The sequence below is a fragment of the Pan paniscus genome, chromosome 1 (genome assembly GCF_029289425.2).
Source record: "Pan paniscus chromosome 1, NHGRI_mPanPan1-v2.0_pri, whole genome shotgun sequence".
Taxonomy (NCBI): domain Eukaryota; kingdom Metazoa; phylum Chordata; class Mammalia; order Primates; family Hominidae; genus Pan; species Pan paniscus.
In genome coordinates, this window is record NC_073249.2 from 210,007,904 (window position 1) to 210,075,164 (window position 67,261).

The window sequence follows — 67,261 nt, forward strand, 5'->3', positions numbered from 1 at the left end:
TCCCCCACTCTGGCCCCAGTCTCCCCATGAGTCAAATGAAAGTTACAGCCCCAGGAAGGTGAGAACCCTGGTGGGTGCCCATTATCTGTCACACAGTAAGGGCTCCAGAGTCACTCATGGCAGAGGGGTGCCCAGACACGAGCTCACCTCTGGGGGCACCTCGAAGTCTCTCCAAGCTACACAAGTTTTGTCCCAGTTTGGCAGGTGGCCACCCGAGAGATTCCTCCTGATTGGAGGATGTGCTCAGCCGGGTGCCTGGAGTTCATCAGAAGTTACTGGCCTCGGCCGGGCGCTGTGGCTCACGCCTGTAATCCTAGCACTTTGGGAGGCCGAGGCAGGTAGATCACCTGAGATCAGGAGTTCAAAACCAGCCTGGCCAACATGGAGAAACCCCGTCTCTACTAAAAATACAAAATTAGCTGGGTGTGGTGGTGCCTGCCTGTAATCCCAGCTACTTGGGAGGCTGAGGCAGGAGAATCAATTAAACCTGGGAGGCAGAGGTTGCAATGAGCTGAGATGGTGCCATTGTACTCCAGCCTGGGCAACAAGAGGAAAACTCTGTCTCAAAAAAAAAAAAAAAAACAGTTACTGGCCTCTCCCTGGGTCTGTGAGCTGTGCCTTTGGGGGACAAATGACCTCCTGGCTAAAACTCGGGCCTTCCCTCTTCCCCACTCACATTCCTCCCAAATCCCTGCCACTCAGAAGCAGCTGGGCTCTTCACCACCTCCTAATTTGGGCCGCCTCAGGGAGAAGGTTGGAGTCCAAGGGCTGGGTATATCAGCACTTGTGGGCCTCACCCCTCTTGTCTGGGGGCACCCCTTCCTGGAGCTCCATCTTCCATCAGCCCTAACTCCTTCCCAAACACACATCCCCTCCGCCCCACTCCTTCCCTCCCACGGCCTCTGCCCACCCCCCCTCAGTTTCTGTCCTCACCTACCAAAGACCACTTCCTCACACAGGGCTGATGTATGTGTCTGAACAGCACTCCCACTGGGTCCCAGGGGAAGGGCTGGGACGTGGGACGGGCTGGCCGAGGCCCGCACTGATTGTCATCCTACATCTCAGCCTCTGTGAGACACACGATGACCTCTGTGTGGCACCCCCCCTTCCCTTGGTGGCCCAGGCCAGAACCGGGGCCCTAATCCTTACCCCTCTCCTCTCCCTCCACCCACACATCCTGTCAGTCACCAGGTGCCACCAAAATCCCAGTCCCTAAGCAGTGGCCGGGTCAGTCCCCACCTCTCCAGCTCTGGCCACAGCCAGGGGCTTCCTTGCCCCTCCCCAGCCCAGAATGACCCATTTCACGAGCACACCCGACCACGGCTCGCGGAGACAACCACTCCAGGCTCCCATCTCCCACCCTCCAATGCCTTGGCTTGGCGTCCTGGTCTCCGTCAGCTGCTGGGTTCCTCATCCCCACCGCTTCCCATTTTCTCTATGGTGAGGTTCATCTGACTGTTGGGGGATGGGGGTACCGGGCTGCACCTGGCTTTGCACAGGCAGCTCCCTCTCCTTGCCTTTAATTTGCAAACGCCTCCTTTAAGAAGGTTCCAGGATCGTCTTCTCTGGGAAGGCTTCCTGGCCCCCAGGCTGCGTTAGGGCACCCTCTTTGTGTTCCCACATTTGCATTTTCAGCCCCACTGGGCTGGGGCGTCCGGAGGGGAGCTAGGGCCCTCCAACACCTGGACGCCCACCGAAGGTTTGTCGAATGAAAGAATGACAATCCAACCATGGAAAGCACAAAACTGGTCCCTGATGACTTCGCCACGACCTCAGCGGGGCGGGACGAGTTAGGGGCGGGACCACGCTTGACGGACAGGCCCGCAGCCCACTGCGAGAGGACTGGGGCGGGCCGCCCCGCCCACCGGCCACTGGATAAGGCTGCGCGCAGGGCCGTGGGGCGCAGGCTGCTGGAGAAGGGGCACCTGCTGCAGGTGCTCCCGGCCGCCCCGGACCAGCGAGCGCGGGCACTGCGGCGGGGAGGATGCTGCGCGAGCGGACCGTGCGGCTGCAGTACGGGAGCCGCGTGGAGGCGGTGTACGTGCTGGGCACCTACCTCTGGACCGATGTCTACAGGTGAGCCGGCCCACCGTGATGCCCGGGCCGAGATCTCGAGCCCAGAAATCCTGAGACGCGCTCAGACTCGGGGACGTGGACAGCCTTTGTCCAGCCCGAGTTGTCCCTCATCCCGAGCCCCCGAGCCCAGAAATCCTAAGAATCTCATCCAGAAACCTGACAACCCCCGAACCTTGTGTCCACCTTCCTGAAACCCTGAGACTCTCCCAGACCCCCTAACACAGCCTCAGCCCCAGCTCCCTCACGACCCCTTTCACAGACCCTCCCTTTCACCCGTAACCCTCCGTCTGGCCCTCTCCAGTTCTCCTCCCGGGGGACCTCACACCCCTTCAGCTTCCCTGCCGTCCTCTCCCCTTTCACTTCCCCTCCGCACATCACTTCCCCTCGGACCCACCTCAACCCAGCCCCTCTCCTGCTTCCCACTCCCAGTTCAGCGGAGCTTCCGCGGAGACTTGCCGGGGACTGGGGCAGGACCCGAAGGGAGCTGCTCTGAGGCTGAATCTGGCCCTGGAGGTTACTCAGGCTCCGATTTCGCCCTGTGGGGGCTGCTGGTGGTTGCTTGTCCCCAGGCACTGGCCCTGATCTCCGTGTCCCCAGATACCTTCCCCTGACTTCATTCTGAGACCACAGAGGGACAATATTCTACCCAGCTGACGACGGGGACTTGGGGTGTATAGCGGGGTACTTTGTTGGAAAAGGATCCTGATTCAGAGTTCTGCTCCCTCCCCTTCTCTCTGTCCAAGAACTTGGTAGAGTGCGGGATGTCCGAGACAGCTGAAGGTAGGGTGGGGCCCTACCACTCCCCCCGCAATCCCAGAAAGCAGCCAAGTCCAATGATCTGTCTCCCTGAGTAATGGGACGGGGCCTTGGAAAGGTGTGGCTGGTGTGAATGAAAGGGTGGGGTTATGCTGGGGTTTGATCTGCCCCCTCTATTCCAAGCATTTAAAACCTCCCCATTGCTAGGGTTGGAGGGGTCAGTGCTGGGGGCAGGGAGCATGCAGGACTCTGAGGTGGGACCCTGTGCTGACACCGGATGAGTCCCCTGTCCTCTCTGCCTCAAGCTGAACTCACACGGAGGCACCATCGTGGTTTATGGCTCTCAAATCATCCTGACACCTGGAGCACCCTGCCTCTCCCAGGCCCCCACCAACCCATCATGTGTCTCCCCACACAGCCCTGGCAGCCCTCCCACCTGCCCAACCAGTCTCCTGCCACCGGTGCAGAGGCACTGGCCACGCTGATACCAACAAGCCCCAGGACTAGGGACCCACTCCATGCCTCTGTCCCTGGCCTCAACCTCTGCCTTCCCCTGGGCCTGGGCTTCGGTTGTCCCCCATGTAAACCTCAGAGGTGGACTGGGTGGTCTCTGAGAACAAGAACACAGCAGTGGAGGGTGGTCCAGGCTCTGGTGGGGTGGAAGAGCTCCCCTGCCTTCCCCACCCCCAGCCCTGAACTGGGCGCCGCTAGGGAGTGGGCGCGGAGCCAGAGTGCTCAGGTCTCTAAGCCTCAGCTGTCACCATACCCACCTGTTTATTTGCTGGGGCATGGTTGGTGCCGCCTGAAAAGCTGGCATGATCCTCCCAGTCGGGGGTGGGGAGCAAAGGAGGGTTCCTGCTCAGGCGCCCTGCTATGGCTCTATCCTGGCAAAGAGAGGCCCAGCTGGGGTAGGGGCAGGGAGTGGGGCAGATATGGACTCAGCCTCCCTCTAGCAGGGGGCAGCAGTGTGACGATTCCTCTTGTCCTGTCTCAACGACCACAAAGACCCTCACCCCCACCGGCACTTAAGGTTCTCCACCACCACAGAGAGGGGCAGTGCGCTCTAGACCAGTACTGTCCAGAAAAGTCCAGTTTGAACCACAACAAAACCACAATTGCATTTTAAATCTTCTACTAGTCCACATTTTTTAAAGTTAAAACAACAGGCATAATTTTAATAATATATTTTGTTTAACCCAATATTTTAGAATATTATCATTTCAACATGCAATCAATATAAAAATTATTAAGGAAATGGTTTACCTTCCTTTTTTCATGCTAAGTCTTTGTAATCCAGTGCACATTTTACACTTCAGCACATCTCAGCGTAGATTGAGTGCATCTCAGGTGCTCACTGGCCACCGTGCTGGTGGCCACTGTCCGAGACAGAACAGGTCTAGTGCAGAGTTTCTCAATCTCGCACTATTGCATTTTGGGCTCGATATTTCTTTGTTGTAGCGGGATGTTTAGTGGCATCCCTGACCTCTGTCCCCTAGATGCCAGTAGCAACCCCCAAATTGTGACAACCAAAAATGTCGCCAGACAGTGCCAGCAGTCCCCTGGCAGGGGGCAAAATCACAGCCAGCTGAGACTCACTGGTCCAGTGGAAGGAAGCCTCTTCCAGGACTAAGGAGCTTGAGTTGTTACTGCTATTGTGACTCGAGTTACCTGTAGTAATGAGAGCAACTGCCAGTATTGATAACAGGAGGAGGTATTAGTGGGCACTTAGGAACTGAACCCACCACCTCCTTTCTTCCTCACCATAGACCCTGGAGGGTTCATTGATCATCCCGTTTTACAGATGAGGAAGGTAAGGCTCAGAGAGATGAAGCCATTTGTCCAGAGTCACACAGGACTCAGGTCCAGGTCTGTTTGACTCAGAACTCATGCTCTTATACCCCACTCTGTCCTATGTGACCCTAAAACCAGCGGGTTGAACTGGACGGCCCTCTCAGCCTGTGTCTCTTCCACCCTGGCCACGAGCCCACTGTCCCCAGAGACTTCACCAACTCCCATTTGGCCCTCCACTCTTCCCTGAGTCCTTTGCTGCCCGGACACAGGTCCTGGCTCAAGACCCCAAGTGATGCCCCCAGAGCCTCCAAGTAGACCCCAAGGAACAAGGCCCGGGGGTGCTGGGCCCAGTTAATTACGGAGTGGCGTCCTGACCCTCACTCCTTCTGAGTCGCAAAGGTGAGCGAAACGGCCTCAGCACCCACTCCCTTTCCCAAAGGCTCTGGACTCCCTTTCCTGTGATGCTGGCACACAGGATCCCCTCCAGACACATAGCAGGGGCCTCCCAGGCCTCATTCCTCAATAGACCTTGTGGTCCTGGCAGGCACTGCCCTACCAGCTTCCATCCACAGGCTGTGTGACCTTGAGCAAATCGCTTCACTTCTCTGAGCCTCCACTGACCCAAATGGGGGTCAATCAGAGAACAGGAGGAAGGATCTTGTATTCAATAGAAGATGTACACTCAGGGTCACAGTGATGAACAATTGACCACTATGCTGCCCTATGAGGGGTCATCCAGGCCACCATGGGCAGGGGTGCTCTGGGCCACCCACGCTCTCCCAGCAAAACTGGCCCCCCTGGGGATGGATGCCTTGACCTAGCCTCATTCTGACTGCTAGTCTCCAGCAAGCAATGAATAGATACATAGAAAGAAGGAAGTAGGGTGTTTGTTAGAAATTGTACTTTGTGATTGTTGTTAAAGATACTCGCTGTTTCCTTCTGCTCTTCCCAAATATACTCATCTTAGTCTTGGCACAGGTACACCTGGCCCACACAATCTCCTCCGGTGGTCCCTTTAGCCAACAGTCACTTCTTCAGTGGGGCTGGCCTGGGTCCCCATCTGATTTGGGCTTGAAGTTGGAAAGAGAGCACAGAGGGAGTCCCTAGGTTGGTTCCATCCTGGCCACCCACCTCTTGTGAGCCCTGGAGGCATGGACACTCCCAGAGTCTGGAAGGATTATTAGGGACAGGGCAGCCTCGGAGTAAAGTAGGTAGCAGGGTGGTCACTCTCTGCCCACAAGCTGGGCCTTGGGAATGGCTTCTTCTGTTCCTCCCTCAGCTTATGCCTCTGTCAGTGAGAGTTCTCGAGAAGGCAGGGCTCTTCTTTTCCTCCCTGGTGGACAGGAGCCAGGATCCAGATCCTGAGGTCTGCAGGAGCTTCAGGACACTGGAATGATCTTAACATTGTCCCTTTGCCTGTGCAGAGGTTCCAGCTGCGTCTGTGAGGTGGAGGTGGGAGGATTCCCTTCCCTGGGATTCCCCAAGGCAGAGGCTGACCAGCCATTGTCCCAGTAGAAGACAGAAAGAAGATAAATGTCAGCTAGTAATATCAAGTAAATAGTAATAATTTGCCCATAACTCGCTGGCAGAAGATAGGAAGAAGGTATCAGGCAGGCGCTCCTAGACTTTGGCACAAACTCACTCCCAGACTTTCTGTCTCTTGGTTGGTGTGAAGGCTAGAGATGTATTTGCTTTTTTAAAAAGTGTCATTAGGACAAAGGCCAGGAGGGTCTGAGATCCAGTTTGCCATGATGGGGGCCTGGGGTGCTATGGGCTCCCCTCCCCATAGTGTGCCAGGCCCTACCTCACTGACCTCCTCTTCTAGCAATTCCTCAGCACACACTCCATTCCGGCCACGCTGGCTTTGTGGATGCTGTCAGCCCTTGGCTGTGCCAAGCTCATTCCCACCTCAGGGCCTTTGCAGTTGCTGTTCCCTCTGCCTGGAACACCATCCCCCAGATCCCCACAAGCCTGACTTTCATCAGTCAAGTCTCAGCTCCAATGTCACCTCCTCCAGGAAGCTTTCTTTGACTACCCCATGTCGTGGTGCCCTACCCTGAGTCTCGAGAACTCTGTTTCATCACATTTTTTTCTTTGCACAACTTCTCATCGTTTCTTAATGTTACTAGTTGACATTTATTGAACACTTATTTTGTGCAGGCTTCTCAACACTTTGCATGCTCATCTCACGGACATGTAATAATTTACGTATTTAAACCTTGCAACAACTTTATGAGTTAGGTACGATTATTGTCCCCTTTTCGCAGCTGGGGAAACTGAAGGAAGGAGTGTTTGTCCAGGATGGCACAGCCAGTAAACTGTGGGGTGCAGAGCCCAGGCCCCTGCCTGCTCTGCCAGGCTGCCCTCCTGGTACTTATGTTTCAGGCGTGCCTCCTCCTTGTTTGTGATCCTCCCTGGAGTCAATGAAGGGCTCCCTGAATGAATGAATGAATGAATGAATGAATGTGGCCTGTGATGCCTGTGGACTGGCCTGTCATGGGGCTGAGCTCCCCACCCCCAGCCTCAAGGGACAGGCACCGTTGGATGGGCCTGTGGAAGGTCAAGGGCATGTGGCCAAGCTTGGCCCGAGCAGCGCTTGCTCCTGAGAGAATGACGGTGGCAGGAATTCAGGCCAGGTCAGGTGGCCCATAAATTAGAACAGCACCCAGAGCCCTCAACCCCAAACGGGACGCCTTGCCAGGAATTGCTCCAGGGCTCTGGTTTCAGGCTAGTTTCCTGGGGTTGGGAGTGTTCTAAGGAGAACCAGGCTCACAGTCCCTGCATAATTGGGGTCCCTGAGACCTTCTCTCATTGACTGCAGGACCCTGAGTTGGGATGGGAGCACAGTGGCAGGGGCTCACCCCAGTGCCCACCCCTAGCTGGCCAGACATACCTGCTGCACTTTGGAGGAGGCAGCTTTTGAAGGCAGCTCTTTCCTGCCCAGCCACGCCAGACCTTGCACCCAGAGGCTTTGATGGGCCCAGGCTTGCTTCTCTCTGTCATTGACCCAAGAGCCCAGGACAGGAAGCCAGTCTTTAGCGTCCCTTCTCTGAGTCTCAGACTCCCACCTGTGAAATAAGTAAGGGGCTCTCATTTGGTCCTCTTCAGAGCCAGGCCTGATCCTCCCCTCTGCCCCGCACCAGGCACACCTACCTGGGGGACCTCAGGAAAGACTCCAGACTTTGAATTCTCTCCCAGGGAGGGGGCAGCCAGGCCCAGGTCTCAGAGAGCCTGAGTTCCCCTCACACTCGGCCATGACTGTCCCTGAGACTTGAAGCGGGTGCTTGCCCTCTAGGGGCCTTAATGTGCTCATCTGTAAAATGAAATCACAGTGGTATGGGCCTCATGGGGTTATCGAAAGAATGGGCTGAGGTCATGTGGGCCATGGGCTTGGTACAGTGCCTGAGACATAATGAATACTCAGTTCCCTGGTGGTCTAGTGGTTAGAAAAATAATAATAATAATAATAATAATAATAATAGTAAATACTCAGTAAGTTGTTATGTATTAGTATTGAGTTTATTTTGAAAACAAGTAATAATGAGACCTGATCCCTGTCCTCAAAGACTTCATAGCACTTATGGGAAAGAAATGTAGAACTGCATTTATTAAGTGTTGTTTGAGACACCGATAAATGGAGGGAGAGATATATTCTGGCTGATGAGATCAGGGATGACTTCCTGGAAGAGGTGGCAACTGAGCTGGGTCTTGAAGGATGGACTGGGGTTCAGAGTGAGACCAAGAACATGCCACTCAGGGGCAGAGATAACTGGCAGGAAAGTTGGGGCACACAGAGACAGAAAGGGCACAGCTTCAGAGGCCTGGAGTATAAGGCTGGAGGGTCAATGAGCTCTAACCAGGCTTTGAATGCATTGTTCAGACATTGGACTTTGTTCTGTAAGTAGCAGGGAGTCACTGAAGGTTTCTGAGGAGAGGAGTAGCTATAGATCAGATTGTTTCTTCCCTAAGGAGAGGCCCGGGACAGCTGGATGCACCAGGTGGTGAGGGAAGCTGGCTGAAGGCAGACGTCATGGTTTGCCTCCACTGATCCCTGTTCAGGGCAGCTGCCCACCCGCAGGGCCCCAGCCACCACCATGCCGAGCACCAGGTGTGAGGTCTGGACTGAGGTCATTCTCCCCCCTGGTCCTTGCCTGCCTCTTGCTCGCCATGGGGTTGCATGCCAGGCTGGCACCCACGACTCCCCCCCCAGACTCCTCTAAAGCCCCAAGAGCAGGATGTCACACCCAGGCTGCCAGGAGCTGGGGTCACTCTGGGGATGAGCCCCAGCTGGTGTTAATGAGGCCCAGGCCAGGCGGGCAAGCTAAGAAAGCCAGATGCCAGCAAGGAGCAGGCGCTTCATGCCCTCGTGTCTGGGGCTGGTGAGCCACCCCAGCCCTGCAAAGCCAAGCCAGTGACTCTCCCCACTGACCGAGCCAAGACCAGAGAGGACCATGGCTCCTAGAGACCACAAAGCATTTGTGGGACTGGGCAAGTGTCCTTTGTTTGACACCAACCTAGTGGCCATTTCTCTCCATTTCCACAGCCACTATCTGGTCCCAAGACACCATAATTGCTCACGTGGGCAGCTGCAGCCACCTCCTCCCCACTTCCTCTGTTGCTTTCCTGAAATCCATCCCCCACCCTGCATTCTGGGCAACCCTGCACCCTGGATGATCTATCTACAGTGCAAAACTGATCATGCCACCCCTGCTTAGAAACCTTCAGTGACTTCCCTCTACAGTCAGAGGAAGGCCAGCTCCTCACCATTATCTAAAATCCCTGCTCCCACCACTCTCCCTCCCCCTTGCTCACAAACTCCAGACACACTCCCCTCTTTCCAGTTTCTCGAACATGCAGGACTAACCCCCACCTCAGGCCATCACGCAAGCTGTCCTGTTGCTTGGAAATCTCTGCTCCTCTTCCTCTCCTTCCTTGTCCAACTCAGTGGTTGTCAGACTGTGGGGGACCAGCAGCATCAACATTACCTGGGAGCTTGTTAGAAATGCAGTTTCTCAGGTCCCACCCCACAGTCGATAGATCAGAAACTCAGGGGCTGGGCCCATTTACCTGTATTTTAGCAGGCCCTGTAGGTAGTGGTAATGGACACTCAAATTTAAGAATCTCTGGTTTATTTTATTTTTTTTTTTACAGTCAGCACTGCAATGGTGTAATTAATTCCTGCCTGTCCTTTAGAGTATAAAGTTTAAACCTTAGTTCAAATGCCACTTCCTCAGGGAATCCCTCCTTGAACCCCAGACTGGGGCCTCATGGCACCCTCTCCTCCTTTATAGTAATTATCACAGCTGTAATCATGTAATCCATTGAAAGTCTGTCTTTTCTGGCCAGGCACAGTGGCTCACACCTGTAATCCCAGCACTTTGGGAGGCTGAGGCGGAGAGATCACTTGAAGTCAGGAGTCCCAAACCAGCCTGGACAACATGGTGAAACCCCGTCTCTACTAAAAAATACAAAAATTAAAAATAGCCAGGCGTGGTGGTGGGCTCCTATAATCCCGGCTACTCAGGAGGCTGAGGCAGGAGAATCGCTTGAACCCGGGAGGCAGAGATTGCAGTGAGCCAAGATCATGCCACTGCACCCCAGCCTGGGCAACAGAGCAAGACTCCGTCTCAAAAAAAAAAAAAAAAAGAAAAAAAAGGTCTGTCTTTTCCATGGGCCCAGGGAATGTGTTTGCTTTTTCACCAATCTGCCCCTCAATGCCTAGAACTGTGCCTGGCACATTGTAAGTGCTCAGTAAATACATGTTGAGTGAATGAACGACCATATAAGTAAGCCCGCCTCCTCCAGCCCTCCTGCAGCAAACATTTATACTTACGGTGTGCCCATACTAGGCCAGGTGCTGAAACAAACAAACAAACAAACAAGAAGATCCAATCCCTACCTTCAAGGAGTGAACTGCCAAAAGGGCCAGTAACTGTGGGGGCAAATGGATTGAGTTAGGTCTTCAAGGAGAGATGGACATTTGCCAGGCAGAGAAGTCAGGGGAAAGTCTTGCTGGTAAAAGGAACAACATATGTCAAAATGCACAGTAGATGGAACAATGCAGGGAGCTGAAGTGGTGGAAGGAACCGCAGAAAATGAAACCAGAGAGTCAAGCTGAGTTGCAATGGCCAAATGTGCCTAGTTCAACACCAGGATGAAGAGTTTGGATATTCTTGCATGGGTAGGCACTGAGGAGCCAGTGAATATTTTCAAGAAAGCACATGACCTGATTTCTGGGGTTTTTTTGTTTGTTCGTTTGTTTTTTAAATCACTTGTGTAATACAGCTTGGAAAGCCAAGAAGGGCAGGTGCATTCATTCATGTATTGCCAAAGACTACATTGAGCATATCCATGTCCTGGGTTCTGGGATTCCATGGTAGGCAGGAGACATGGCCACAGTGATTGGCAGCCTGTCCCTCCATCCATGCTCTCCTTAGCCTCTCTCTAATAAGCAAGAAGGTCATAACCACCCCCAAGCCCCCTCCCTTTCCCTCAATACTGTCCTGGGCCCCTCCCTGCAGCCTCCAGGGACAATCCAGGTGCCTGAAGCCCCTGGCTCTCGGGTTTCTGCGAGAGAGATTCTAAAGGGTTCTTCCTGAGGAGGAAGGCAGCCAACAGGATCTGCAGGGGCACAATGGGCCCCTTTATTGCTTTGCCCAGGGCCACTCCAAGAATAGCTGTTTGCTCAGCTCAGAACAGGGCTGGTGCTGGGGAATAGGAGGGTGTGGGGCCCTGGAGCTGCGATGTGGGCTGGGCGTTAACCCTCTGGAGCCTCTGAGGCCTCCTTTGGTTTCTCTCTGGCCCAGAGGAATGAAGGTGGGCAGGAAGCATCACTTACAGTAACTGAGTCAGGGTCCTAAAAGATCATCTTGTAAAACATTTTTTCCTAAATAGAATTGTGTGCAGAAGCTCAATATATAAAACCAGATGAAATAATAGTGGCTCTGGGTCAGGCATGGTGGCTCACTCCTGTAATCCCAGCACTTTGGGAGGCCAAGGCGAACGGATCACTTGAGGTCAGAAATTCAAGACCAGCCAGGCCAACACAGTGCAACCCCATCTCTACTAAAAATACAAAATTTAGCCAGGCATGGTGGTGCACGCCTGTAGTCCCAACTACTTGGGAGGCTGAGGCAGGAGAATCACTTGAACCTAGGATGCGGAGGTTGCAGTGAGCAGAGATAGCACCACTGCACTCCAGCCTGGATGACAGAGCACGACTCTGTCTCAGTTTAAGAAAATAAATAAATAAACAATAGTAGTAGTAGTGGCTCTGGTTAAGGTGGGGAGGGGAGTGGCAGGAATCCAGTGGAGATATCCCAAGCTTTTTTTTTTTTTTTTTAATAGACAGAGTCTCGCTCTGTCACCCAGGCTGGAGTTCAGTGGCACAATCTCAACTCACTGCAACCTCCACCTCCCAGGTTCAAGTGATTCTCCCGCCTCAGCCTCCCGAGTAGCTGGGACTACAGGCACACGCCACTACGCTCGGCTAATTTTTGTTTTTTTTTTCGTAGAGATAGGGTTTTGCCATGTTGGCCAGGCTGGTCTTGAACTTCTGACCTCAAGTGATCCACCCACCTCAGCCTCCCAAAGTGCTGAGGTTACAGGTGTGAGCCACCGCACCCAGCCATCCCCAGCTTTCCAGAGCCTTCCTCCTCACCCCTTTGCCCAGGGCCTCTCCTCTGCACTCTCTGGACTCAGCCACCTCTGCTCTGGTTCCATCCTCTCACCTAACACTGGATGAAACTGAGAGAGGGAAAGTCCCTGGCCCAAGGCCACCCAGCACGTTGATGGGCAAAGCTGAGACTTGCACGAGAGGAATGCTTCCCAGACCTGAGGCCATAGTTTCCCAGACTCTCATGGCTTTGGCCAAAACCATCTTCAACCTGTCTCACTATAACACTTTTCTTTAACCCAGCTCACATTTTTCTTAATAACTTTATTTTAAACAGAGATTTTATAGCATTACCATAAATGGCAAGACTTTATCAGTCACCATAAAAAGATACTGTGTTTGATAAACACATAAGTCTTCTTGTAGATTGTTCCACCCTGTGCCACCTAAAGCATGCAGGGTGTGTACTCACACCTCTCCTTGGGAACGGCTCACCTTCTGTCCCACTCACCTCTGCCCTCTTTGCTTGGGTGTATGATGGGCCAAGCCCTGTGCTAGGCTCTGAAGAATGAAGATGGGAGAGGCCGGACCATGCCCTCAGGGGACTTATAACCCAAAGGAGGGCAGGTACCACGTGGCAACACCACTCAGCAAAACGTGGCCCCAGCCCTAGGGGGAGTGAGAGACGAGAGCTATGGGCAGGAGGGTGGCAGTCCTCCTGAGGCGTAGGGACTAACAGATGGACACTCAGAAGGTGCAGACCCCCTCAAGTCAGGGGCAAAACTAGACTCAAACCCAGGTCCTCTGCACGTGCACCCTTAGTCCAGGGCTTTTGTCCAGACTCTGTGCCCCTCTTAATGATGGATGTGGCCAGGCGCGGTGGCTCACGCCTGTAATCCCAACACTTTGGGAGGCCGAGGCGGGTGGATCACCTGAGGTCAGGAGTTCGAGACCAGCCTGGCCAACATGGTGAAACCCCAAATCTACTAAAAATACAAAAATTAGCCGGGCATGGTGGCGGGCACCTGTAATCCCAGCTACTCCAGAGGCTGAGGCAGGAGAATCGCTTGAACCAAGGAGACAGAGGTTGCAATAAGCTGAGATCACGCCACTACACTCTAGCCTGAGTGACAGAGAGAGACTCCTCCTCAAAAAAAAAAAAAAAAAGTGATGGATGCGGAGAGGGGACAGCAGGCCATGACCAAGAAGTGTCCAGTCTCACATCATCCCAGGACAGGCTGTGGAGTTTGGAAGGGGGCAGGACAAGAACCAGAGTGACCTTGGGGTGTCTTCATTGAGCTCCTCTCCCAGCACTGGCCACAGGCTTCCGAGTCCTTCCCAATTCTCCTGCCAGAGCCCAAGACCAGTAGTCTTTGCCCATAGCCCCTGAAGTCTGTGGCCCAGGTCAGACAGACGCTGCCCGGCAGCCTCTACAGATTCACGCTCACGGCCTTGGCCAGCCCAGGGCTCTCAGCAGTGGACCGCAGTGCTGATTGTCTGGACCAGTGGTTCTCAAAGTGTGGTACTGGGACCGGCAGCATCAACAGTTCCTGGAAGCATGTTAGAAATGCAGATTCTTGGGCCCCATGCCAGACCTCCTGAATCGGATGCTCTGAGATGGGGCCCAGCAGTCTGTTTTGACAAGACCTCCAGGTGCCGCCGCCCCAGCCACTGCTGCTGCACTTTGACAGCCGCTGGCCTACACTTGTCATTCAACCCTGGCCACTGTTTCCATCTTCAGCTGCCCCAGCACCCTCAGCCTCTGCCATGCCAGCCAGCCTCTCCAGAGACTGGATCCACAAATCTACAGCCTTCAAAGAAAAACACCCTATAGATTTAAACAGCACCCCTGATGATTCTGATGCCTGCCATAGTTGAGAACTCCTGGAACCCAAGAGCACCAGGCCCCCAAAATAGCAGCTGTGCCTTTGAGACAGGCTTACACCTATGTCTTAGTCACAAATCCCACGAGAATCCCACCTAAGTCCCTCTGAGCCCTCTTGGGCCTCCAGACCAGTGGCTGGATTTAGCAAAGCCGCCAGCCCTAGGCACCTTCCTCCCTTAGTCCCCTGTCCTTCCTGTCACCTCTCCTTAAGCCAACAACAAAACACCATGGACAGGGTGGCTTAAAAAGAAATTCATCTCACAATTCTGGAGGCTGGAAGTCCGAGATCAGGGTGGTGGCATGGTCGGGTTCTGGTGACGGCTTTCTTCCTGGCCTGCAAATGGCCACCTTGTCACTGCGTCCTCACAAGGTCTTTCCTCAGTCCATGGAGAGAGATCTGTATCTACCTATCCCTCCCTCTCTTGCTGCTCCTCCTCCTCCTCCTCCTCTCTCATCTTTCTTCTCCTATTTGATTAGAAGCCTGCCCTTGGCCAGGGTGGCTCGCGCCTGTAATCCCAGCACTTTGGGAGGCTGAGGTGGGTGGATCACCTGAGGTCAGGAGTTCGAGCCCAGCCTGGCCAACATGGCGAAACCCCGTCTCTACTAAAAATACAAAAATTAGCTGGGTGTGGTGGTGTGCACCTGTAATCCCAGCTACTCAGAAGGCTGGGGTAGGAGAACAGCTTGAACCCGGGAGGCAGAGGTTGCAATGAGCTGAGATTGCACCACTGCACTCCAGCCTGGGAGACAGTGAGACTCCATCTCAAAAAAAAAAAAAGAAGAAGAAAAAGAAGCCTGCCCCTATGACCTCACCTAACCTTGATTACCTCCTAAAAGCTCTGTCTCCAAATACCATGACACTGAGGGTGAAGGCTTCAGCATGCTAATTTGGGGAGAGACAAACATTCAATACACAGCAGCCAGATCACATCCATTTGTTCTCCTGCTCTGAAATACTTTCGGAGTTCTTGAATTTCGGAATTCAAGAATTCCGAAAGTATTTGCTTTGCAATGGAAAACCACTTTTGAACCCCAAGAAATGACTCAGAAGGTGGGGGATGTCAGGTGGCAAGAAAGCTGTGGCAGGAAGGAAGGGATCTTTGTAACAAGAGACACCCCACCTCTGCCCTGTTAGGACCCAGGCACTGGGCTCCATCCCTGTGAGGACTCAGCACTTTACTCAGTGACCCTGGGCAGGGAGACAGGGTTCCAGGCCCAGCTCTGCTAGTGGAGCAAATTCATTCCTGCCTGGGTCTCCATCTTCCACCTTCGCAGGACCCTGTGGCTCCCAAAACTGGCCTCCCATCAGAGGCACTAGGAAGCTTGTTAAGAATTCAGATCCCCAGGCCCGACCCTCATACATTCACACTCAGGAAGTGCAAGATTGGCCCAAGAGATTTCATGTTCAACAGATGTCCTCTTCACAGCCAGGTGACTGCAATGCAGCTGGCCCCTTTGGGGTCTCCCAGATCAGATTACCTGTGGGGGCCCTTGCAGACTTGCCCCTCCAGAAGTCTTCTTTTTTGAAAAAAGAGCCGGGCATGGTGGCTCACACCTGTAATCCCAGCACTTTGGGAGGCCGAGGCAGGCGGATCACCTGAGGTCGGGAGTTCAAAACCAGCCTGACCAACATGGAGAAACCCCATCTCTACTAAAAACACAAAATTAGCCAGCTGTGGTGGTGCATGCCTGTATCCCAGCTATTCAGAAGGCTGAGGCAGGAGAATCGCTTGAACCTGGGAGGCAGAGGTTGCAGTGAGCCGAGATTGTGCCATTGCACTCCAGCCTGGGCAACAAGAGTGAAACTCTGCCTCACACACACACAAAAAAAAGAAGAGACAGGGTCTTGCTCTGTTGCTCAGGCTGGAGTGCAGTGGCACAATCATAGCTCACTGCAGCCTCAACCTCCCAGGCTTAAGCAATTCTCCCACCTCAGTCTCCTAAGTAGTTGGGACCACAGGTGTGCACCAGCATGCCCAGCTAATTTTTTAATTTATGTAAAGACAAGGTCTCACTGTTGTCCAGGCTGGTCTCAAACTCCTGGGCTCAAGTGATTCTCGGGCTTTGACCTCCCAAAGTGCTGGAAGCAAGAGTCTCCTCTTGAAGCCCCCCATCCCACCTACCCCAGGGCTCTCCCTAATCCTCTCTCATCTCTCCCCACAGCGCGGCCCCAGCCGGGGCCCAAACCTTCAGCCTGAAGCACTCGGAACACGTGTGGGTGGAGGTGGTGCGTGATGGGGAGGCTGAGGAGGTGGCCACCAATGGCAAGCAGCGCTGGCTTCTCTCGCCCAGCACCACCCTGCGGGTCACCATGAGCCAGGCGAGCACCGAGGCCAGCAGTGACAAGGTACCACGGCGGGAAGTCCAGCCTCCGCGGGCCCGGGACCATGCCAGGATAGAGGCAGGGTGGACCAGCCCTGTCCCATAGAAACTGCACGTGGGCCATGTATCATTTTCAGTTCTGCAGTAACCACATTGAAAAGGCAAAAAGAGGCCGGGCGCAGTAGCTCAAGCCTGTAATCCCAGCACTTTGGGAGGCCGAGGCGGGTGGATCACAAGGTCAGGAGATCGAGACCATCCTGGCTAACACGGTGAAACCCCGTCTCTACTAAAAATACAAAAGATTAGCCAGGCGTGGGGCGGGCGCCTGTAGTCCCAGCTACTTGGGAGGCTGAGGCAGGAGAATGGCGTGAACCCGGGAGGCGGAGCGTGCAGTGAGCCGAGATCACACCACTGCACTCCAGCCTGGGCGACAGAGCAAGACTCTGTCTCAAAAAAAAAAAAAACAGAAAAGAAAAGGCAAAAAGAAACAGGTGAAATTAATTGTCTTAATATATATTACTTAACCCTATCAATCAAAATATTATCATTTTGACATGCTATCAATATAAAAAATATTAACAAAATTGTTTGTTTTTTGTTTGTTTGTTTGTTTGAGACGGAGTCTCCCTCTGTCACCCAGGCTGGAGTGCAGTGACGCGATCTCGGCTCACTGCAAGCTCCACCTCCCAGGTTCACACCATTCTCCTGCCTCAGCCTCCAGAGTAGCTGGGACTACAGACGCCTGCCCTATGCCTAGCTAATTTTTTTGTGTGTGTGTATCTTTAGTAGAGATGGGGTTTCACCGTGTTAGCCAGGATGCTGTCGATCTCCTGACCTTGTGATCCGCCCACCTTGGCCTCCCAAAGTGCTGGGATTACAGGCGTGAGCCACCGCACCCGGCCTGTTTGTTTGTTTTTAAGAGACAGGATCTCACTCTGACGCCCAGGCTGGAGTGCAGTGGTGCGATCATAGCTCACTGCAACCTCAAGCTACTGGGTTCAAGCAGTCCTCCTGCCCCAGCCTCCCGAGTAGCTGGGACTCCAGGCACCTGCCATCGTGCCCAGCTAATTTTTTTTTTTTTTTTTTTTAGAGACAGGTCTTACTATATTGCCCAGACTGGTAGTTTATATTCTTTTTCCATACCAAATTTAAAATTAGTGTGAGTTTTACACCTTATAACACATCTCCGTTCAGAATAGCCGCATTTCCAGTGCTCGGTAGCCATGTGGATGTTGTGGGGTTAGACCATGGAACGATGGCTTCGTAAAGGATGAAAATTATAGACAGCTGAGTGATAGAAAGTTTAGAGGCTCAGAACCATAGAATCATTGGAGCTTACAGTCACAAGTGTCCTTGGTCTATCTGTAAAATGGGGTGCTGAACATCCATGGGTGATTTGCCCAAGTGGTGAGGCTGAGACCAGAACTGTCTCCTTGCTGGGTTCCGTAATTATGAACTTTACCACGTGCCCCATCACAGTGATGGCACTGAACATGGTCCAAAGAAAATAGCCTCAGCCCTGTCCCCTCAGTGGGCACTAGACGTGCAACATGGCAGATATGGGGGACCCCAGGCAGCAGAATGCACACAGTGGCACGGGAAGGCAGACAGCATCCTAACTGCACTCTCAGCCAGCAGGAGGGGAGTCCACAGTCTCGTTCAGTTACCTGAGGGAAACCGCCCACCAACCCAGGAGTGCTTCCTGGAGGAGAGGGTTCTGATGTTTGGAGAGGGTTGGCTTGACAAGCTGTGAGGGACAGCAGTTGCTTCAGGTTTTCCTGCTTGTGATCTGTGATCTCTGCTCTCTTTTCTCTCTACCCCAATGTGCCCCCTCCCCACCAAGGTCACCGTCAACTACTATGACGAGGAAGGGAGCATTCCCATCGACCAGGCGGGGCTCTTCCTCACGGCCATTGGTGAGTTGGCATGGTTGCCGTCTCAGTGCCTTCATCACCCAGGGCCTGGCACTGTTGTCCTCCTCTGGGGCACTTAGGCGGTTCTTAGTGTGGCTGACCTGGCACTTGGAGCTTCTTCTGAATGGCACAGGCCTGGGGAGGGATGTCACATGTGCCCCACCCCGGTCCTTCCATACTGGGGTGGGGGCTTATCTGCAGGAAGAGGCACTCCCTGATCCATCAGCAACTCCCCCCCCAAGTGTCAAGGTCCCCTTCCCAGGCTCTGTGGGCCCTAAAAGAGAAAAAGGTGAAGTGTGTTCCCCCCTGCCTCTCCCCTGCAGCCTGGAGAAGAGTGTCCCTCTCATGGCGAGGGGAATGGCCACAGTCTATAAAACTAGCAGCTGTTCTTGACAATCCCAGCTGCCCCCTGGTTCTCCCCAGATTCAGCCCTGAGGGTGCAGAGATGCAGCCTCCAGGTCCTTAACTCACCTAGTCCAAGTCCTTCATTTGATCCACAGGATGGTGAGGGCCAGAGAGGTTAGGGAATTTATTCAACATCACACAGCAACTGGGTGGCAAGTTGAGTCCAGAACCCAGAATTATCCCTGTCTCAGGTTCTCTCCATTGCATCACACTGCCCTGCGCCAGGTGCCAGGCCTGCATGCCAGGGAGGTGGAGCCTAGCCTGGCTCTACAGGACCCTTGGCTGTGATCATCTGAATTTTCCATCACTCCACCCCCTGAAACTGAGGCATTACTTTTATGGTATTTTATTTCATGTTTTAATCATAGAATGTTAAAGCCAAGAGGACATTTCAGAGGGTCATTTTGTTCATCCAACCTTGGTTTAACATTGACAGAGTTGCCGCATGGCAGAGGAAGGGAACTACCAGTTATTGACAGTCAACTGCATGCTGAGTGCTTTAAAAATAATGATGCGGCCTGCTTATTGCAGGCCTACTCTGTGTCTAGAGCTGCACTGGGCACTTTGATGAGGAGGAGGAGGGGGAGAATGGTAAACACCTGATATTAATTGAGCACCTATGGTGTGCCAGGCTCCAGTACTCAATGTTTTACCGTCACGATTTCAATTTCTTCTTCCAACTATTCCGAGGATAGATATTATTATTATCATCCTCATTTTATAGATGAGAAAATCAAGGCTCAGAAAAGGTAAAACAAATACTTGCCTGCAGCCACATCTCCAGAAAATGGTTGGTGAGATGCCAGTCATTCCAGTTATCCCACATTCTCAGGGGGGGGTCTCAGAATCTCCCCAAGATACAACCAACTCCCAAGCCAGCCCCTTCCTCTCTAGCCCTGTGCTCTCAGCTGCTTAAACAGGCTTAGCAGCAGGGCCCTTCTCATTCTTGGCTAATTCCCAAATGGGCTTGGTTGCTGGTCCCCCTGTCCCTCTTTCTGTCCCAAGGAGGTGCCCAGCCCTGGGGTAGGGAACCTCGGGATGACCTTGGTGAGGGTGGCAGATGATCAACAAAGACTCCTGGGTTGTACTGAGCCCTGGCACGTGTGTGAACCTTGCATGCACACAGCATCCAGGCAGTCTCAGATGACAGTCCCTGAGGAAACCTAATCCCACCAAGACAGGGACACCTGAGGACGGGGGCAGGAAGGGCAGGGGCCTGACACCTGTCAAATGAGGATGATCCCAGAAGGCTGACTGCACCATTAACAAGACTTCCACCAAAGCAAGACAGACTTAGGATAGGTGGCAAAATAAGGGTCTATAAGGAGGCAGGACTGGACTTTTCCTCCTCACTAGGAGATGACAAAGCTGTGCTTAGAGGAAGCCCGCTCAGAGTTGGCGGCATGGCTGAGTCCCAAAAGATGCCACATGTGCCCACGACAAGTGACCAAGTTCATCCTTCCCAGGTCTGTTAATAATTATTTATTTAACTGCCACAAGTTCCAGATATTTAGATTCCATGGGTCAATCAAATGCCCCCTCCCCCTACCCCCCAAAAAATGAGAACACTAACAACTTTGATGCTTGGCAAAAAAAAGAAAAAAAAATACATTAATAAAACAATTTGTGGCCAGGCGCGGTGTCTCGCGCCTCTAATCCCAACACTTTGGGAGGCCAAGGTGGGCAGATCACAAGGTCAGGAGTTTGAGACCAGCCTGGCCAATGTGGCGAAACCACATCTCTACTAAAAATACAAAAATTAACTGGGCGTGGTGGCACGCACCTGTAGTCCCAGCTACTCAGGAGGCTGAGGCAGGAGAATTGCTTGAACCCAAGAGGTGGAGGTTGCAGTGAGCCAAGATGGTGCCACTGCACTCCAGCCTGGGCGACAGAGCGAGACTCTGTCTCAAAAAAAAAAAAAAAAAAAAATTTGCTATCAACTATCACCATCATTTTAACTCTTAAAAAATAGGCAAGGCATAATCTCAGAATAAAAGACAGTCATGGCCGGGCACGGTGGCTCACGCCTGTAATCCCAGCACTTTGGGAGGCCGAGGCGGGCGGATCACCTGAGGTCAGGAGTTCAAGACCAGCCTGGCCAACATGGTGAAACCCTGTCTCTACTAAAAATATAAAAACTAGCCGGGCATGGTGGTGGACACCTGTAATCCCAGCTACTCGGGAGGCTGAGGCAGGAGAATTGCTCGAAACCAGGAGACAGAGGTTGCAGTGAGCTGACACAGTGCCACTGCACTCCAGCCTCGGCGACAGAATGAGACTCTGTCTCAAAAACAACACAAAACAAAACAAAACAAAAAACAGAATAAAAGACAGTCATTCAATTGCAAAAAGAAAGCTTTATGAGAAACTAACACCATTGAACTTCTGTTTCCTGTTCCAACAGAGACCCTGGTGAAAATCTGGTTTCCCTTGGGGACCACTGTTCTCTCTGTCCCTTCTAGGTCTTCTCTTTTCTCGAGCATCTGCCCCAGGAGCCCTTGAGCCCCTCATCCTGAGTAATCAATCACTCAGGGGCAGCGCCTCAGAGGCAAGCCCCCCCCCACCCCAATATCTTGAGATGCTGGGACTGTCCCCTGGGCACAAAAATGTATCTGAATCTCTCTCACCCTGGTCCTATCCTGAGTCCACATTGAGCAGAAAGAGCCTTAGCTTCAGGGTAGACAGAAGTAAGCCTAAGATCTTTCTCTGCCCCCTCCAGCCAGCTTGTGACCTTGGACAAGTCACATCATCCCCCTGAGCCTTGGCTTCCTCATCTATAAAATGCGCTTCACAGAGCAGCCTTGCATGGTGTTTACAAGGATTCAGTGGGATGCTGTGTGCGAAGGACCCGGCACAGAGTGGGTGCTTAGTCAATGCTCCGCCTGCTTTTCTCCCTTGCTCTTGAGGTGGCCACATTTTCTCTCTGCCTGGGTGAAGTTAAAGAAATGTATGGTCTCTCCTTCTTCCTTCTGGGATTTGGGAGCAAATTCATGATTCCTTTGGCCAAATCAGGCTCTGGGTCTTTGTCCCAATCCTGCCAAGGACTTGCTGTGTGACCTTAACAAGTAGCCACCCCCACTAGGACTCACTTTTTACAAACTATAAAATGAGGGGTTTGAGCTAATTAATCCCTAAGGACCTTCAAGACCCTGGTTAGGGTTGATTTGCAAAGACTTCCTTTTTTTGGGAGGGATGGGGGAGAGCAAGAGGTGAGGTGTGGGGAGGGAGGAAGAATCCCACCCTATTTGAGGTCCTGGCAGTGGAAGGAGTACACATATGCGGGCCCCAGAAAATTTTAACATCAACCTAAGGGGCTTGATCCTATGCCTTCTCCCCAGAGGCTGGGATACTTGCCCTGATTGGCTGTGGGGGAGGGTGTCCTTCCTTCCCATAACATCTCAAGCTGCTTAGTAAGGCAAGAAGGCCAGGCACCCTGCCACTCTCTGGCGACCCTCCAAAATGCTTGTGCCTCTCGGTCACAGCTGAGGCCTCAGTGTCTTCATTCTCAGGGCAGACTGCCTTGAACCCAATCCTAGGGACATTTCCCGTCAATCTGCCCCACACCCAGGAGCCACCTGACGCCTTGGGGCTATTCTGGGGAACTGAGGTGGGATCCAGAGCCTCTGGGAAATGTCGTCTGGAGCCTGGAGGCCCTGAAGCAGAGGTCCTCTCCCTCCTCCCCCTCGGGAAGGCAGAGCCATCCCAAGAGGCAATGCTCTGGGCAGGTCACACCAGCCCTGTTCTCTGCCCCTACCCGCAGCATCCCACTGGAATCTAGTTAAATCAGACACTGGGGGAAGCCTTGCAGGGGTGAAGTCCCATGGGCATGACTACAGGGTGGGGGGTCTCTGAGGGTGAAGGGGCCAGAAGGTCATTTCAGTGGATTATGGGGACAGGTCATGGGTCATCAGAGAGGAGTTATGAAGCCCTGTGAGAGGCTGGGAGGACGATAAGGGAGCCACACTGTGAAATGCCCACATTTCATAACAGGAAGGTAACGAAACCTGTCTGAATTCAGTAAATCAGGAAATCGCAATAAGCATGAGTAGTTAGTATTATAGAGGTTGCCTCAGGCAGCTGAGAAGAAGGGCTGGACGAGGAACTGCTGTCTTTCTTTAGAAACAGTGTGTTACTATTTTATTTGATTTTGTTTGCACTATGTCCAAATATTACATGAATAAAATGTTTCCATTTAAGAATTCATAATGAAATGAAGCAGTATAGACTGCACCATAATTTCTCTCCTAGCCCACGGTCCCACTGCTTTAATGGACTCGCCACAAGGAGTCCCAATGTAATGTCACCTTACGGCCTAGAGACGAAGGCCGCAGGGCTACCAAGGTGGGGAAATGGGCACTTCCTCTGGGAATGACCTTCAAGGGAGCAAGTCTTGTTTCTTTGACTTTGGGCTGGGCTTTTGGAAACAGCTTGCAGGGAGGTCAGCCTGGGTTCATTGCAGGGAACAGCAGAGAGCAGGCAGCTGGAGTCCGAGGCCCTGCTGAGTGCCTGGCTCTGCGTTCTGGGAACTTCGGTGGTCACTTCCCTGCTGCGGGCCTGGGTTTCCTCATCTGTATCGTTAGGGGGTGGGGGTGGTCACGCCTCCCTTGGAGTGGCCGAGAGAACACACCTTGGAAAACGCTGTGCAGCTGCAGAGCAGGATGCCCGCAGGGGAGAAATTTTTACCTTGAAAAGGACAGAGTGGCTCCCTAAAGAGGCTGGACCTGCAGCTCCTTCCGAGGGAGGAGTTTCAGGAAGGCAGCTCCCTGAAAGGCAGCATTCAGTGGGCGTGACCGGCTGGAAAGTTCACAAAGGTCCAGGAGCCAAAACCAGTATTATTCCTGCCCCTGCACCCCAGGCTCTTTAACAGCCCCTGGTGGTACCGCCTTCCCTTCTTTCCCCTGGGGTCCTTATCCTGCACCAGCCTCCCAGATTACCAGCCCGATTTGCTGACAAGTGGCTTCTCTGAACCTGGGTTTGCTGCCCTGTGAAACGGGAGCAATGCTATTCATCTCATGGGACTGTGGACGCCTTGAGAGCAGGTGCTGTGCCTCCATTGCCCGTTGCCTGGTACAGTTCCTGGAGCAGTAGCTCCTCAGCAGTGAAATGTGGAGTGAATGCGATCGGAGGGAGGAGGTTACAAATTGTGCCTTACAGCACCTAACTCACCGCACAGCTGCAGAGGCTGGGACACAGAAGACTGCCTCTCTTAAGGGCCAGGCACCCTTGCAGCCTCCTTCTAGACTGGAAAAGTCACATGCAGGTCTAGGGTATGCAGGCTATAGGCAAAGGGAGGACCTGAATGTGATCTCTGGACTCTGGGCTTGGTTGGCCCAGAGAAGGGTGACATCAGTGCACTTCGTGTGCCAGGACCCTCCTTTCCATGCCCTCCAGGCAGAGGGTGTGCCTGCCACGGGGACTAACCAGGAATGCATTCATTACCACCCAGCACCCACCAGATCCAAGTCATGCTCAGCGTGAGATGAGCCCACTCGGGCAGCTCTGGGGACCTGGAACCGGCACATGTCATGTGTGTGACACTCCCAACACCTTCCCAACCACATCCCTACTCGACCCCGTCCGTCTCCAACTCAAGGCAATTTCGCCTCCCAAGGGACATTTGACAATATCTGGAGACATTTTTGGCTGTCACGACTGGGAGGGATGTTACTGGCATCTGGTAGGTAGAAGCCAGGAGTGCTGTTAAACATCCTACAATGCACAGGCTGCCCCCATACGAAGAGTTATTTGGCTCAAAAATGTCAGTAGTGCCTTCCATTGCAGCTAATGCATCTGCTGTAACCAGGAAGGGCCCCATGTTACAGGTGAGGAAACTGTGGCTCAGAGAGATCCTCTAACCTGCCCAAAGTCACACAGCTTATAAGCAGAGAACCAGGGTCTAAACCCCACCTTGTCTGATACTAAACCTTTTCACTTCCCTACAGTCTCCACAAAGCCTGTCTCCATGGCAGGCCTAGGGATGCTGAGGGTCCCTTCACCAAGAGAAGGGATAAGTGGGGGCCTGGCCCTGGATCCTCCATCTAGACTCACAGGTGCCCTCAGACCAAGAGGGGTTAGAGACAGCTTCCCACCCACAGTAAAACCCTCAGTCCTTGAAGGTGGGATCTAGACCACTGGAAGTTCTGGGAGAGAAAGAGACACGCACACCCAGGTGCACATGTGCACACCTATGCGCATGCCCGGGTAGACTGAGAAAGGCAGTTCGGGAATGCTATCCCTGTTAAGTTTTCAGAATATGAACTATGAATCAGACCAACCGCACTGTGTACCCCAGTTCTGCTAGCGTCCCTATGTGATCTTGGGCATGCGACTTCACCTCTGAACTGAGGCATCCAGATCTGTGCAGCGAGGATCATTCCCCAACCCCCAGCCAGAACAATGAAGTGGTAGGAGGTCCCAGACCTCCCCGATGGCAGCTCTTGCAGCCGTAAGCTACGAGGTCCACACAGTGTCTGCTGACGGTCTCCAGTGGGTAGTGGGATGTTGAGGCAGGGGGTTGCATAAGATGACTTCAGCGAGGTCCTCTCTTTCCCGTGACCAAATGAATGGCTGAGACGCACCCAAATCCCACAGGTCTTCCTCTTGCCCCTGCCCTGCCCTGCCTGGCAGGCTCAGCAACTCACCCATGTCTCTTCTCCCCAGAGATCTCCCTGGATGTGGACGCAGACCGGGATGGTGTGGTGGAGAAGAACAACCCAAAGAAGGTACCTAGCTTTCAGGGCAGGCACCACCCTGAACCCAGGGCTTCCGAGGGCACAGCCCCAGATCCCGCAGGCAATTCCCATTTCACAGCTCAGGAGACTGAGGCCCAAGACAGGCTCCCAGACACACAGCATACCAATGATGGAACCCACAGAGGAGCTCAGGCATCTCCTAGAGACGGCAACAGAGCAGGCTCCTGAGTCTCAGTTTCTCCATCCCATGATGGGGACGCCCAATTCATGGAACTGCTGGGAAGGATAAATGTGCCCGCTACAGAGGAAGCACTGTGAAGGCATTTGCTCTTATTATTTTGCCTGTTCTTTTAAGACTAGGGAGGTGGGGGAGACAGACCCTCAGGACAGAGGGTCGCATTCATCATTCTCAGTTCCAGGCGCGGTATTATCTCTGCTGGTACATGCACGGCCCCTCTCCTCTTTCTATTTATTCTTTCATTCATTCACCATTCATTCATTTGTTCCCTCGTTCATTTACTTATTTTCTTTTATCTTGCATTCCCCACTCCCATTCTGCTCCCCCACAGAGGACCATTTTGCTGGGTTTAATGTGTCTCTTTCTGCTCTGGTGACTCTCAGGAGGCATGTGGTGTGGTTGGTGTGCATGTATTTTTAATTTGTGCAGAGAGCATGGTGTTCTCCATCTCATTCTGTTTTGTACTTTTCCCTCAACCTAGTTTTTAGGCTCCATCAGTCTTGCTCTGTGTACATTCAGGCTGTTGCTTCTAACTGCTTTCCATTTTCTGCCCTTCTGTATTATCTCAATTTTTGCCATGGGCATATGTGACTTTTATAATAACACTCTGAAGCCTAGGGTAAAATATACATAGAGGGGTACTTACGAAGTAAAATAAACACAGCCTGATGAGAAGCCTGGGTCCTAGCAGCCTGCTACCCTGACTCTCTGCAGGTCAGGAGAGGGTTCTCAGCCATGTGGGGAAGTCCCTTCTTCTAGGATCGTGAGCGAGGCTTGCCTGAGACCAGGGCCAGCCCTGCACACTCATTCTCTGAGTCTATGGCCAAGCCATATGAGAATGAACTCCACAGAGGCCTCGGAAGCCCAGCAGCCCCAGGGAGACAGCTTCCAACCTCCCCCAAGGGGCTGTGCAGTCTTGGGAAAGTCACACAATCCCCATGAGCCTGAACTTGGCCAGAATTTTTAAATCTGGGCCGGTGAAGTTTTCACATTTTCTTCACTCATCCCATAAATATTTGCTGAGCATCTTTTATGTTCCAGGAGCGGGTCAGGCCCAGGGGACACAGAAAGAACAAGAGAAACACAGCCCTGGCCTTAAGAAGCCCATGGTCCACATTAAATATGGAGTGTTTTGGATAGCTGTGTCATCACAGTTGTCCTAAGTCCTCCCAAAAAGGATGTATACAGGGCCAGGTGTGGACCCGGGGAAGCTGCTCTGTCCTAGAGAATCAGAAAGGCCTCCAGGAAGAAGAGACAGTCATGCTGTAACCGAGGAAGGGTAGAGTAGGCCAGGTGGAAAGGGGCAGGACAGGAGCAGAGGGACTGGCATAGGCAAAGGCCTGGGAGCTTGAGTCTTTTGGGAGCAGAAAGGTGCCGGGATGGGTGGGGCAGAGTGAGCGAGGGGCAAGGCGGAGGAGATGAGACAGAGAGGAAGGCAAGTTTCACCAGGCCTTCCAAACCACAGCGAGGAATCAGGGCTTCATGCCAACTCAACCGGGAGCCCCTGACCTGGCTTAAAGCAGGGAAGCAACACAATCTGGCCCGAGTTTGTTCTAGTAGTGCTATGTCTGCAGTGTAGAAAGTGGAGCACCATGCAGGTCCCATTCGGAGCACTAGGAGCGTGACTGGAAACAGCTGGGTGGCATCCATCCAGGCGTCTCCTCCTGAGCTCCCCTAGGGACCTCGGGACCCATGGTAGAATGTCTGTCTGCTCATTTCTCTGGCCAGCCTCCACCTCCCTGCCTCCACCCACACCAGACACCAGCCGCACCAGACAGGAGGCCCATAAATGCCTCAGTCAGCCTTCCTGTCTCTGTTCCTCTATTGAACTTGCCTTTGATGCCCACATTCATCCTCTGTGGACATCAGTCTTGAGATTCACATTTGCCAGGTCACAGCTGCCCCAGTGGGTGGCGGCTACTCTTTACCCTCATCCTGGGGCTATCTCTCCAGTGTCCCATGGGGTCTATACAAGCATAGAGAAGAGGGCACTGACCTTTCTTCCTGCCACTGTAGGCATCTTGGACCTGGGGCCCTGAGGGCCAGGGGGCCATCCTGCTGGTGAACTGTGACCGAGAGACACCCTGGCTGCCCAAGGAGGACTGCCGTGATGAGAAGGTCTACAGCAAGGAAGGTGCCAGCAGGCCCTGCACTTGGGGGGCAGGATGGGAGGAGTGAAAAGATTCATGCCCAGTCCTGGGCTGGGCTGAGGGTGAGGCAGGTGTGGACTGAGGCCTCCTGGGGATGGTGGACACAAATACCCACTCTTGCTTAAAGCCAAAGGCAAAACCATAAGAAATAGACAAGGGCCGGGCATGGTGGCTCACACCTGTAATCCCAGCATTTCGGGAGGCCAAGGCGGGCAGATCATGAGGTCAGGAGTTCAAGACCAGCCTAACCAATATGGTGAAACCCCATCTCCACTAAAAATACAAAAATTGGCTGAGCATGGTGGCATGCACCTGTAATCCCAGCTACTCAGGAGGCTGAGGCAGGAGAATCGCTTGAACCCAGGAGGCAGAGATTGCAGTGAGCCAAGATCACACCACTGCACTCCAGCCTGGGCAACAGAGCAAGACTCTGTCTCAAAAAAAAAAAAAAAGAAGAAGAAGAAGAAGAAGAAGAATAAAAAGAAAATAGACCAGAAGGAAATTCCCAAAAGGTTAATCATCTCTAGTGTTGGAAATGACAACTGGTTTTTATTCTGTTTTATGGTTGCTTTTTTCTTTTCTTTTTTTTTTTTTTTTTTTTTTTTTGAGACAAGGCCTTGTTCTGTTGCCCAGGCTGGAGTGCAGTGGCATGATCATAGCTCACTACAGCCTCAACCCCATGGGTTCAAGCCATCCTCCTGCCTCAGCCTCCTGAGTAGCCAGGATTACAGGCACATGCCACCATGCGTGGCTAATTTTTTTATTTTTGTAAAGATGGGGTCTTGCTATGTTGCTCAGGCTGGTGTTTGTCTCCTGGCCTTAAGTGATCCACCCACCTCAACCTCCCAAAGCACTGGGATTACAGGTGTGAGCCACAGCACCCAGCTTCTTTATGCTTTTCTATAGTTTCCATAATACACATTCATGGGGATTTTTTCCTGATTATCAAAGTAAAAGGCATTGGGAAGCTGAGGCTCCAGCAGCAGATCTCTTCATTCTCACCTTCTGTCCCTCAGATCTCAAGGACATGTCCCAGATGATCCTGCGGACCAAAGGCCCCGACCGCCTCCCCGCCGGATATGAGATAGTTCTGTACATTTCCATGTCAGACTCAGACAAAGTGGGCGTGTTCTACGTGGAGAGTGAGTGACCCCAGCCCAGCCCAGCCCAGACCTTTCTAGCCACCTACCCTCCTCCCCTTAGCAGTTGTGGCCTTCACAGGTGCAGGTGCCTGGGGAAGACCTGGATTGGTCTCTGAGTGATTGTAACATGGCAATGCTGTTGTCCCGTGAAGTTGAAAGACTCCATGGGGACACATCGCTCCTCCTCTCAAAGGAGTCTGGAGTCACATGGAGTTCTATGTAGAACCCAGAGGCCCTTCCTCCCTACGAATCAGGGGAGGAAGGGCATTTGGGCACTTCTTTTCTGGAGTCATGTCACCTTCAGGATACCTGAGGCAGGGCAGGCACCACCTCCAGGTATTTTCTGCCATCTCTGACTTTCAAAGACCCCCTAAAGATGCAGTGGGCACCCTTGAAGAGTTGACCCCTTGCTCCTCTCGATGGCAACAGGTGTCCTGGGCCCCCACTGTGTAGGGCACGGGCTCCTGCCCTGGAGCTAGTCCTCGTAGCTGCCGGCTCTGCCTCACCCTGTCTGTGGATATGTGTTGAGCCCTTTGGTGCCAGGCCCTGTTCTCAGCTTTGAGATCTCTGCAGTAAACACAACAATCACACCCTGCCCTCAAGGAGCCGCCAGTCTAGCAAGAGAGACATAATCAGTACCACAATTGGAGGAAATGAAATAGAATAAGTGAGGAGAATGGCAGGGCAGAGGCACCACTAGATGGGTGCCTCTGAAAAGGCCTCTCTGAGGAGGTGACATCTGAGCTGAGACTCAGATGAACAATAAGAAGGAACCAGCCACTCGTGAGCTGAGGGAAGAGTGTTCTAAGCAGAGGGAACAGCATCTGCAAAGCCTGGAGGAGGAGACCAGTTTGGAGTGTGGGAAGAGCAGATGGAAGCCCAGAGCAGGGCTGGGAGTCAAGGTCAGTGAGCTGGGCTAGGGGCCAGAGCATGCAGACTGGGTTTGGATTTTATTCTGAGTGCAATGGAATGCCATTAGAGGGTTTTATGCAAGGGACTGTCATAATAATGATGTATGTATTTTAAAAGCTCCCTCAGCAAAATAGTCGGCATTGCAATTTGCCATGGTACAAGGCGGGTCGTGGGGTGGCGGGAGGAGGCTTCTGCATGCCCAGCTGCCTAGGGGGGCCAGGATCTCTGGCCCAGCCCTGGACCCACCTCTAGACAGACCCACTAGATCCAGGGCATTCACCATGAGGTGAGTAGGGACCCTGGACCCTCACATCAGGGAGATATTTAGCCAGGATGGCAGTGGCCAGCAGCCACCCAATACCAGTCGTCCTTCTGATCCACCCTGGGCTCCAAGCAGTGACCTCACACAGGTTGGAATGTGCCCAGAGTCAGGCTGGCTCCGCTGCCCAGGGGGCCGGAGATGTTGATGTTGACACCATCCAGGCCAGGGTTGTCACGGAGGATGGGATCACCAGTGGGAGCAGGAGGGATGCAAGCATGACCTCAACCTCGGCCTCTTGACCTTGGTGTCGTGACACGAGACCTGTTGCAAATAATGATGTCTGGACATTATCTAGAAGTTTCTTCTTTTTGCTAAAGGGAGTGGACTGGTCTGGTTCCATAATCTCATCCCTCCCCGTCACTTGCCATCTGAGATGGGTCCTGAGCAGACAAGAAAAAAGAGGAACTACTACCACAAGGGCTTTGAGAACGTCCTTTGGAGCCTCTTATTTGGGCTGCCCATCCTGTGGGGAGCAGCCACGACTGAGACAGTGGGGACCCAGAAGAGACAGTTTCCCAATAATGCTGACACTGGGTCACTGGGTGAAAACTCTTAGACACACACACACACACACACACACACACAAGCAAAGGACGACAGATAATTGACCAGGAGCACAGTCTCTTTTTCTTCCAGGCAAACACTTTGGACTTATGTCAAATTCCAGGCACCCCTGTGGATGAGCAAATGTCAGGTGTCCTGGTAGGGTCAGACCAGCTCTCCCCAAGGCCAGGGGGCTGGGTTGGAGACTGAAGGACCCCAATAGGGAGTGCTGGAGTCAGGGAGCTACAATTCTGGGTTCAGGCAAGTCTTACCAGCCCCAGCCTTGGGGTGTTCATCTCTGACGTGGCATGGGAATAGTAAGAGTTCCGACTGTCCCGGGTGGTGGTGGGGATCTAATGAGGAAGGTGTGTCAGGCACTGAGTGCAGTAGCTGGCCTTTGGAAAGCTCTCCATAAATGGCAATTATGGCTTTTGTTGAGATTATGATGATGACTGTTAGTTACGATGATTGGAGTGGACAGAAGGCTTCAGTGCTCCTAGGAAGACCTGGTGACGGCCTTAGCCTCAAATTCTGCCCAAAACACCAAGCACTGGGGCCTTACCTCTTTATACAAGGAAATGGTCATCCAGTTTGCCCAGGACTTTCCTTATTTTAGCACCGAGGGCTCCTCATGCCAGGAAACCCCTCAGTCCTAGGGAAACCAAATCAGCTGGTCACACTATCAAGGAGTCTCGCTGGGAAGTGGAATCATTCCAAAGTAGCTAGAAAGGTTAAGGCAAACCACGTGCCAGCCAATGCCTGGGGCAGAGAGGTCATGGTGGTCAGTGGGCCCAGCCCAAGGCACGAGGACCACTCAATAGAGCGGCATTGTTGGTTCCTGCAGAGAAAGCTGGCCACGCTCAGTGTGGGGTTTGCACCGAGCCAGGGATGGAGGACGGGGTAAGGAGGCTCCTGGGGACAATGGCTGAATTGTTCCCACCAAGAAATCAGTCCGCCCGGAGCTGGCCCCAGCTGTCAGAAAGCAGCCCAGAATAGAGGTGCATTGTGAATCACAGGCCACAGGCCACATCGGGAGGGAGAAAGCTGCCGGCAGACGGACTAGAACGTGTCCTCCACCTGCCCCACCACCCCCAGCCAGATCCCTGTTCCTACCCCAGACCTTGGTGGAGCCCCCCAGGTGCTCTGAGCCCTGGGAAAGCTTTGGCTGTGTGGCTTCTGCCAGGACAAGTTGGCTTCTAAGCCTGACTGTCCCCTGAGCATCAGTTCAAGTACAGCCTGGGGCCTGTGGGCATGGGAGGGCCCGAGTGCCTGGAGGAAAATGTTTTCATGATGCCAGTCTATCTGAATCTACTGAGTGACAGGGCTGCAGGGTGCATACTATTGTTTCTGGGTGAGCAGGACCTCACTTTCTATTCTTTGGGACTTTCAGTATCTGAATTTTTCCACCTCATTTCTTGGACTCCTCCCTCCCAAGGGAGGATGAGGTGGGACGTGGTTTCCCTGCCTTCTGTTTGGAAACTATTCAATGAAAACTCCTTCACATCCTCGTAATACAGGTCCAAGCAGTGTTACTGATGGTTACCCATGGTTACTGAGGTTACTGAAGTTACTGAGCCTGTGTCATTTGCATTGACCCTGTGGTGTGGGTATCATTATCTCCCACTTAACAGATGAGTAAACTGAGGCTCAGGGAGGTTAAGTGAATTCTCTGAGGCTTGGTTTTTTTTTTTTTTTTTGAGATGGAGTCTCGCTCTGTCGCCCAGGCTGGAGTGCGGTGGTGCAATCTTGGCTCACCACAATCTCTGCCTCCTGGGTTCAAGTGATATTCCTGCCTCAGCCTCCCGAGTAGCTAGGATGACAGGCACGCACCACCATGTCCAGCTAATTTTTGTATTTTTAGTAGAGACGGGGTTTCACTGTGTTGGCCAGTCTTGTCTCAAACTCCTGACCTCGTGATTCGCCCGCCTCAGCATCCCAAAGTGCTGGGATTCCAGGCGTGAGCTACTGCACCCGGCTCCCTGAGGTTTTATAGCTTGTAAAGCCAGAGAAGTATTTAAACCAAGGTCCCTCTGATATTGGAAGTCATAACCACTAAGGGAAGCACCCTTAGTGAGATTTATAACCAGGGTCTATTTCGGCACATTGTCCCACAGGAGGAGCCATCCCAAGCCCTGGCTTTGCGGTTCATCCACTTATTTCTTACGTTTTAATCAAGCACCTAGTTTGTGCCAGGCTATTCGGCTTATGTGTTCTAACCCTTGAGCATCTGGTCATTAACCATTATCATTGTCGTTGAAAGCACTAAGCTGAGGCTGATTCTGCCCTTCCAGCTCTACAGGGCATAAAGAAATTCCTTCTGGAACTGCATAGGGTCCTACCTCCATGCCTTTACCAATGCAAGTATCTCCTCTCCCCAACACACCCATTTCTGCCACCCCACAAGGGCATCTCAAAGGCTGCCTTCCTCTGCTCAAATGCTTCCCGCCGTGCCTCTTCTGCCCTCCCCACCCTACCCCAAGTAACCAGACTGGATCTCACCCATAGCCGCCGTTATGACGCTTCCCACATCTGCTCCATCTTATCATCAGCTGAGCACTGCTGTTACAGAGGCTGCATTTGGACCACCTCTGTCTCCCCGAAGGTCCTTGCCTGATTCATGTGCTCTCAATCTGCCTGAAAATTCCCCCTTGGTCTCTCCCACAGGGAATGTTGTGGGAGTCATTGGTTGGTTCAGTAGACATTTGTTAAACATGACCATGTGCCAGGCAGGCCCTGGGCCCCACTGGGCCTGTCTCTACCCTCGCACAGGTCACCCACATTTAAAAAGGCTATGATGAGGCCGGGTGTGGTGGCTCACACCTGTAATCCCAGCACTTTGGGGGTCTGAAGGCAGGCAAATCACTAAAGGCAAGGAGTTCGAGACCAGCCTGACCAAGATGGCGATGAAACCCTGTCTCTGCTAAAAATACAAAAATTAACCATATGTGGTGGTGGGCACCTGTAATCCCAGCTACTTGGGAGGATGAGGCAGGAGAATTGCTTGAACCCAGGAGGCAGAGGTTGCAGTGAGCCAAGATCACGCCACTGCACTCCAGCCTAGGTTACAGAGCAAGAATCTGTCTCAAAAATAAATAAATAAATAAATAAATAAACAAACATAAAAAGACTGTGATGGAGATGGCAGGTGGCTGTGGGAGCTCCAAACAGAGCCCCTGGCTTTGTCTCTGGGGAATCTGGGCAGAGGGGAGAGCACAAGTCAAACTGGGAGCTTTCAGGAGGGCAGGAGCCCTGGAGGAACCTGTCTTTCCGCCCAGCCACAAAAATGAACAGCCCATGCACTGGCCTTTACACCAACACGGCTTCCATGATATGGAGGGAATTTTTGGTATAATGGGCACATTTATGGTTTGTTTATACAGAGGGGATGAGAGCTCGGGATTCAGAATTCGACTTGAATCTGAGTCCCAGCTCAGCTATTTACTGGCTGTCTGACTTTGGACAAGCCACTCCTCCTTTCTGAGATTGGTTTCCTCATCTGTGAAATGGAAACAATTACATCCTCCCCTGACACCACTAACTGCTCAGCTGGCAATTTCCTATCAGCCATTCACGAGAGAGCTTGCTTATTTTATAGATGGGGAAGCCAAAAGCCAGAGAGGGTGACTGTCTGACAAAGCGCCACACAGCCAGCACACAGCAGTGCTGAGACAATGACAATGACCTAGCCATGGCCATTCTGGTGGCATTTTCTGCTTGTGCTTTTCTCTCTGTCTAGAGGACAAGTTACTTTGCCCTTTTGTCCTCATCGGTGATCCCACCCCACCGACCTCTTTCTGATGCGGGTGAGAGTCTGACGTTGGTCCTTTTCCCTCCAGACCCATTCTTTGGCCAACGCTATATCCACATCCTGGGCCGGCGGAAGCTCTACCATGTGGTCAAGTACACGGGTGGCTCCGCGGAGCTGCTGTTCTTCGTGGAAGGCCTCTGTTTCCCCGACGAGGGCTTCTCAGGCCTGGTCTCCATCCATGTCAGCCTGCTGGAGTACATGGCCCAGGTGAGGGCTCCAGGCCTCCACCACAGGGGGCTAACCCCAGGGGCTAGGGTGGGTCTCCTACTAGTGGGCCATTCCTATGCTATGCTCCACCCTGCTCAAAGCCCCAAGGGGGTGGGTCCAGGCTAGGAGACCTCGATGCCCCCAGCAAAGCCTGCACATGTCTGCCAGGGTCCTCTGAGCCATGCTCCTGGGATCAGTCTCCTTGCTGCTTCTGCTCCCCACGGATTCCCTGTGGGCAATGTTTTCTGACACACTCCACGCCTGTGTCCTGGCCTGCCCTGCTCCCTGCCTAGGTCTAAGGCCCAGAGTCCTGCTGATTAGCGCAAGGCTCTAAGCAGCCACCCAGGTGGGGTTTGCTGACCACCTACTGTGCGCTCTGTACTTCCTGCCCCATCTGACCCCTCCCCCAACTGTGGGTTATACCAACTCTGACTGCAGGCTGAACCCCAAATCCCAGTTTCAGGTTGTGCCCTACCCTGGGGCCAGGCATCTCAGCCAGCCTTGCTCTTGCTTTGGGGAGAAACTGGATGAGAAGAAGAGGTCCTGTCCCTCTAGAGAAGCCCCCCTCACTGAGGGCGTGCTGTGCTCACAAGAATCTCTATCACAAAGACCTTTCGTCCCCAGACCCTAGCCTCTCAGGCCCACCCTGTTTCGCTCAGAAAAAAAGGGAGGGACCTGGCTGCTCTCGCAAACACAAGAGCCCCTCATTTTTATCCCCAGGCCACTATGGGAAAGGATACAATGGGTGCTATAGAAAGGTGAGGCTGGATCTAGCTGAGATGTATGAGAATGAGCCCTGGCAGCAGACTGCCCAGGTTCAACTCCTGGTTTAACCACCACGAGACACGAGGCAAATGAATTAAACTTCCTGTGAATTTCCTTAGTTAAGGGTAATTTGCCATAGTTTCTCCATCTGTAAGACAGAACGTCCAAAAGCTTCTGCTGCCAGGGGTGGTTGTGAGCATCCAAACTTGTAAAGTTCTACTTACAAAGCACCCTCAAGCTCCCTGGGAAGTGGAAAAGGCAAAGCTAGCAGGATAGGGGACGGGGATGAGGCTTCTTATGGCACCCATGCCCAGGGCAGCCTGACCCCCAGGATCTCTCAGGCACCCGCAGAGACTCAAAAGGCAGACCACGGCAAGCAAGGCAAGCCGTGCAACAGTCCCACCACCCCCGCACCTCCCCACCAAGGATGGGGTCCATTTCCTATATCTTTTGAAAGCCAGCCCCACAAAGGAACCCTGGAATCAGACCTCACTTTCCCTTGGGTTCCAGGCAAGCTGCTTGACCATTCCTTAAAACAAAACAGTCTGGACATAGCAAAACTGACCCAAAACAACGCTAAAATGCCCACATACAGAAAAGGGCAAGGTGCCAAGGGCAAAAACAGAGGAAGGTGGGGGGCTGGCTCAGCTGTTGCGTGGGGCGATTTCAGGAAGAGAAGTTTGATGGAACAAGATAGGACAGTGGTTAAGAGTGTGAACTCAGCAGCTGACTGCCTGGGTGTAAAGCCTACCATGTGGTCAAGCACACGGGTGGCTCTACCACTTACCAACCATGTGACCTTGGGCGGTTAACAGCCCTGTGACTCGGTTTCCCCATCTGAAAAGTGAGGATCATAGCAGTATCTACCTCCTGCGGTGGTCGGAAGGCAGAAAAGAATTGGCATATGTGAAAGTACTTAGCACAGCCTTGGTGCACAGCAAGTCCTGAGGAAATGTATTCACTGTCATCAGTTTCACCCGCTTTGAAAGGCAGGCAAAGAAAGCACCTGACAAAACCTTTTGATCCCCCACGCCTTGTCTCCCACACCCAGGACATTCCCCTGACTCCCATCTTCACGGACACCGTGATATTCCGGATTGCTCCGTGGATCATGACCCCCAACATCCTGCCTCCCGTGTCGGTGTTTGTGTGCTGGTAAGGGGTGACCCCAGCCTGGAGAGGCAGCGTGGCAGAGTGGCCAAGGGCCGAGTCAGATGGACATGAGTCTAGTTCCTGGCCCCGTCACTTACCACTGTGTTACCTTGAGCAACTCTCTTGGCCTCTCTGAAATGCCCACATCGTAGAGTCACTGTGAGAATTAAATGAGATGAAGCAGGCAAAGCATTTATCCAAGGCCCAGCACACAGGGTATGCTCTAAAAATAATAGCTGCCATTCTGTTCTCTTGCTTAACCCTCTACCAGGCAGTTAGCAACCTCCTATGCAGTGGAAATGCAGCTCATCTGACTCATTCATTAAACAGACTTTTATTGACCACCTATTATGAGCTAGGTCCACAACAGCAAGATGAGAACCAAGGGAAAAAGTGCCTGTGATTAGATGGCTAGCAACCCAAAAGGGACCCTTGGGGTCCTCACGTCCATCCCATCTTCATGCCAGGCAGAGCTCTTATTTGAAAATCTGTGGAGTCAGAGGTGTAAGGCATTGGGACAGGTGGGGGTGAGAGTTCCCCTCCTCATTTTATTTGTTCATGACCTTGACAAATGCCACATGAGTGGGTGGGTTTACTTGGCCTTTGATTCCAGCAGCCTTTATAAAGGTGGCCGTGAGCACAGGTGTAGACTGATCTGCCCGGCACAGCCCAGAGATACCAGCTGCTGTCACCATCTCAGGGAGATGACTCTGGCCCCTCCTCACCCTTTCTCCTGGCCTCTCCTTCTTCCCCCAACTTCTCAGCATGAAGGATAATTACCTGTTCCTGAAAGAGGTGAAGAACCTTGTGGAGAAAACCAACTGTGAGCTGAAGGTCTGCTTCCAGTACCTAAACCGAGGCGATCGCTGGATCCAGGTAAGGAGCCCAGGTCCAGGCTGGGAAGGACATGGCCCCCGGGTCAAGCAAAGAAGAGTTGGCTTCATGCGAACTGCCTGGCACCCAGCAGCTCTGCAGATGGGGATTCTTCTGTCAGCTCATATCTGCACATGTGCACAAAGACATAAACATACAAGTGCACTACAGTGCTGCTTCTTGTAGTAGCAAAAGATTGCAAAGCAACCTAAATGTCCATCTCTGGAGGACTGAGTAACGGCCTTCCCGGAAGTTCTGTGCAACCGCTAAAAAGGATGAAGCCAGTCTCTCAATATGGATACAGGATGTGCTTCAAGTTAAGTTGTTACTCAACGGAAAACATATTCAGGATGCTGCTTGCTATTTGTGTGTTTTGTTTTGTTTGAGATGAGGTCTCGCTCTGTCACCCAGGCTGGAGTGCAGTGGCATGATCTCAGCTCACTGCAACCTCCGCCTTGCGGGCTTAAGCAATCCTCCCACCTCAGCCTCCCAAGTAGCTGGGACTACAGGCATGCACCACCACGCCTGGTTATTGTGTTTTTTAAAATGAGGTCTAGGCCACGCATGGTGGATAATACCTGTAATCCCAGCACTTTGGGAGGCTGAGGTGGGAGGATTGCCTGAGACCAGGAATTCAAGACATGTTTGGGCAACATAGCAAGACCCTGACTCCACAAAAAAATTTAAAAATTAGCCTGGCATGGTAGTGCACACCTGTAGTTGTAGCTACTCAGAGGCTGAGGCAGGAGGACCACTTGAGCCCAGGAGTTTGAGGCTGCAGTGGGCCATAATCATGGCACTGCACTCCAGCCTGGGCAACAGAGTGAGACCCTGTCTCAAAAAAAAAAAAAAAATGGGGCTGATATCGGTAAGAAACCTGCTTGTGATGTGCAAAGACTGCCTATGGACACCTGTGCTGCCATCATCAGTGTGAGGGGAGGAGGATGGGGGACCACGGAATGGGGAACAAGATAGACGTTCTTTTTCCTTTGTGCTCTTGTGTTTCTCGAGTTTTCTGCCCATGTGCACAGATTGTCCCCTGGGTTCATCTAACAGCTCTCCTTGGTGTCCCTGCAGGATGAAATTGAGTTTGGCTACATCGAGGCCCCCCATAAAGGCTTCCCCGTGGTGCTGGACTCCCCCCGAGATGGAAACCTAAAGGACTTCCCTGTGAAGGAGCTCCTGGTAAGATGCTGAGGGCCGCTTGGGGGTGGAGGATGATCCTGGAGATTCTCATAAGACAGAGTGGTCAGGAGACCCTGGGCCTCCTTGACACATTCATCTGCTGCCCAGAGCCTCTGTTTCTCCTCTGCAAAATGAGTCCACTTGGGATAGCTGCCTCTGAGGTCCTTTCCTGCTCTGATAACTGATGTTTTTCCAAAACATAGAGAGTTTTCTAGTGGGAAATGGAAACTAAGGGAAATAGAGATAAGACCTAGTTCCAGAGGCCCTGGCCCCTGCTGCTGCCCTTCCCCTCCAAATTGCAGCAAAATGAGTTAAGTTTCAAAGAGGAAAAAAACATAGTTATGCAATTGTCAAAAGTCATGGTTCCAACTTCCAAGTTCATCAGCACTTTGAGGCTATGGTTTTTGGTGCATGTGTGTGTGTGTGTTTGTTTTTGTTTTCTGAGACAGAGTCTTGCTCTGTTGCCCAGGCTGAAATGCAGTGGCTCACTGCAACTTCCATCTCCCAGGTTCAAGCAATTCTCCTGCCTCAGCCTCCCAAGTAGCTGGGATTACAGGCATGCACCATCATGCCTGGCTAATTTTTGTATTTGTAGTAGAGATGGGGTTTCACCATGTTGGCCAGGCTGGTCTCGAACTCCTGACCTCAGATGATCCACTTACCTTGGCCTCCCAAAGTGCTGGGATTACAGGTGTGAGCCACTGTACTTGGCCATGTTTTTTGTTTCTTTGTTTGTTTGTTTGTTTTTAAGTCATCTGACTCCTCCCATTCTGGAAGCCATTCTCACTCCCCTTTTAGGCCCTCAACAACCTAGTGTGTGAGGGCAGAACCGAAATCAATCTTTCTTTTGTCTGCACTCTTCTGCCCTGAACAGGCCGGGGGAGGTTTGAACAGGGCATGAAAAAAGAGACTGGAATAGATCAGGGGACTTTTCCCAAGGTCACATGCAGGACAGCATTCCTGTCAGACGCCAGGGCTGCCCAGAGCTGACCCTGTGCCAGGTTCACACCTGTTCTGCCCCACATTCCTTACCCAGTGCCCTGTTCACAAGGAGATGCTAGAGCCAATGGTGTCAGCACAGAGCTTTGGAATGTCAGGCGGACCCGGTCTTGAGTCCTAATTGCACCTCTTAGCAGCCATGTGACCTTGGGCAAGCAATTACCTTCCATGAGCCTCAGTTTCCTCATCTAAAATGGGGATAGAAATGATATCAGTCTCACAGAATGTTGTGAAGATTGAAGGTGTTGTATAAGGCATCAGTGCCATGTCTGATATAATGACCATTATCAGCTGTTGTTATGGTTATCATTCCCTGGGCCCTGTCCTCAGTGAGCTTATTGTCCACTTTCCCTAACACTATGATGAGTAGAGTCAAACCAACCACCAGCAGCAGTTGCCACAGGCATGAGAAGCGAGGCCTTTCTAGGTCACCACCTGCCTTCAGTATTCCAGGCTGGCCTGGTTCCAAGGCCCCAGGCTGCGTTGTTCCTTGAGGCCCAGGCCAGGCCCGGCTTTGTGCTGCATACCTGCCCACCTGTATGGTGCTGCAGAGCCCCAGCACCCCAGCCTTGGTAAGCTCCCATGTTGCCAGCTGGGGCCCCAAGATGAGAAAGCGCTAAGCTGCTGCCATCTACCCCATGGGCTCAGCTGTCCCTGGAGCCTCTCAGCTGAGCCAGGATAAGCCACATCCTCCGACTCCACTGGATTTTGTCAGGCAAGCTTCATCCCAACCCCAGTGCAAGCTCCCAAACAAGATTCCTATATTTGTACCCCAAAAGCCATGAGAGGAATGTTAAAATTCAGGGGCCAATGGGGTTGTGTCTTGTGTGCTAACTCCAGTTTTTTGGAGCTCTGTGTGAAGAAGGGTTCTGAGGCTTCCTCTGGGCTCAGTGGCAAGTCTGGCAGGTTGAGACTGGGTTGAGATGTCATGTATATTCATAGCTGCCACTTTTGCATGTATTGGTCAGCTTCACCAAGTAACACACCAACCCGAAATCTCCATGACCAACAACAGCAAAGGCCTGTGTCTTGCTGGCATTCCATGTTGATTGCTGCTGGTGGTCTGCCACTCTGCTTCTTTATGCCTTCCTTACTCTAGTGCTCAAGGTGCCAGAGCAGCCCCAGTCTGGGAAATGCCATTCTTCTAGCACAGGGAGAAGTCAAAGAGTTGGCAGACACACGTAGGGGCTCCTGTGGCTTCTGCTGTTCACTGGAATGCATCCCTTCTGCTCACATTTCATTGGCCAAAGCAAGTCACGTGACCAAGTCTGACACTGGGCAGGGAAGTATTTTCCTTTTGCAGGAAGATGCCAGAAGTCACATGGCAATGGGTCAGGATGCAAAATTCTCTTACTGCTCAGAGGGTAGCAAATCTCTGGAAATAATAATACTAGCTGCTCCCCTTCCTCAGGTTACCTAATCTGGTAACTCTCTTATAGATGGGGAAACGGGCTGGGTGCAGTGGCTCACCCCTGTAATCCCAACACTTTGGGAGGCCAAGGTGGGTGGATCACTTGAGGTCAGGAGTTCGAGACCAGCCTGGGCAACCCAGTGAAACCCCATCTCTACTAAAAATACAAAAATTAGCCAGGGGTGGTGCTTGCCTATAATCCTAGCCACTGGGGAGGCTGAGGCAGGAGAATCACTTGAACCAAGAGGCACAGGTTGCAGTGAGCTGAGATCATGCCACCGCACTCCAGCCTGGGCGACAGAGCAAGACTCCATCTCAGAAAAAAAAAAAAAAACAACAACAGATGGGGAAACTGAAAGTGCATAGCATAAAATGCGGACTAATTCTGAAATCACCAATATGTATCTGTGCTTGGGAAATAGAGGCATACACAGGAATGCAGATGCCCACACACTCACATTCACACTCACACTCACTCTCACACTCACTCGCACTCTCACACTTACACCGAGATGCTCACACACTCAGCCTCCCCATGCCCAGGCCCCTGCTCTTTGTTAATCATAGGAAGACCGTGGACAACCCGCCTGGAAACTAGGTGCCCACAGACCCAGACTGAAGGTGATAAAAGAGGGTGGCTGGCTTGGGGGCTGAGGACCCTGGCTGCAGAAGACTAACACAGGTGTGTGCCCTCTGCCTAGGGCCCAGATTTTGGCTACGTGACCCGGGAGCCCCTCTTTGAGTCTGTCACCAGCCTTGACTCGTTTGGAAACCTGGAGGTCAGTCCCCCAGTGACCGTGAACGGCAAGACATACCCGCTTGGCCGCATCCTCATCGGGAGCAGCTTTCCTCTGTAAGAGAAGCCAGGCTGGGGCTAGGGGCTGTGGGAGTGGGGAAGTCACTGTTTCTCTTTTGGGGTGGCCTGGGTTGCTCACACATGGAGCAAGTGGCTGGGGGAATTATTCCCTCCCACAACTTCCTGTTAAGAGACTGACACTCTTGGAAAGAAAATCAAGCTAGCCTTTATATGTCTGTGTGATTTAGGATCTAATATATAACTAAATAAACAACTCTTTTCCCCAAATGGAAAGGTGTATAATGAGATTATAAATCAGCTGGCTGGTGGGGCACGGTGGCTCTCACCTGTAATCCCAACACTTTGGGAGGCCAAGGTGGGCAGATCGCTTGAGTCCAGGGGTTTGAGACCAGCTTGGGCAACATGGCAAAACCCTTTCTCTACAAAAAATACAAAAATTAGCCAGGCATGGTGGCATCCATCTGTAGTCCCAGCTACTCAGGAAGCTGAGGTGAGAGGATCGCTTGAGCCTGGGAGGTGGAGGTTGCAGTGAGCTGAGATCACACCACTGCACTCCAGCCTGGCAACAGAGTGAGACCTCATCTCAAAAATAAATAAATAGATAAATAAATAGGCTGGGCACAGTGACCCATGCCTATAGTCCCAGCACTTTGGGAGGCCGAGGCAAGCAGATTGCTTGAGACCAGGAGTTCGAGACCAGCCTGGACAACATGGCAAAACTTCGTCTTTACTAAAAATACAAGTATTAGCAGGCATTGTGGTAATCCCAGCTTCTTGGGAGGCTGAGGCATGAGAATTGCTTGAACCTGGGAGGCAGAGGTTGCATTGAGCTGAGATCATGCCCTGCACTCCAGCCTGGGTGAGAGAGAGACTTTGGCAAAAAAAATTAGGCCTGGTGCGGTGGCTCACGCCTGTAATCCCAGTACTTTGGGAGGCCGAGGCGGGTGGATCACATGAGGTCGGGAGTTTGAGACCTGCCTGACCAACATGGAGAAATCTCATCTCTACTAAAAATACAAAATTAGCCGGGCTTGGTGGCACATGCCTGTAATCCCAGCTACTCAGGAGGCTGAGGCAGAAGAATCACTTGAACTCAGGAGGCAGAGGTTGCAGTGAGCCGAGATCGCGCCATTGCACTCCAGCCTGGGCAACAAGAGTGAAACTACGTCTCAAAAAACAAAATGAAATAAAATAAAATATTAAATAAATCAGCTGGGGAAGGGATGGAGGAGTCCAGAGAAGGAAAACTGACAGGTATGAGTGGGAGTGTACCAATGAATCCTCAGGGCTACCATACTTAAAAGAGGTATGAGCAGACGTGGTCCTGCCCCAGAAATATGAGTCCCTGGCTCCCTGGCCTGTCCGTGATTCTCCTCACTCCCTGCCCAGTTGACCCACCAGCCAGTGAAAAGACAGATTCTTCCTTGTCAGGGCAGTCGCTGGGGAGAGAGTGAATACCTTCGGTTCTCACGTCACAAAAGGGCTGCCAGGAGCCTGCACAGATGGGGTCAGCCAGGATTTGGCCGCCAGGTTCCTCCGAGCCACATGGGATGCTCAGCCTTCTGCGGGGAGGCCACTGGCACAGCCAGCAACTGTTTGCCCACTTTTGCCTCCTTCTCCCTCCACTCAGTGGCCACTCATTCACTCAGCAACCATTTCCTGAGCACCAGCCAAGTGCCAGGCCCTGTGTCAGGCACAGGGTCCCAAACAGGAAGCCCAGCCCCTGCCTTCAAGGAGATGGCAGAGGTCTCAGGCATGCAAATAGACCCTGATGAAATGGAGGGACTTACAACGATAGAAAGAATGACAGGGAGTCAGGTCAGCCCAGGGAGTGGCCCTGAACCCCCTCGAGGAGCTCAGGGGGGCCCCTTAAAGACAAATATTTATTGAGAAACTACTCTGTGCCAGGCACTATTCTAGGCTCTGGGGATACAGCAGTGACCAGAACAGATGAAGTCCCAGCTCTCAGGGAGTTTATAATTGGGTAAGGGCAGTACAGAAAATAAACATGGAATCAAGTAAATCAATTAGATAATTCTGAATGCTGATACAGGCAATGGAGAAGATAAAACAGGGTGACATGATAAAATATTCCTGGGGACAGGGGTGCCTTAGCTGTTGTTTTTTTGAAGATGTGACTAGAGTTGAGGCTTGGATGTTAAGAAGTAGGCAGCCATCAGGAGATTGTAAAGGAAGCGCATTCCATACAGAAGGAACAGCAAAGGGAAAAGCCCCAAGGGATAGCAAGTGTAGCAGGTGGCTGGAGCAGACAGAACCAGGGGGAAGGGAGGGAAGCGAGGGAGGAGGGCCGGCCAGGAGCCAGATCAGAAAGGAATTTGTTGGCCACCCTAAGGAGCTAGGGTTATCTTAGGAGGATAATGGAGAGATTGAAGACCTTGGGGGGTCTAGAAATGAGGAAGGGCTGGCCGGGAGCGGTGGCTCACACCTGTAATCCCAGCACTTTGGGAAGCTGAGGTGGGCAGATCACGAAGTCAAGAGATCGAGACCATCCTGGCCAACATGGTAAAACCCCATCTCTACTAAAAATGCAAAAAAATTAGCTGGGCGAGGTGGTGGGCACCTGTAGTCCCAGCTACTTGGGAGGCTGAGGAAGGAGGATCGCTTGAACCAGGGAGGGAGATATTGCAGTGAGCTGAGATCATGCCACTGCACTGGTGACAGAGTTAGACTCCGTCTCAAAATACAAAAAACAAACACACAAAAAAAAAGAAATGAGGAAAGGCTTCCTGGAGGAGGTTTCTCTTGAACTGATTAAAGATTAAAGTAAGTCCAGGCACAGTGGCTCACACCTGTAATCCCAGCAGTTTGGGAGGCCAAGGAGGGCGGATCATGAGGTCAGGAGTTCAAGACCAGCTTGGCCAACATGGTGAAACCCTGTCTCTACTAAAAATACAAAAATTAGCCGGGCGTGGTGGCACACGCCTGTAGTCCCAGCTACTCAGGATGCTGAGGCAGGAGAATTGCTTGAACCCGGGAGGCAGAGGTTGCAGTGAACCAAGATCATGCCACTGCACTCCAGCCTGGGCAACATAGCAAGACTCCATCTCGGGGGAAAAAAAAAAGATTAAAGTAAGTAGAAGTTAATGTAGCAAAGAGGCACATGGATGAGGGCAGATTTTGGAGCCCTCCTGTGCCCTAGCCCCGTCCAGCAGGCCAGGTGGGACTCCCGCACACAAAAGGTAGCCTCTGCACACTCACTGGCACCCTCGAGGGCTGAAGCCTGGGCTCCCTGCCCTTCACACAGGCCGCAGCTGCAACTCACACCTACTCTTTCCCCTGGGACTCAAACGCCTTACTGCCTGCGCCAGGGTCTCTTAACCCAACCTAGTCTCCTTCCTGGGACTTCTCTGCTGATGCCACTCTGGGTCCGAGGTGGGTCCCAGAGACCAAACTCCTCTTGCAGGCCCTCTGGTGCGGTGGGTAATTTACTGAAACTCCTCTTCCTCCCTTCTCCAGGTCTGGTGGTCGGAGGATGACCAAGGTGGTGCGTGACTTCCTGAAGGCCCAGCAGGTGCAGGCGCCCGTGGAGCTCTACTCAGACTGGCTGACTGTGGGCCACGTGGATGAGTTCATGTCCTTTGTCCCCATCCCCGGCACAAAGGTAAGCTAGCCTCCTGAGGCTGGAGTGAATGCGGTAGCGGCAAACCAATATATTACCAGCCCCTGCCAGCAGAGGGCAAGAGCTAGAGGAACTCGACAGCATAAAGGAAGGAGGAAGTAGGCTGAAGCTGGTTTGCATGTTGTTGCTGTGGCAGGTAAAATTTTAACCCCATAAATCCAAAATGTTAGCACTGCAACACATAATCAGCCTAAAAATTATTAACGAGAGATTTAAATTCTTTTCTCATACTAAATCTTCAAAATCTGGCAAAGATTTTACTCACATGACACACCTAAATTCAGACTAGCCACAGCTCAAGTGTTCAATAGTCACACAAGGCTAGTGGCTATTGTGTTGGCGGTAACGCTCTAGAGAGAAATAGGGTATGCACCTGTGGCACTGGAAAGAGGTTCTTTCATTTTCTTACGGGTACAACTTCATACCCTGGAAATTCTCTGCAAATTGTGTGGCTGCTTGGCAACTTGGAGATGTCCTGTCCAAGTCCACCTTTGACTCTGAGCCTTGATCTGGTGACATTGCTGAGGTAGAGGAAAGGTGAGAAATATTCCTCTGAAGCAGAGAACACCCTCCCCGTCAGCCTTTGCCACTCGGCATGGGAGGCCTGAGGCGATGAGCAGGCAAGGCACTGGGTCCTCAGCGCAGGGCTTCCCCGTGCTCCTTGGGTGCCTTCCCACTGCTGACTCTGTCCCTCTGGACTGTCTCTTGCAGAAATTCCTGCTACTCATGGCCAGCACCTCGGCCTGCTACAAGCTCTTCCGAGAGAAGCAGAAGGACGGCCATGGAGAGGCCATCATGTTCAAAGGTGAGTGGCCACAGGGCCTTGACAGGAAGTGGCGAGCTGGAGGCCCCAGAGAGACCCTCGGGAGGGTGGGGCAGATAAGCACTTTGTCCCTGAGCACACAGCTCCACTTCCCTGGGTGTCCGGCCTGATCAGGGGTTTGTGAGGTCGCCATGCTGGGAAGCACCTCTGGCCTCCTGTGACCCTTGCTGTGGTTGGGTGGACTGTGAGCTGCCCACAGCTCCTTAGTGTCACCAGCAGTGCATAGCGCATCTTCAAGCCCTAGCGTATACTTTAAATGGCACCAGACCCAGTGGAGGGTTAAATGGTTGAAAACTGACATGCAGCTGGGTCTGGTGGCTCATGCCTACAATTCCAACACCTTTGGAGGCTGAAGAAGGAGGATCACTTGAGTCCGGGAGTTCGAGACCAATCTGGGCAACATAGTGAGAGCCCCATTTTCATAATACTTTTTTTTTTTTTTTGAGACAGAGTTTCACTCTTATTGCCCAGGCTGGAGTGCAATGGTGAAATCTTGGCTCACTACAACCTCCGCCTCCCAGGTTCAAGCGATTCTCCTGCCTCAGCCTCCCAAGTAGCTGGGATTACAGGCAGGCACCACTATGCCCAGCTAATTTTTTTTTATTTAGTAGAAACTGGGCTTCACCATGTTGGTCAGGCTGGTCTTGAACTCCTGTCCTCAGGTGATCCACCCGCCTCAGCCTCCCAAAGTGCTGGAATTACAGGCATGAGCCACCACACCCAGCCTCTCTATAATAAAAATTTTGAAAAAGAAAAGAAAACTGATGTGCAATCTGCATTCAAGGAGCTTGTATTTTAGAAAGAGAGATAGAGAGAAAATAGATACAATACAATTTAGGGACAGGAAGAAAAGTGGACTTTAGTGGGCAAAAGGCATGGTCAGACATCGTGGTTGTCAGTCCAGAAGTGAGACATTATCTTTTACGTTTAGACATTCACATAATTGGGACAGACATAGACGGGATGAGGTTTGCATTTGAATTAATGACGGAAAGAGGGAAAGATGATCAGGTGGAGACAACCAGCCAGGTTAGAGACACCATGCCAATTCCTCATACTTCTTTTTTTTCTTTTTCAACTTCTATTTTAGATTCAGGGGGTACATGTGCAGGTTTGTTACCTGGGTGTATTGTGTGATTTGGGGTATGAATGATCCCATCACGCAGGTACTGAGCATAGTAGACAACAGTTAGTCATTCAACTCTTTCCCTCCTCTCTCCCTCCCCACTCTAGTAGTCCCCAGTGTTTGCCATTGCCATCCTTATGTCCAACACATTTTTTATTGTGATAAAATATACCTAATCTAACACATTTGTTATTTTAACCACTTGTAAGGACACAGTTCCGGGACATTAAATACATCTACCATGCTGACTAACCATCAGCACTCTCTATATCCGTTATACTTTTTTTTTTTTTTTTTGAGACACAGTCTCACTCTGTCGTCCAGGCTGGAGTGCAGTGGTGCCATCTCGGCTCACTGCAAGCTCCGCCTCCCAGGTTCAAGCCATTCTCCTGCCTCAGCCTCCCAAGTAGCTGGGATTACAGGCGCCCGCCACCACGCCCGGCTAATTTTTTGTATTTTTAGTAGAGGTGGGGTTTCACCATGTTAGCCGGGATGGTCTCAATCTCCTGACCTCATGAACCACCCGCCTCGGCCTCCCAAAGTGCTGGGATTACAGGCGTGAGCCACCATGCTCGGCCTATTTTTTTCTTAAATTACTTTTGTCACTTTTCAGGTTGGTATCCATAATATATCTCATGCCTGAAAGCCTGAGTTCCCGCAGCTGGTTGATTCTTACATGACTGCCCCTCAGATCCAAAGACAGTGTTCCTGACTGTCACTGGTGTCTAGGACAGACAAGACCAATTTAACACCACCACCCTTTTTAAATTCCCCACCGATGGGAAGTTTGTTCTTGGATTGGCAAGCTTGAGTCCTGACTTCCTGGAGGCTTCCTCTCTAATATTAAACATACCTTCAAAAACTACCCATAGGATATAGGGACCATTATTTTTGTACAAATAGGGGCAAGCAGTGCCCCAGATTTCTCTTTGTATTTTAGAAAGAGAGATAGAGAGAAAATAGATAGAATACAGTTTGGGGACAGGAAGAAAACTGGACTTTGATGGACAGAAGGCATGGTCAGGCATCGTTGTTGTCAGTTCAGGAGTGAAACATTATCTCCTGGACTTAGACATTCATGTAATTGGGACAGAGAGAGAGAGGATGCGTGGATGTGCAGTCAGCAGAGAGTAGAAGCACATAGGAGACCTGGGGAGGAAGGTGAACCAGGCAATGCCAAAGAGCCAAGATCTCCGCTGGACCAGAGCCCACAATGTTTGGGGAAAACACATCCCTTTAAAAGATTATAAAAACTACAGACTTGCCCTCCAGAAAAATGCTTATATCAATCTATCCCCTGAACTTGGATCAGTTTTAGAAAATCACAGATCCCTAAAGTTTTCTGTCTCTACCTGGACCCTCCCTTCTGAGTCCCTAAGCCTCAAAGATTACATCCAGCTTATAGCTGGGCATCTTTGCTGCTGTCCAGTTATAAACCTGGGAAGTGCAATGGACCAGCAGGCTCTTCCCAGATAAGGCCAAAATAAATAAATAAATAATAGGTTAAGAGCATAGGCTCTGGAATCAGACTGCCTGATCTGCACACCAACTCTGCCGCTTGCTAGATGTAAGTCCTGAAACAAGTCACATAACTTCTCTGTGCCTCAGTTTCCTCATTTTTCAGGGTAGTGACTACCCCATAGAAATGTGGGGAGGATCCATGAGTTAATTCAATGTAAAGCGTTTAGAAGAGCGTCGGCCACATAGTAGGTGCTCATTGAGCATTAGGCATTACTAATCAAGCTGGAAGCCACATAAGCCATCGTGTGGTACAGGAGGCAGACGCAGGCCACTCCAGAGCAGCAGCCAAGATGAGGCAGCTCTGGAAAACAGGAAGGGTGTCCCCTTTGGCCATGCTGCTTCTGCCACATTCATGCTGGTCAGCTGCTCATCCTTAGGAGTAGGCTCTAGGTGGGAGAACCAGGGGGCTACTTGTAGCACCCCTGATCCCACTGGCCAAAGCAAGAGCAAGGCAGCTGCCACCACTGTCCTGGCTCAGATGTCATGGTCAACTCTGGAGAAAAGAGTGTGTGCTGCCCTCCCCAGACAGAGAGGGGCCTGATTTTGCCTGGGAGTGCCCTCCTGTGATCCAGCCTCTCCCCAGTCCCATCTCCCCAGTCCCAGTCCAGCAGTTAGCCCGGGGCTGGAGGATCTTGGCAAAAGGGGAACACTCAGCCTGGGTATCTAAAGCTTGACCATCCCCTGTCCTTTGACCCCCACAGGCTTGGGTGGGATGAGCAGCAAGCGAATCACCATCAACAAGATTCTGTCCAACGAGAGCCTTGTGCAGGAGAACCTGTACTTCCAGGTGAGAGCAGGGCAGGGGTGCAGGGCCAGAGGGCCCCTGGGAGGGATGAGGCTCAGGCCCTTACATCCTTGGGGCTTCCGTAGAGAATGGCCAAGGGCTCAGGAGCTCCTGACCCCGAGCACAGCAGCACAGGGAAGAGCCTCCACCAGCATCCAGCCAGCCTCCTTGCTTTGCTGCTGGGCTAAAGTCCCAGGGTTAAAGAAGTGCCAAATTGTGCCGCCCCCTCACTTGGGGAGGTAGGACCATGGGCAACTCACTAAGGCTGTCTTTGGGTCTCTCAACTGTAAAAAGGGGATAATGGGGGCCAGACACAGTGTCTCATGCCTGTAATCTCAGAGCTTTGGGAAGCCAAGGCGGGAGGATTGCTTCAGGCCAGGGGTTTGAGACCAGCCTGGGCAACATAGTGAGACACTTGTCTCTACAAAAAAAATAAATAAAAATTTTGGCCAGGCCTGGTGGCTCATGCCTGTAATCCCAACTCTTTGGGAGACTGAGGTGGGCAGATCACCTGAGGTCAGGAGTTCAAGGCCAACATGCCCAACATGTTGAAACCCCATCTCTACCAAAAATACAAAAATTAGCCTGGCGTGGTGGCGGGCGCCTATAATCCCAGCTACTTGGGAGGCTGAGGCAGAAGAATCACTTGAACCCAGGAAGTGGAGGTTGCAGTGAACCGAGATCGTGCCACTGCACTCCGGCATGGGCAACAGAGTGAGACTCAGTCTTAAAAAAAAAATTAAAAGGGAATAATAATAGCATCTATATTACAGGGCTGGAGCTTAAATAGGCAATCTATGTAATGCGCTTAGAACAGTACTAGGCACATGTACGCATTAGCTTTTGTTATTACCAAAATCATCAGTGTTATCCTCAGCTCGTGGGGTGGCCCGAGGGGTCACTGAGGTGCTGTGTGGGAAGCACTTAGCACAGGGACCGGCTCTAGTGAGTGCTCAGGAAATGGCAGCTGCTGTTCTGACATCTGTGACCTTCCTCTGTCCTATTATGACTGCTGTTCCTGAACCCCAGTGGACAGGGCCAGGGAGAGGCTGCAGAGGCGCCCGCTGACTGCTAGAAGTCTCTCTGGAGTGCCGGGGCCCCTGGCCTGGTGCTGCAGACAGGGATGGGGTTGACAAGGTGGCCGGTGTGTGTCCCCCTCACCTGCATGCCCTCCCTCCTTTCTCCTACCCAGCGCTGCCTGGACTGGAACCGTGACATCCTCAAGAAGGAGCTGGGACTGACAGAGCAGGACATCATTGACCTGCCCGCTCTGTTCAAGATGGACGAGGACCACCGTGCCAGAGCCTTCTTCCCAAACATGGTGAGGCCCTGCAGACCCCAACCCTCGCCCCATGCCAGTACAGGGCAGCCAGATCCAGAAGGACCCCTCAGCTGAAGCTGTCCAATGGGGAGGCCCAGGTCCCAATCCTGGCTGAGCTGCTGTGTGACCTCACCTCAGGCACTTGCCCTCTCTGGGCCTCCATTTCCTCCTAGGGGTGATATGCTCATCCTAGCTGCTTCACTGGGATACTGGGAACCCTTTTCCTTAACAGATAGGAAAGTGCTGTGCAAAAGATTAGAAGTCCTTTATGTACAGGAGGGATTTCTGTTACATAGAGGGGAGTCTTCTATAACATAAAAAGAGGTTAGAACAATACATATGCACACATGGACACATATATACACACATGAGCACACATAAACACACGTGCATGCATGGACACATATATACACACACATGCACACAGAAACACACATGCACGCATGAACATATATACACACATGCACACACAGAAATACACATGCACACATAAATGCATACATACCCATACGTGTGTGCGCATTCATACACATGTACATGTACACACTGATGCATCCATATATAGCCACGTATACATACATGTACAGACATATGTGAATGCTTTTGCATACACATACATACAGAGGCAGATTGCCTGGTTTTCCACTTCAGCTCTGCCATTTGTTAGTGACTTAGCCCCACTCCGTCCCTATCCAATCACAGTTACTACTTCATAGGGTTGCCGTGAGGGTTCCATGAGCTTAGGATAGGCATCTGTGTACTAGGTGCTCACTAAATGGAAGCTGTTGCCATCGCAATCCCCTGTCACAGGTGAACATGATCGTGCTGGACAAGGACCTGGGCATCCCCAAGCCATTCGGGCCACAGGTTGAGGAGGAATGCTGCCTGGAGATGCATGTGCGTGGCCTCCTGGAGCCCCTGGGCCTCGAATGCACCTTCATCGACGACATTTCTGCCTACCACAAATTTCTGGGGGAAGTCCACTGTGGCACCAACGTCCGCAGGAAGCCGTTCACCTTCAAGTGGTGGCACATGGTGCCCTGACCTGCCAGGGGCCCTGGTGTTTGCCTCCTTCCCTTAGTTCTCCAGACCCTCCCTCACACGCCCAGAGCCTTCTGCTGACATGGACTGGACAGCCCCGCTGGGAGACCTTTGGGACGTGGGGTGGAATTTGGGGTATCTGTGCCTTGCCCTCCCTGAGAGGGGCCTCAGTGTCCTCTGAAGCCATCCCCAGTGAGCCTCGACTCTGTCCCTGCTGAAAATAGCTGGGCCAGTGTCTCTGTAGCCCTGACATAAGGAACAGAACACAACAAAACACAGCAAACCATGTGCCCAAACTGCTCCCCAAAGAATTTTGAGTCTCTAATCTGACACTGAATGAGGGGAGAAGGGAAGGAGATTCTGGGATTGCCAGTTCTTCCAGCAGCCATGCTCTGAAAATCAAGGTAGAATCCATGGAAAGGGACCCCAGGACCTTGGGACCCTAGATGTATCTTGAACTGCCATCGTCATTTCAAATACATCTCCCTCAGGGTTTCCAGGTGGCCACCCCCAATTATTCATTCCTTACCAACCTCTCAAATCCTCTTGGCTTTCTCTCTGCAGTGTGGACACTGTTGGCTAGTCCTCCCCACTCCCTGAGGGTCCAGTAAGTTAGCTTAGAACCTTCCTGGAAACATTTCATCTGAGCAGGTTTCCCCACGTGTGGGATGCTCCTTTTGCCTCATCTGTCTCAGGGATGCAGGCTCCCCCGCATGCATGGGGATTTCTCCCCAGACCAGCATACTTGTGACCTGAGAGTTCAATGTGTAAAGATGCCCCTGGTCAGCCATATCCATCTTCTCTTGCCTGGTCCTTGATTCTCTGGCCACTCCCTGACCTTCCTCCTTCCACTGCCTTGACTTTCTTCCTTTTTATTCCTGGTGCCATCTGTCCAGGCAGCTAGACAAGAACTTGTTCACCAGCAGCCAGATTCAGGCCTTCCCTGGGGCACAATAAGTGACCAGCCCCTCCTCTCCGGACATCAGATCCAACACATAAGGACCCTGGCCTACCCTCCAGCCCAACAGCCAGTTCTGGGTCAGCTGCCAACTTAGGGGTGGTTTGATTATCCCATTGAAATTCACCAGTGCATTTGCCAAAGACCCTCTCATTTGGACATACCCAGATTCATTCCCTGGCTCCAACTAAAAAGACTCAGTTTCAATCTTTAAAAGTTCCTTTAGGGCCAGAAGAATAAATGAATTATAATCCCATTTTGAAGAACCGATTTATAACCAATGAAAAGGTTATAATGTAATTTATATTCTTGGAGGAACAAGATTTTCATTTGGGATTATTTCCTTCAACCATTCAACAAACATTTGTTGTATGCCACTAAGCGCCAGGCACGGCGTTGGGCTCTGCAAACACAGTGGTTAGTAGCAGTCTGGACCTGGTCCCTACTGGCATGGAACCCATCACTCCCCAACATGCAAAGCCCACATTTAAAGGCCAGCCTCTGCCCCTTCAGTGATGCGCTCTTTAGAAATGCCAGTCCACTATATTCAGAAATCCACAGGGCACAAAACTTCCAGCAAGTCACTGTTGTGGTGACATGGGCAGTGGGGGGGGGGGGTCTTCTTTCAACAGGCCCCCTTCCCATCTACCTAGCCAGTACCCATCCAATGAGTCCCCAGAGCCTCCGGAAGCTGTTGTCTCCTCTCTGGGGACAGCAGCTCCTGCCTTTGGAGGCCAAAGCCCCAGATCTCTCCTGCCCCAGAGCTGAAAACACCAAGTGCCTATTTGAGGGTGTCTGTCTGGAGACTTAGAGTTTGTCATGTGTGTGTGTGTTTGGTTAATGTGGGTTTATGGGTTTTCTTTCTTTTTTTTTTTTTTTTTTTTTAGTCTACATGAGGGGGAAGTGAGCGCCTCCCATGTGCAGACAGTGTGTCTTTATAGATTTTTCTAAGGCTTTCCCCAATGATGTCGGTAATTTCTGGTGTTTCTGAAACTCCCAGGACTCACACACCCGTTCCCATCTCACTTGCCCACCCAGTGTGACAACCCTCGGTGTGGATATACCCCCGTGGACTCATGGCTCTTCCCCACCCCCACTTTCTATAAATGTAGGCCTAGAATACGCTTCTCTGTTGCAAAACTCAGCTAAGTTCCTGTTTCCACCTTGATGTTGAAATATCTTATGTAAGAGGGCAGGGGATGTCGTGAAGATGGCAAGAAGAACACAGTTTCAAATTTCTGGGAAAGAGCCTGTGGTGGAGATCTAAAGATGTTTAGGGAAGAGCTCGACTAAAGAACAATGAAATAAATGGTCCAAGGGGAAGTCATATGGCTGTTGGTGTGATGTTCTTTGCTGCTTCATAGACACGGCCTGGAGTGAGGCAAGCCACACACTGGGCCCTCCTGGTCCTGCAGCCCCTGCTGTTCTGGGCACAGGGTCTGGGCTCTCAGCATAGGTATCTTGAGGGTTCGGAATCCCCGACACACTCAGCGACTGCATATTACATGGCCATCACCGAAGGTCAAGACCAGTACCCGCAATAAAGTCTGACTATGTTGTTCTGATGGGGTTCCCCAGGAGCAGAGCCTGAGGTGAGCATTCGGGAACAAGTGATTTATTAAGAAGTGGCCGGCGCAGTGGCTCATGCCTGTAACCTCAGCACTTTGGGAGGCCAAGGCAGGAGGATCCCTTGAGCCCAAGAGTTTCATACCAGCTTAGGCAACATAGTGAGACCCCCATCTCTATAAAAAATTTTAAAAATTAGCTGGGCATGGTGGCACATGCCTGTAGTCCCAGCTACTTGGGAGGCTGAGGCAAGAGGATCGACTGAGCCTAGGACATGGAGTCTGCAGGGAGCCACGATCTTCCCACTGCACTACATTCCAACCCACATGACAGAGCAAGACCCTGTCTCAAAAAAAAAAAAAAAAAAAAAAAGGAGCCTCCAGGGAAACCAAGATGGTAACTGGGGGAGCAGGCCAAGGAAAGGGAAGAAACCATACAAGAGTGTGAGGTGAAGCCTCAGACCGATCCCTGGAGAGCTCTGGAGCATAAATGGCACCTCTGAGCTGTCCTGTCTGGAGGCTGAGTCTTTGTCCACCTGCACCAGTCATTGGCTCTGGGGACTCTGGCCCTCTGAATGGGCGAGGGGGCACCAGGAGCTCATAGGCAACCATCTAAAGATCACAGCTGGGATTAGGAACAAAGTCACAAGCTTGTGACAAGTTCTGCCACAACCAGAAGAGGGAACCGCAACCACGGCAGGGAATCAGCCGTGTCCATTGCTCTGGGTGATGTCGTGTTCTTTTAATAAACAGCTACTACACACAAGTATTTGTGATTTGACCCATGGTATGAAAATCCATACAACATAACCATGATCTAACAGGGTTTTTGTGAACAAACTCCTGAGGCCCTAAAATGGAGTCACCTGATTGGTTGCTGAGTCTAGAAGCTGCTTCCAAGTTCTTTGGGAGACACCTGGGGCCCTTCTCACTCCTTAGTCCCATCTCGAGCTTCTGGACCAATGTCTTGGTGCCGCTATTTTAAAGGGGCCACTGCAAAATGAGAATCACTGGTTCACTCACTCCCAGGCTTAACCCAGGGGCCCAGGCCTCTGAAATCCCCTTTTTTTGGTTTTGTTTTGTTGTTTTTTTGAGACGGAGTCTTGCTCTGTCGCCAGACTGGAGAGTGCAGTAGCATGATCTTGGCTCACTGCCACCTCCGGCTCCCTGGTTCAGGTGATTCTCCTGCCTCAGCCTCCAGAGTAGCTGGGATTATAGGCAAGCACCACCATGCCCAGCTAATTTTTGTATTTTTAGTAGAAACGGGGTTTCATCATGTTGGCCAGGATGGTCTCGATCTCCTGACCTTGTGATCCACCCACCTCGGCCTCCCAAAATGCTGGGATTATAGGCGTGAGCCAGCACCCTGCTGAAATCCTCTTTTATACCCAACTAATGTGGTCCAAGCCACTGCAAGGCCAATCTTTCATAGATTTCCTGACCCATCTAGTTCTGCAATTCCCCAAGGGATGCTGGGATGTTCAACAAGTTCATCCTGGTGATGTTTTCACATCTTGGCCAATCACCCACCTCAGGGTCACTGAGTGTCACCTTGAGACTTTTGAACAGCACTTTCCAATAGAAATATAATGCAAACTACATAATGTGATTTTGAATTCCCTAGTAGCCACATTTAAAAAGTAAAATGCAGGTGAAATTAATTTTAATAATATATTTTCTTTAGCCCAATCTATCCAAATCATTATCATTTCAACATGTAATCTAAAATGTAAAATTTCAGTGAGATATTTTACATTCTCATTTTTTGGTAGTAAGTCTTTGAAATCTAATGTGTATTCTATACTTATATCACACATCTATTCAGACTAGCCACATTTTAAGTGCTCAATAGCTACAAGTGGCTATCATATTGGAAGGTATTGTTCTAGAAACTTGTCTGCCAGGCTGAGCGCCAATTGTGGAAATAGGCACATTCCTTAAACCCCCAGAGTCCACTAGTTTGACTGCAATGGTTAATAAAAGTTTATTATTATAATATTGAAAAGAGAAATGTAAAATAGATATGAGCCATCACTGGCCTTGGTATGCAGACCCTTGCCCTTCCAGAAAGTCTTCTTGTCTGAACCATGGCTGCTGCCAAGTTACCAGGACCCCCCTCTCTCTCTGCAAGGTGATTGCCTTTGGCCAGGTCCCCTCTGCCCACGGTCAAGATGGGAACCCCCACCAGGTCCTCTTTTTCCCCTCACTGTTCCTGTGGATACAGCCTGGTTCTACATTTAATCTAAAATGTGTACTTGGAGTCCCAGGTGAGAGCAGCTCGTTATCTCAGATTCCTCCAGCATTCCAGAAGGGATCAGAGCCACACCTTGGCATAGCCAAAACCCCACAGAAGTGGTTGGCGGGGAGGTCTCTCCCCCGAAACAAAAAGCAGCCAGGAATGAATCTGCCTCTCCAGTGAGATTCATGCAGGATCCTCAGGCAAGTGGTATCAGGTCCAGGGGGCTGATGGAAAAGTTATTAGCAACTAAATATAGGAGTGACACCAAATGGCAGCATGTAGGATCCCTTCTCCAGCTGGACATGCAGAAAAAGAATGCTCCCAGGCAGAAAGCCCAGCTCTGCAGCCTTGCCTCAAGCCTGGCTGATGTGAAAAACCTTCACCCCATCCCCCTGGCCAGCTGGGCTCTTTTTCAGCCCTGATCTTTGAAAAAGCAAAGGTCTTCTCTGGGTAGTCTCTAAGCAAACTGCTGGGTTCAGGCCACGCCAGATTCGCCTCAATCCCTCACCTTCCACAAGCAAAGGTCTGCTTTCTGACAGCCCTGGTTATACCCAAAGATGACTAACAGTCTCTGACCAGAATGCTAAGGCCCCATGCGCAGGCTACTGTGTTACTGAAGAGCTGAAGAGATACATTCAATCTTTAAAAGGAATGTTTTGTTTTCCAGCCAGGTACAGTGACTCATGCCTGTAATCCCAGCACTTTGGGAGGCCAAGGCGGGCAGGTCACCTAAGGTCAGGAGTTCGAGACCAGCCTGGCCAATATGGTGAAACCCAGTCTCTACTAAAATACAAAAATTAGCCAGGCGTGATGGCGAGCACCTGTAATCCCAGCTACTCAGTAGGCTGAGGCAGGAGAATCGCTAGAACTCTGGAGGCAGAGGTTGTAGTGAGCCGAGATTGCGCCACTGCACTCCAGCCTGGGGGACAGAGCGAGACTCCATCCCAAAAAACAAAAAAAAAAGGGAATATTTTGTTTTCCTACTGATGGCAATTCCTGGCACATAGTTGATGCTCAGCAAATGTGTTTTGAATAAAAGAAGGAAACATCTGTTCAGCTAGGCAATGGAAGCAGAAAAGTCAGCCCAAACATTTCTTAAACATTGATTGCATTCCTACCAGGTGGAACTATATGGAATCCCATTTGGAAGGTCAAAATGGTCAAATAGAGGCGATTTTTGTTGGTTCAACCTAATGCTTTGCATTCGTCATCTCATCTAATTCTCAAAACTAAGCTGTGAGGTTGTTATCCCCACCTTACAGATGAGGAAACTGAAGCTCAGAGAGAGGAAGTGACTTGCTCAAGATTACTCAGCAGGAAATGGCAGAGCTGGGATTCATACCTGGGTGGTCTGGCTCCGGAGCCCACCCACTGAGCGCCTGCTCTTGACTACATCTCAGAAACAGCTTTCTAGCCGGGCGCCGTGGCTCATGCCTATAATCCCAGCACTTTGGGAGGCCAAGGTGGACAGATCACTTGAGGTCAGGAGTTCAAGACCAGCCTGGCCAACATGACAAAACCCCGTCTCTACTAAAAATACGAAAATTAGCCAGGTGCGGTGGCACACATCTATAATCCCAGCTACTAGAGAGGCTAAAGCAGGAGAATCACTTGAACCCAGGAGGCAGAGGTTGCAGTGAGCCAAGATCATGCCACTGCACTGCAGCCTGGGCAACAGAACAAGACACCGTCTCAAAAGAAAAAAAAAGAAAAGAAAAAAGAAACAGCTTTCTAACCCAAGTTTAGCATTCTTTCATTCACAAATGTTACCTTATCTTTGCACCAGTTTTTAGCATGTCAGGTGTCCTGTTAGAAGTATCTTATCAACAAGATATCACCTCTACCTGCAAGCAAGATGTCTGGAGATTATAGGATTCCTACAAACCCCTCTAAGGCAATAAGGCCCATAATGAAATGACCTCTACGTAGCTCAGTATGTGCTCTCTCTAGTCCTCAGCTCGGAGTAAGATGGCATCTCTAAATCGTGAAAAGCAAATTATATTCATTCATCCATCCGTTCACTTTTTTCCATTAACATTTGCCAAGCGTCTACTGTGTGTAAAACCAGTGATCCCACAATTTTTCATCTAAACCAGGGCATTTCTGAGATCTCAGAGGAGCCCTGCAAATAATTCCATCAGGGCAACAGAAGAATCCGGAACTATGCTCGGCAAACCAGGGTGTTTGTTCTCCCTGGAAAGCCCTGTGCATGAGACATGATCTAATCCCTCAAGGAGCTGACAGCTGAGTCAGGGAGACAGACAGGAGAGCAGAGAGGCACACTGATGGAATAGGCACCTGATAAATACTTGCTGAATGGAGGAATGAATAAGGTACAAAAATCTGTGTACACACACACACACACACACACACACACACACACATCTTTCCTGCTGGGAGAATGACCAAGGATGGCCTGGTGTTCATTTGTCCTAAGATGAATGACTGCTGAGTGAAAGTAGAAATGAATGATTAGGCAAAGAGGGGAGGAGGGGTTGCCAAGCTGAGTAGAGACACAAAGAGGTCCAGGTGTGTAATACGTCTGGGAAATTGTGATTATAGTGAGTAGCTAAAATATAGATTGCAGTAATGCTGGAAACACTAGGGTTGGTGCCCTGGAAACCGTCTGAAGGTTTGAGGTCACTGCGGCCACATGATCAATCCTGTATTTTAGGAAGCTGACAGTAACATATTTCTTCACTGATATTAAACTCATAGGGAAAACATTTTTAAGAAATTGCCTGAGGAATAAGCAAACCACGGTACAGCCCTGCTTTTAAATATTCTGCAGCATATATGATGAAACGGATCTATGCATACTAACATGGAAAGACCTCCAAGACACAGCACTTGATGAAAAAATGGCAGCTTGCAGAACATGTATGTTATCGTTTGTATTTTCTAAAAATAAAAATGGCCGGGTACAGTGTCTCACACCTCTAATCCCAGCATTTTGGGAGGCCGAGGCAGGCAGATCACAAGGTCAGCAGATCACAAGGTCAGCAGTTCGAGACCAGCCTGGCCAACATGGTGAAACCCCGTCTCTACTAAAAATACAAAAATTAGCCAGGTGTGGTGGCACACACCTGTAATTCCAGCTACTCAGGAGGCTGAGGCAGGGGAATCACTTGAACCAGGAGGTGGAGGTTGCAGTGAGCCAAGATTGCACCACTGCACTCCAGCCTGGAGACAGAGCAAGACTCCATCTAAAAATAAAATAAAATAAAATAGAAAAATAACAGCAAGCAAAGCCATGGATTTCTGTAGAAACATACATATGTAAATACATACAAAGAAAAAAATCTGGAAGCAATCCCATGAAACTGACAATAGCAATCACCCCTGGGAAAGGAAGTGTGACTGAGGGGATTTAAGCTTTATCTATATTGCTTGAAATTTTTACATAGTGAGAATTTAATTACATATGTACAGTATTCTAAAATAATTTTTTAGAGCTGCCTGAAATCCTTGACATTGTATGTATGCTGAAGTCTTCCCATTCTGATAAGCATAATCTATTTCCCCTAATAAGGCACAGTTATCTTTTACCTCTTTCCTTTCCCCAGCTGGGCTCTCCACTACCAATTTAAGATTGATGGCTCCCTATAGACACTAACTCATTTAATTCTCCTCCCTGCAAGGCGACTGTTTCTTTTTCACCGTCTTACACAATAGGAAATGAATGCACAAAGAGGTTAAGCAACTTGCTCAAGATCACAGAGCAAATGGCTGATATAACAGGGTTTCAGACCCCCTAAAGGCCTGCACACTTAACCATTCTACCTACCAGCCTCCCTAAGAGGTCAAATTGCCTTTAACGTTCTGCAGCTCTCTGACTTTTGTTTCCAGTCGGCTGACATCTCGCCGCTACGCATGAATATCTACCCACTATTCGTATTTGCATTTCATTTGCATGGCTGTGTCTCTGATAGAAAACAGTGCTCAAAATCCAGATTCGGCTGGAAAGGGCGTTTGATCATGGCATTATACCGTGTTTGCAAAGTGCTCACCCACACACATCCAGAGGAACAAACTAACTGCTCATTTGAGAGTATGCTGGTGATGGCAGGCATCTGGGAATGAGGCAAAAGTTAGCAGGGTGGGTGAGCTCCAAATGTATGTGTGTGTGTGTGCTGCTATAGGGCCAGCAGCATGACAGTCCCCAGAAGGCCTTGGACCACTTGCTAAGTCCCAGCAGCTGAGCTGACTTCAGCTGTGTGAAACGCAGCCCCATCTGGAGTGGGAGTGGCTCATGACTTTTTTGCTCCGGGAGTTCCATAGAGGCTGCTCTTGAAATTGGAGAAGCCTGTAGCCTATGATTGTCCCCATCCCACTCGAAGAGAATATTTTGAGAAGTCTAATTATATGGTGGGGTTTGCATGGGATGAGGGAAGAGAGTTTAGATAAGGCCTTTCTAAGGGCAGGTTGGCAAGGTCCGGTAGGGAGGCCTGGTTAGTTCTGTGAGGCAGCAGCACCCTCTGCGGGTGGACCAGAGTGGCTGCAACCACCATGTTCCCACGAGCCTTAGGCGCATGCCTGCAGCCCAGCCCATCTACCTAACAGAAGAGGCTGACCTACTTGCTGGGTGACCTGCGGTGAGTTGTTGACACTCTCTGAGGCTCAGTTGCATCAACTGTAAATGAAGAATAGTAATCCCTACTTTGTGCCGTTGCTGAAATGATTACAGAGAGGACATGTACCCAAAGTGTTCTGCATAGGACCTGGTACACAGTACGTCCTCCAAATGTGGCAGTTACCATCATTAGTCACCCCAATATCCCCATGAACCTTAGTACAGATGACCACCGAGTGCCCTAGCATAAGGGACAAGGCTTCTCTGAGAAAAATCATAGATGGGACTGGGGTGGGGGCTAGAAAGGATCTGTGCTGCTGGCTGGTTGACGTTTTGATTTGCCAATTCCGTCTATTCCAATTCTGGGAGTCCTTGACATCGGTCGTGGGAGGCTCTGACAATAAATACGTTCATAAAGAATTAAAAACAGCCCAGGCGCAGATGCACAGTCCTGTAATCCCAGCACTTTGGGAGGCAGGAGGATTGCTTGAGCCCAGGAATTCAAGACCAGTCTGGGTAACATAGGGAGACTCCGTCTCTACAAAAAAAAAAAAAAAACTTTTTTTTTTTTTTCAGACAGAGCCTTGCTCTGTCGCCCAGGCTGGAGTGCAGTGGCACGATCTCAGCTCATTGCAACCTCAGCCTCCTACATTCAATCAATTCTCTTGCCTCAGCCTCCCGAGTAGCTGGGATTACAGGCTCCCACCACCACACCCGGCTAATTTTTGTATTTTTAGTAGAGACGGATTCACCATGTTGGCCAGGCTGGTCTCGAACTCCTGCCCTCAAGTGATCCACCTGCCTCGGCCTCCCAAAGTGCTGGGATTACAGGCACAAGCCACTGAGCCCAGCCTACAAATTTTTTTTTAAAAGTAGCTGGGCATGGTGGTGCATGCCTGTGGTCCCAGCTACTAGGGAGGCTGAGGTGGGAGGATCACTTAAGCACTGGAGTGCGAGGCTGCAGTGAGCCATGATCATGCCACAGCACTTAAACCTGGGTGACAGAGCAAGACTCTGTTTCAAAAAAAAAAAAAAGAATTAAAAACAAACTTGCAGATAGCAATAAGTTATATGAAGAAAATCAAATAGAGTTAAGTGGGTCAAGCCCTCAAATTGCCCATAGTCTGGGGAGGCAGACATATTCACGGGTCATTGTTAAAACAGGTGTTGCGTGCATGGATGGCATATGCAGAGGACATTTTGATAGGGACAGTCAAGGAGGGACTTCCTAAAGGAGGGAAAAGTTGGAGCTGAATCTTCAATGATGACAAGTCAACCACATGAAGGAGGAGGAAAGGACACTCCAGATCCAAGACACGGACATACACAAAGGCATGGAGGTGTGAAATGAGGCGGGGAATAGAGCAGGCTGTATTACAGGGACAGAAGCAACTGGAAGGGCCCACGGGGGAGCAGGGGAGCTGTAGGGAAAAGCAAGAGAGATCAGATTGTTACTGTGTCTGTGTAGAAAGAAGTAGACATAGGAGACTCCGTTTTGTTCTGTACTAAGAAAAATTCTTCTGCCTTGAGATTCTGTTAATCTATAACCTTACCCCCAACCCCCTGCTCTCTGAAACATGTGCTGTGTCAACTCAGAGTTAAATGGATTAAGGGCGGTGCAAGATGTGCTTTGTTAAACAGATGCTTGAAGGCAGCATGCTCCTTAAGAGTCATCACCACTCCCTAATCTCAAGTACCCAGGGACACAAACACTGCGGAAGGCCGCAGGGACCTCTGCCTAGGAAAGCCAGGTATTGTCCAAGGTTTCTCCCCATGTGATAGTCTGAAATATGGCCTCGTGGGAAGGGAAAGACCTGACCGTCCCCCAGCCCGACACCCGTAAAGGGTCTGTGCTGAGGAGGATTAGTAAAAGAGGAAGAAATGCCTCTTGCAGTTGAGACAAGAGGAAGGCATCTGTCTCCTGCCTGTCCCTGGGCAATGGAATGTCTCGGTATAAAACCCGATTGTACGTTCCATCTACTGAGATAGGGGAAAACCGCCTTAGGGCTGGAGGTGGGACATGCAGGCAGCAACACTGCTTTGTAAAGCATTGAGATGTTTATGTGTCTGCATATCTAAAAGCACAGCACTTAATCCTTTACATTGTCTATGATGCAAAGACCTTTCTTCACGTGTTTGTCTGCTGACCCTCTCCCCACAATTGTCTTGTGACCCTGACACATCCCCCTCTTCGAGAAACACCCACAGATGATCAATAAATACTAAGGGAACTCAGAGGCTGGCGGGATCCTCCATAGGGGATCCTCCATAGGGGATCCTCCATATGCTGAACGCTGGTTCCCCGGGTCCCCTTATTTCTTTCTCTATACTTTGTCTCTGTGTCTTTTTCTTTCCTAAGTCTCTCGTTCCACCTTACGAGAAACACCCACAGGTGTGTAGGGGCAACCCACCCCTACAGGGAGCCTTGGAGCTAAGGTGGGAGTTGACGGTTGATTGGACGTGGGGTGGGGAGAAGAATCAAGATGACATCGAGTTTCTGGCTTGGATATCCGGTAGATGGTGGTGCTAATAAGACAAGTATAAACTCCTCAGGTGAGATGTACCGTTTGGGATAGGTTGGGTTTAAAGGACCATTGGGGCGCCCAGATGGAGATGCTCAGGAGACAGCCAGGGAGATGGAAAGGACGAAGCCCACTGGCCAAAGGCAAATAAAATCCTAAATTTTGGCTGGGCGCAGTGGCTCATGCCTGTAATCTCAGCACTTTGGGAGTCCGAGGCGGGTGGATCACGAGGTCAGGAGATCGAGACTGTCCTGGCTAATACATGAAACCCCATCTCTACTAAACAAAATACAAAAAATTAGCCGTGCGTGGTGACAGGTGCCTGTAGTCCCAGCTACTCGGGAGGCTAAGGCAGGAGAATGGCGTGAACCCGGGAGGAAGAGCTTGCAGTGAGCCGAGATCGTGCCACTGCTCTCCAGACTGGGCAACAGAGCGAGGCTCCATCTCAAAAGAAAAAAAAAAAATCCTAAATTTTAGATGAGAAGGCCCCAGAGCTCCACCACAGCAATCTGTTGCTGTGGGTTTTTCCCAGAGGCAAATGAATCTCCCAGGCAACATCTGATATTTCCTCCTAAATCCAACCCTCCTTCACCCTCTGGCTGGCAGAAATCATCCAGGTTGCCCTAAATTACAAGACACCAGACTACAATTGATTGTACAAATGACAGTTGATACAACATAATGCTTTTTTATTTTGTTATTTTCATTTTTTTGAGACAGGTTCTTGCTCTGTTGCCCAGGCTGGAGTTGCAGTGGTGTGATCACAGCTCACTGCAGCCTCGACCTCCTGCACTCAAGCAATCCTCCCACTTCAGCCTCCCAAGTAGCTGGGACTACAGGTTTGCACCACCATGCTTGGCGGATTTTAAATTTTTTTGTAGAGACAGGGTCTCACCATGTTGCCCAGGCTGGTCTCGAACTCCTGGGCTCAAGGGATCGATCCTCCCACCTCAGCCTCCCAAAGTGCTGGGATTACAGGTATGAGCCACTTTGCCCAGCTGGTTTTAATTTTCAATTCTGGACATGATTTCCAGCCCTTAGGGGAGAAAGACCTCCTAAAGCAAAACGCTCACCTAAGGCTGCTCAGTTTTCCTGCTGTCCAAAGACTGAGAGAGTCTGGAAAACAGGAGCAGCTTTTCCAACCCAAAAGTGTGGTTATGAGGACTAAATGAGACTGTTTATGTAAACACCTTTGTAAGTGATAAAGTTCAGTATAAACATAGTGTCTAGCAGACTGTCTGGTGAAAAGCAATATGTCACTCTCTAGACGAATGGAAATAAACCAAAAAAACCTAGGCTCTTATCATGAGGACATCTTGGGAAAATATGTCAGGATCAGGCCATGAAAATTTCTAAGTCCTTCTGCAGCTGTGACTTTCTGGCATCCCAAAGTCCAGGGCGGAGGTACAGCCGCCCAGGAATTTATTCCTCCATAACTTTGAGCTCCCCAAATCCCCACAAAGCCCAGGAATGATGTGACCGCAGGGCATGTGGGCCCATTGGCACCAACAGCCCCTCCATAAATCAAGGTCTCACTTATGCTGGCCTCAGACTGCTTTTTCCAAGGTGACCTGGGCAAACTGAAAGGGTAGTTGCTTATCTAGGGGTGGCATCTGCCTTTGAGATGAAAGAACCCTGAAAATGCTAAGAGGACCAATTCTCTAGAAATACATTCCTTTCAGGAAGAGCTTTCTTCAGCTCAGACGACAATTCAGTTAGGAGGAGTTAGAGACAGAGCGGCAGTCTTCCCATATCTCAGCCAGTTTGGGTGACCCAAGAGGCCCCATGGGGCAGACCAGAGGGGCCCTGTTCCAGTCCTGGGTCAGCGCCAGTGAAAGTCAAGGTGACCTCAGCATTGTTACCAGTTATCCACAAGACAGCCACGTGAATCACAGAATCTTAAATCAGAGGGCCCAACGCCCTAATGGTTCAGGCAAGGAAACTATAGGTCAAAGATGGGGAGGGGCTTATCCAAGGTCACATGGCCTTGAAGAGAAGATTCCAGGTTAGACCTAGAGGTTCAGGCCTCACTACACACCCCCTTTAATGAGGCCACACTGGCGGTATAGCGGGGTTCCAGTCAAGGACTCCAGAAACAGCCCATCCAGCCAATTCACCTGGCCATCTCAATGTCTCCAGTAGCATCCACATCAGCTGTGAGAGTGGAAACCAAAGACTATAGAAAGGCGCCCTTCACGTGTCAAAAACAAGCAGGCAGAAAGGGGAAAAAAAATCACTCCTACGAAACCCCGGGACCTGCAAGGTTAACAATCTACACAAACGCCTGGGGTGACTGAAGAGGCAGGTGCCTTGGAGGCTCCAGGCCACTCCTGCCCAAGGTAAGTCCCAAGAGTGGGGCCAGCTCTGAGCAGATCCATGGAGGGGGCTGGAAAAAGAAGCTGAGATGACTAAAATGGAAACTCAGTAAAAAACAAAACCAAAAAACTTTCTTCACAGAACTGCTGTGGGGATTAAGTGGCATAATGGAACATAATGTTTGGCACAGAGTAGAAATGGTTTCTTATATTAAATGGCTAACAAAGCCACCAAGGACTGGGTGTCCTTCTCTGGGCACACCCTCTCGTACAGAACAGAGCTCACAGTGTCTAGCTGTCTGCTCACTTGCCGTCTCCACCACTAGAGAGTAAATTCAATGAGCAGTGACCACCTGGCTTGCTCATTCCCTGCAGCATCCCAGCGCTTGGTGCCTGCCACATAGTAGCCACTCCATTCGTATTTATGAATGAATGAATGAATGAATGAACGAACAAAAGAATGGCACCTTTGCCAGCCAACCTTGAAATCACCTCAGCTCATTCACCAACTGCCCAGTTTGTTTGGGACTCTCAGTGCGGAAACCTGCGCAGCCTCGGGCAAGCTGCACGGTATGCGACAGAAACGGCTGACTCAAGCCAGTAAGCGTCAGAGATGAATAATAAGACTGACAAATTCTTAGGAAGGCCAGGTGTGGTGGCTCACGCCTGTAATCCCAACACTTTGGGAAGTCGGAGCAGGATGATTGCTTGAGCCCAGGAGTTCGAGACCAGCCTGGGCAACATAGCCAGACTCCATCTCTACAAATAATTTTTTTAAAAAATTATCCGGGTGGCCGGGCGCGGTGGCTCATGCCTGTAATTCCAGTACTTTGGGAGGCCGAGGTGGGTGGCTC

The 67,261-nt window shown here is 51.1% G+C and overlaps 1 protein-coding gene across 2 annotated transcripts; it reads left to right on the forward strand.

Moving 5' to 3' along the window:
- The first annotated feature begins 1,828 nt into the window (after positions 1-1,828).
- PADI2 (peptidyl arginine deiminase 2) lies at positions 1,829-54,520 on the forward strand. Of its 2 annotated transcripts, XM_034956578.3 has the most exons (17): positions 1,887-2,076; positions 16,287-16,470; positions 18,289-18,361; positions 25,424-25,485; positions 27,710-27,827; positions 28,860-28,985; positions 33,054-33,119; positions 34,599-34,777; positions 36,594-36,697; positions 37,459-37,570; positions 38,645-38,752; positions 41,864-42,015; positions 45,457-45,601; positions 46,331-46,424; positions 49,791-49,876; positions 51,066-51,194; positions 52,005-54,520. In XM_034956578.3, exons 1-17 carry the CDS (start codon positions 1,985-1,987, stop codon positions 52,236-52,238), a joined length of 2,064 nt encoding a protein of 687 aa, XP_034812469.1. In that variant the 5' UTR covers positions 1,887-1,984; the 3' UTR covers positions 52,239-54,520. The 2 variants fall into 2 exon arrangements, with proteins under 2 accessions (XP_003814496.1, XP_034812469.1); XM_003814448.5 differs by lacking the exon at positions 33,054-33,119 and having other exon boundaries at positions 1,829-2,076.
- The last annotated feature ends 12,741 nt before the right edge of the window (positions 54,521-67,261 follow it).

Coding starts and splice junctions, on each gene's coding strand:
- PADI2 (XM_034956578.3), top strand. CDS start 1,985: ATGCTGCGCGAGCGGACCGTGCGGCTGCAGTACGGGAGCCGCGTGGAG. Junction 18,362..25,423: donor GCTCTTCCTCACGGCCATTG/GTGAGTTGGCAT, acceptor TCTTCTCCCCAG/AGATCTCCCTGGATGTGGAC. Junction 25,486..27,709: donor AGAAGAACAACCCAAAGAAG/GTACCTAGCTTT, acceptor CTGCCACTGTAG/GCATCTTGGACCTGGGGCCC.